Below are 55,137 nucleotides of genomic sequence, written 5' to 3'. Positions count from 1 at the left end.
ACTCTTGAGAGTCCCTTGGACTGCAAGGAGATTCAACCAGTCCATCCTAAAGGAGATCAGTCCTGAATATTCACTGGAAGGACTGATGCTGAAACTGAAACTCCAATAGTTTGGCCACCTGATGCAAAGATCTGACTCATTTGAAAAGACCCTGATGTTGGGAAAGATTGAAGACAGGAGAAGGGGATGACAGAGGATGAGACAGTTGGATGGCATCACCGTCTCAATGGACGTGAGTTTGAGTAGACTCTGGGAGTTGGTGATGGACAGGGAGGCCTGGTGTGCTGCAGTCCATGGGGTCGCAAAGAGTTGGACATGACTCAGCGACTGAACTGAACTGAACTGAAAAAAGTCTCAGACACAGATGTAAGGGGAAAACAAGATAACTTATTGCCCTTATCCTTGCCTTCCCTGGTGGCTCAGACCGTACAGCATCTGCCTACAACGCAGGAGATCCAGATTTGATCCCTGGGTTGGGAAGATTCTCTGGAGAGGGAAATGGCAACCCACTCCAGTACTCTTGTCTGGAAAATCCCATGGATGGAGGAGCGTGGTAGGCTACAGTCCATGGGGTCCCAAAGAGTTGGACACAACTGAATGACTTCAATTTCATTTTTTGCCTTCCCATGCCCGTCCACACCCTTCAGAAAACCCATTTCAAAGAAATTCAGCTTAGATCAGGCACAGAATTCTCTGAACACAGTAGGTGAGCTCTCACAGGGCCTGGGCCGTCCAGGCCATTCAGCAGTGCCAGGTGGTAGGTACAGACGCTAGCTGAAGCCAGATGCCCTCCAGTCATGCCAGGTTTCCAGGTCACACAAGGTCCTGGGGGAAGCTTGTGCAGAATTTTACAAAGGAGTTCAGATATACATGCCGATGTTATCAGAGCTTTCTTAGGAAAAGGCAGAAGATACACCTGTGATCCATTTCTTAAGAAAAATCATTTGGAACAAAGTCTGAAGCTAAATAATCTGATAGGAAATTCTAGCTAACCATGACGTCTCTGGAATGTTAGCTGCTAGGCTCTTTCTTGTGCAAGCTTTGCAAACAAGCTTTAATATTTTTCTTTGCTCTCTGAGAGAGGAGGACAGAAGCTCATTACAAATGTATCTGGCAACTAAGAAGACTATACCTACAAATGGAGTTTATGTAATTACGCCCTAAGACACAGCAGTCCATGGGAAGTTCATTATTTTCATGCTGAAACAGTCCAGGTCATGAATCTGGGTATTCCTACCCATTTTAGAGGCAGCACCAAAACTGCATTGAATAGAAGGGTTGAAATATACATAATCTCGTACTGTGTCTGCATTCTGATCTACTGGGAACACTCTCTTTCTAAGCTTCTTATAAGATTCTTACCTTTTAGATACTGATCTAGCATGAAATCTGAATCTCCAAAAAGATACTGTGGGCAATACTCTGGCTCCCAACTGTTGGAAGGCTGGGTGTGGGGGCACTTCCATTCCTCTCCCACTTAGGGATCATGTAGAACACCTGCCACCTTCTGTGAAAGAAAGTTCAATGTGAGTTCCTACCGCCTGCACTGTGACCCTTCTCTGAATTTCTTGGGTTTGCTGGAAGCCCCTGATCAAGTTGGGTTCACTGTTAGAAGGCAGTCAATTCCCTCAAGTGTGACTCTCTCTTTTTAATTAACTTTTTTTTAGAATTTATTTTTGGCTGCTCTGAAACTCCAATACTTTGGCCATCTGATGCGAAGAGCTGACTCATTGGAAAAGACCCTGATGGTGGGAAAGATTGAGGGCAGGAGGAGAAGGGGATGACAGAGGATGAGATGGTTGGATGGCATCACCGACTCAATGGACATGGGTTTGGGTGGACTCTGGGAGTTGGTGATGGACAGGGAGGCCTGGCATGCTGCGGATCATCAGGTCGCAAAGAGTCGGACACGACTGAGCGACTGAACTGAACTGAAGCTTTGTTGCTTCGCTCAGGCTTTCTCTAGCTGCCGAGAGCAGGGCTACTCTCTAGTTGAGGTGCCTGGGCTTTTCACTGAGTTGGCTTCTCTTGTTGCAGGGCACCGGCTCTAGAGCACAGACTCAGTAGCTGTGGTGGGCTGGCCCAGTTGCCCTGAGGCATGTGGAATATTCTCAGACTAGAGATCCAACCCATGTCCCTTGCATTGGCAAGCAAACTCCAAAACACCACACCAGCAGGGAAGTCCCAAAGGTGACTCTCTAGATGTGGCCTTGCAGGTGGGCCCAGGGCAGGGGTACAGCAGAGGAAGGGGGGAGTGCTGGCTAGGGATCTAGGAAGCAGACGTGGCAAGGACCCAGGAGCAGTGGAGGCAGAACTGCACTGGAACCCAGCCCTGATTTACCACCAGAAGGCTTCCACTGCCCCCTAGAGTGCAGTGAGCCAAGGCCAGCCACGCAGGTTTGAGGAGCAAGGAGGGTGAAGGAAAAGATATTTGAAGGCATGCCCTCTGCCAGGTCAGTCAACTTTGGTGGATCTGATCTAAAGATTCCCTGGAGATGGAGCAGCACTTGAGAAACAGAGTAAGATATTGAACTATCCAGATTGGCTTGGTTATTATAAAAAAGGAATCATAATCCTGGCTTCTGAGATGCTTTAGGACTCAAACATCCCTTTTCTGGATTTTTAAAACCCCAATCCATGGACCTCTGAATTTCAAAAAGCCACAGAAATTATGTGCAAAAGGGGGTGTGTGTGTGTGTGTGTGTGTGTGTATGTATATATGGGCATTTCTCTAGATAGAGAATCCGTAGTTCATCAGACTCACAAAAAAGAAAATGGTAACAATTCTTGCATTAAACTACTCTGAGAAAAGGGGATAAATTATCTCAGGGGGTTGTGGAAAGAATCACTTTGGACGGATGAAGTTCTTGGTAGAACTTACGGGGAAAAATAGGCTTCATGGCAAGATAATATATAAGTATTTAAGATTTGACAACTATTTAGTAAAGATACATGCTTAAAAAGACCACCAATGGAGGTATGACTGACATACACAAAGCTGATCATATTTAATGTATACAACTTGATGAGTTTGGGGATAAGTATACAGCTGTAAAACCATCATCACAATCGATGCCACAACCATATCCATCATCTCCAGAAGTTTCCTCCTGTCCTCTTCGTTTTTACTTTCTGTGGTATAGGCATAAGATAACTTAAGATCTACCCTTCTAGCAAGAATTTAAGGGTACAATCAGTTCAGTTCAGTCGCTCAGTCATGTCTGACTCTTTGCGACCTCATGAATCACAGCACACCAGGCCTCCCTGTCCATCACCAACTCCCGGAGTTCACTTAGACTCACGTCCATTGAGTCAGTAATGCCATCCAGCCATCTCATCCTCTGTCGTCCCCTTCTCCTCTTGCCCCCAATCCCTCCCAGCATCAGAGTCTTTTCCAATGAGTCAACTCTTCCCATGAGGTGGCCGAAGTACTGGAGTTTCAGCTTTAGCATCATTCCTTCCAAAGAAATCCCAGGGCTGATCTCCTTCAGAATGGACTGGTTGGATCTTCTTGCAGTCCAAGGGACTCTCAAGAGTCTTCTTCAACACCACAGTTCAAAAGCATCAATTCTTCGGCGCTCAGCCTTCTTCACAGTCCAACTCTCACATCCATACATGGCCACAGGAAAAACCATAGCCTTGACTAGATGGACCTTTGTTGGCAAAGTAATGTCTCTGCTTTTCAATATGCTATCTAGGTTGGTCATAACTTTCCTTCCAAAGAGTAAGGGTCTTTTAATTTCATGGCTGCAGTCACCATCTGCAGTGATTTTGGAGCCCCCAAAATAAAGTTTGACACTGTTTCTACAGTCCTGTTAACTAACTGTACAGCAGATCTCTAAGACTTATTCACTGTGTATAGTTGCAGTTTGTATTCTCTGACCAACACCTTCCTGTTTCTCTCTGCCATAACCCCTGGCAACCACCATTCTACTCCCTGCTTCAGTATATTTGATTATTTTAGATTCCTCATATAGATGATATCATGTGGTATTTGTCCTTCTGTGTCTGATTTATATCACTTAGCATTATGTCCTCCAGGTTCATCCATGACATTACAAATGGCAGTATTTCCTTTTCTTTTAAGGGTGAATAATATTCCACTGTATGTAGATACCACGCTTTCTTTATTGATTCACCTATTGATGGACACCAAGTTCTTTTTTTCTTGGCTATTATGAATATCGCCACAATAAACATAAGAATGCAGTTATCTCTTCAAGATCCTGATTTCAATTGCTTTGGATACATGCCTAGGAGCGGGACTGCTGGGTCATATGGTAGTCCTTTTTCTCTTTCTTCTTTTTTTTCCCTGTGCCATGAGGCATGCAGGAACTTAGTTCCTTGAGCAGGGATTGAACCCACACCCCCTGTATTGGAAGAGCAGATGATTAACCACTGGACCACAGGGAAGCCCCTGGATCATACGATAGCTCTAGCTTTAATTTTCTGAGGAATTTCCATATTCCTTTTCACAATGACTGCACTGATTTACATTCTCATTAACAGTATATAAGAATTCCCTTTTCTCAGAGCTTCACCAACACTTACTCTTTTTAAAAAATTTCATAACCATCTTAACAAGTGTGAGATGACAGCTCATTTTGGTTTTGATTTGCACTTTCCTGATGATTAGTTGAACGGTTCTATGAAGACGTACAAGACCTTTTAGAACTAACACCCAAAAAAGATGTCCTTTTCATTATAGAGGACTGGAATGCAAAAGTAAGAAGTCAAGAAACACTTGGAGGAACAGGCAAATTTGGCCTTGGAATACAGAATGAAGCAGGGCAAAGACTAATAGAGTTTTGCCGAGAAAATGCACTGGTCATAACAAACACCCTCCTCCAACAACACAAGAGATGACTCTACACATGGGCATCACCAGATGGTCAACACTGAAATCAGATTGATTATATTCTTTGCAGCCAAAGATGGAGAAGCTCTATACAGTCAACAAAAACAAGACCAGGAGCTGACTGTGGCTCAGATCATGAACTCCTTATTGCCAAATTCAGACTTAAATTGAAGAAAGTAGGGAAAACCACTAGACCATTCAGGTATGACCTAAATCAAATCCCTTATGATTATACAGTGGAAGTAAGAAATAGATTTAAGGGACTAGACCTGATAGATAGAGTGCCTGATGAACTATGGACAGAGGTTCATGACATTGTACAGGAGACAGGGATCAAGACCATCCCCGTGGAAAAGAAATGCAAAAAAGCAAAATGGCTGTCTGGGGAGGCCTTACAAATAGCTGTGAAAAGAAGAGAAGTGAAAAGCAAAGGAGAAATGGAAAGATACAAGCATCTGAATGCAGAGTTCCAAAGAATAGCAAGGAGAGATAAGGAAGCCTTCCTCAGTGATCAATGCAAAGAAATAGGGGAAAACAACAGAATGGGAAAGACTAGAGATCTCTTCAAGAAAATTAGAGATACCAAGGGAACATTTCATGCAAAGATGGGCTCAATAAAGGACGGAAATGGTATGGACCTAACAGAAGCAGAAGATATTAAGAAGAGGTGGCAGGAATACACAGAAGAACTGTACAAAAAAGATCTTCACAACCCGGATAATCACGATGGTGTGATCACTGACCTAGAGCCAGACATCCTGGAATGTGAAGTCAAGTGGGCCTTAGAAAGCATCACTACGAACAAAGCTAGCGGACGTGATGGAATTCCAGTGGAGCTATTTCAAATCCTGAAAGATGATGCTGTGAAAGTGCTGCACTCAATATGCCAGCAAATTTGGAAAACTCAGCAGTGGCCACAGGACTGGAAAAGGTCAGTTTTCATTCCAATCCCAAAGAAAGGCAATGCCGAAGAATGCTCAAACTACTGCACAATTGCACTCATCTCACACGCTAGTAAAGTAATGCTCAAAATTCTCCAAGCCAGGCTTCAGCAATATGTGAACTATGAACTCCCAGATGTTCAAGCTGCTTTTAGAAAAGGCAGAGGAACCAGAGATCAAATTGCCAACATCTGATGGATCATCAAAAGAGCAAGACAGTTCCAGAAAAACATCTATTTCTGCTTTATTGACTATGCCAAAGCCTTTGACTGTGTGGATCACAATAAACTGTGGAAAATTCTGAAAGAGATGGGAATACCAGACCACCTGACCTGGCTCTTGAGAAACCTGTATGCAGGTCAGGAAGCAACAGTTAGAACTGGACATGGAATAACAGACTGGTTCCAAATAGGAAAAGGAGTTCGTCAAGGCTGTATATTGTCACCCTGCTTATTTAACTTTTATGCAGAGTACATCAGGAGAAACGCTGGGCTGGAAGAAGCACAAGCTGGAATCAAGATTGCCTGGAGAAATATCAATAACCTCAGATATGCAGATGACACCACCCTTATGGCAGAAAGTGAAGAAGAACTAAATAGCCTCTTGATGAAAGTGAAAGAGAAGAGTGAAAAAGTTGGCTTAAAGCTCAACATTCAGAAAACTAAGATCATGGCATCTGGTCCCACCACTTCATGGCAAGTAGATGGGGAAAGAGTGGAAACAGTGTCAGACTTTATTTTGGGGGGCTCCAAAATCACTGCAGATGGTGACTGCAGCCATGAAATTAAAAGATGCTTACTCCTTGGAAGGAAAGTTATGACCAACCTAGATAGCATATTCAAAAGCAGAGACATTACTTTGCCAACAAAGGTCCATCTAGTCAAGGCTATGGTTTTTCCAGTAGTCATGTATGGATGTGAGAGTTGGACTGTGAAGAAGTCTGAATGCCGAAGAATTGATGCTTTTGAACTGTGGTGTTGGAGAAGACTCTTGAGAGTCCCTTCGACTGCAAGGAGATCCAACCAGTCCATTCTGAAGGAGATCAGCCCTGGGATTTCTTTGGAGGGAATGATGCTGAAGCTGAAACTTCAGTACTTTGGCCACCTCATGTGAAGTGTTGACTCATTGGAAAAGACTCTGATGCTGGGAGGGATTGGGGGCAGGAGGAGAAGGGGACGACAGAGGATGAGATGGCTGGATGGCATCACTGACTCAATGGACGTGAGTCTGAGTGAATTCCAGGAGTTGGTGATGGTAGGGAGGCCTGGTGTGCTGCAGTTCATGGGATCGCAAAGAGTCGGACACGACTGAGCGACTGAACTGAACTGAATTGATGATTAGTTGAGCAGTTTTCATTTGTTGGTGATTTATATGTCTTCTTTGTAGAAATGTGTATTCATATCTTTTGCCCATTAAAAAAAATCAGGTTATTTGGATTTTTGCTATTGAGTTATAGGAGTTCCTTATGTATTTTGGATATTAAACCTTTATAAGATATAGGATTGGCAGATATTGTCTCCTTTTCCTTTAAAATAGCCTGCCTTTTCACTTTGGTGATTGTTTCCTTGTTATGTAGGAACATATGTTTTTTATATAGGTTATCTCACAGACCTTCCCAAAGCTGACAGTCCGGAGATATTAAACAGCTTGTCTCAGTGCTTACTGACCAGTCTCCAGGTCTTCTAACACCTGCTCAGTGCTATTTCAACTGCAAATCTGAGAGGCCAGCTCTCCTTTCTATCGGTGCTGCAGCTGGCCCTCCCTGTCCCACTCTGAAGCTGAGGCAGTTCTTCTTTCTGTGGAGACATACCAAGAAGTGACTTGTCTCAGTCAGAATCTTGCTGCTGCTGAATCTGGAACACTCGAGTTCAAAAAGACACTGAGCCAGATCCTGAAAGTGCCCAATTTGGCAGCTTCCTCTTCCAGCAATTGTCTCCCAGGTACATGGAAAAGGGGTTGCGAGTGGCCCTAATACCAAGATGTTATTTCCTGTGAAGTCCTGGAGGGGGATAGGTACTCTGGGGAGTGAAAGGTGGAAAGGGCTCAGTTCAGTTCAGTTCAGCCGCTCATTCGTGTCCGACTCTTTGCGACCCCATGGACTGCAGCACACCAGGCTTCCCTGTCCATCACCAACTCCCAGAGTCTACTCAAACTCATGTCCATTGAGACGGTGATGCCATCCAACCATCTTATCCTCTGTCATCCCCTTCTCCTCACGCCTTCAATCTTTCCCAGCATCAGGGTCTTTTCAAATGTTCTTCGTATCAGGTGGCCAAAGTATTGGAGTTTCAGCTTCAGCATCAGTCCTTCCAGTGAATATTCAGGACTGATTTCCTTTAGGATGGACTGGTTGAATCTCCTTGCAGTCCAAGGGACTCTCAAGAGTCTTCTCCAACACCACAGTTCAAAAGCATCAATTCTTCGGCGCTCAGCCTTCTTCACAGTCCAACTCTCACATCCATACATGACTACTGGAAAAACCATAGCTTTGACTAGACAGACCTTTGTTGGCAAAGTAACGTCTCTGCTTTTTAATTTGCTGTTTAGGTTGGTCATGACTTTTCTTCCAAGGAGCAAGTGTCTTAAAATTTCGTGACTGCAGTCACCATCTGCAGTGATTTGTGAGCCCCTCAAAATAAAGCCTTTCACTGTTTCCACTGTTTCCCCATCTATTTTCCATGAAGTGATGGGACCAGATTCCATGATCTTAGTTTTCTGAATGTTGAGTTTTAAGCCAGCTTTTTCACTCTCCTCTTTCACTTTCATCAAGAGGTTCTTTAGGTTTTCTTTGCTTTCTGCCTTAAGGGTGGTGTCATCTGCATATCTGAGGTTATTGATATTTCTCCAGACAATCTTGATTCCAGCTTGTGCTTCTTTCAGCCCAGTGTTTCTCATGATGTGCTCTGCATATAAGTTGAATAAGCAGGATGACAGTGTACAGCCTTGATGTACTCCTTTTCCTATTTGGAACCAGTCTGTCATTCCATGTCCAGTTCCAACTGTTGCTTCCTGACCTGCATAAAGATTTCTCAAGAGGCAGGTCAGGTATTCCCATCTCTTTCAGAATTTTCCACAGTTTCTTGTGATCCACACAGTCAAAGGCTTTGGCATAGTCAATAGAGCAGAAATAGATGTTTTTCTGGAACTCTCCTGCTTTTTCCATGATCCAGCGGATGTTGGCAATTTGATCTCTGGTTCCTCTGCCTTTTCTAAAACCAGCTTGAACATCTGGAAGTTCAAGTTTCACGTACTGTTGAAACCTGGCTTGGAGGATTTTGAGCATTACTTTGCTACATGTGAGCTGAGTGCAATTGTGTGGTAGTTTGAGCATTCTTCGGCATTGCCTTTCTTTGGGATTGGAATGAAAAGTGACCTTTTCCAGTCCTGTGGCCACTGCTGAGTTTTCCAAATTTGCTGGCATATTGAGTGCAGCACTCTCACAGCATCACCTTTTATGATTTGAAATAGCTCCATTGGAATTCCATCACCTCCACTAGCTTTGTTTGTAGTGATGCTTCCTAAGGCCCACTTGACTTCACATTCCAGGATATCTGGCTCTAGGTGAGTGATCACACCATTGTGATTATCTGGGTCATGAAGATCTTTTTTGTATAGTTTTTCTGTGTATTCTTGCCATCTCTTCTTAATATCTTCTGCTTCTGTTAGGTCCATACCATTTCTGTCCTTTATTGTACCCATCTTTACATGAAATGTTCTTTTGGTATCTCTAATTTTTTTTAAAGAGATCTCTTGTCTTTCCTATTCTGTTGTTTTCCTCTATTTCTTTGCACTGATCACTGAGGAAGGCTTTCTTAGCTCTCCTTATAATCTTTGGAACTCTGCATTCAAAGGGTATATCTTTCCTTTTCTCCCTTGCTTTTTGCTTCTCTTCTTTTCACAGCTATTTGTAAGGCCTCCCCAGACAGCCATTTTGCCTTTTTGCATTTCTTTTTCTTGGGGATGGTCTTGATCCCTGGCTCCTGTACAATGTCACAAACCTCCATCCATAGGTCTTCAGGAATTCTGTCTATCAGATCTAATCCCTTGAATCTATTTTTCACTTCCACTGTATAATCATAAGGGATTTGATTTAGGTCAACCTGAATGGCCTAGTGGTTTTCCCTACTTTCTTCAAATTAAGTCTGAATTTGGCAACAAGGAGTTCATGATCTGAGCCACAGTCAGCTCCTGGTCTTGTTTTTGCTGACTGTATAGAGCTTCTCCATCTTTGTCTGCAAAGAATATAATCATTCTGATTTCAGTGTTGACCATCTGGTGATGTCCATGTGTAGTTTCTCTTGTGTTGTTGGAGGAGGGTGTTTGCTATGACCAGTGCGTTCTCTTGGCAAAACTTTATTAGCCTTTGCCCTGCTTCATTCTCTACTCCAAGGCCAAATTTGCCTGTTACTCCAGGTGTTTCTTGATTTCCTACTTTTGCATTCCAGTCCCCTGTAATGAAAAGGACATCTTTTTTGGGAAAGGCTGGCAGATCCTATATTGTGGAGCTGGGCCTGCCACAGCACACACTGCTCCTGCTGCCACCTTGAAAACAGGATTCCTGACGCCCAGGCCAGGAACTTTCCCTCCCATCGGACCACTCCTCTGGGGATTTCCTGGGTGGTCCAGTGGTCCAGTAAGACTCCATGCTCCTAATCTGGGGGGCCCAGGATGGGTCAGGAAACTTAAGATCCCACCTGCCACAACTAAAAATCGCACATGCTGCCACTGAAAGAAGATCCTCCATGCCGCGACTAAGAACCTTCCCAGACAAATAAAAAATGACATGGGGCTTCCCTGGGGGCTCAGTGGTAAAGAATCTGCCTGCCAGTGCAGGAGACAAGGGTGCAAGCCCTGATCCAGAATGATTCCACATGCCTCGGAACTTCTAAGCTTGTGCACAGCCATAAATAAATAAACTTAAAAAAAATAAACCTTCCCTCTGGTGCATTCTCGGGTAGCTCAAACAGTAAACAATCTGCTTGCAATATGGAAGACCTGGGTTCCATCCCTGGGTTGGGAAGATCCCCTGGAGAAGGGAATGGCTACCCACTGCAGTATTCTTGCCTGGAGAATTCCATGGACAGAGGAACCGGGCAAGCTACAGTCCATGGGGTCGCAGTCAGACATGACTGAGGGACTAACACTTTCACTGGTGCATTCACCGGAAACCAGTTAAGCAAGCCCAGTGATCAGGATAACCACGGTGCTCATCTTCTGTCCAACCCCGCTACCTTGAGGGAATTTAATTTGAGGAGTGTATGAGCCACCTCTGAGGTACAAGAATATCCCCTACGAAAATAAGACAAAGTAAGATCAGGATTTAAGTTGAACCTTCTTCCTTCGGTTTTATGAGTAAAAATGTCTCTCATTTCTAAACCACGACTTTAGATTCGCGTGATATGTTCACATATTTTAAAAAGCACCTATCTGGGAGACGGTCCCCCGGCCCCACCGCCGGCGGCTTCCTCCGTCTGCTGCGCGCCCTCGCGAGGACCCCGGACACTGCGAGTGTCTCCCTGCGGGCTCGCGGGGACCGCCGCCTACCGGCGAGTCTGGACAAGCCGCCGCCACCGCCTGACAGACCGCGGAGTCCGCGCCGCCGAGACATGAAGAGCCGCCCGCGGCGCTGAGAGGACAGCTTCCTGTCACCTCCCGCCGCGGGACCTCCTGCCCGGGCACTCGCGCTCGTCCCGGTGCCCGAAGCCTGTCCACGGCGGCGGGGGGGACGGGAAGGGACGCCCCCGCCCCAGGCCATGGAGCCGCGCGCGCTTGGCGGAAGCGGTCCGAGACTCTGCCGAAGCTGCGGCCACGAGCGGCCGGCAGCCCGAGATGGAGAGCGGAGCCCAGCGGGCCGGGTCTGGCGGCGGGGACCTGCAGACCCCTGAGACCCCGGAGGAGGAGGTGACACACAGCCTCCAGCCGATTCCGCCCCGGTCCCGGAGGGACTGGCCGGCGCCCTTTCCCGCGGCCCGCGGACTTCGCTCCGTGACGAAGTTTTCTCTTGTGTTTCCCAGAGGATTGTTCTCCATCTCTAGGACGCACATTCTGGCGGACACACGCAGTTTGCTTTGGGAGATAACTTGCTTCGCTCCCACCCACATCTCCTTTGCTTGACTCCTTCCAGTCGGACGTTCCAGACGACTGAATGGAGTTTTGAGTTGGACTCTTGGGTCCCTTACAGAATCGAGCCTGATCCTGGAGCACTGGGGCTGGAAGGGTTTCTGTAAATGCAAGTTAGATTAAAGGAAGACCTCTCGCCGAGGGATCTAGTGAATGGCACACAGTCTACCATCACTGACAGGTTGAGGCTAAGCTGATTCTGCGCTTAGCCTCTCTGGATGGGACCCCCGACCTCGCAGGAGAGTCGGGGATTGCCTATTGCCTTTGCCCCGTGAAGTTGACAGGCAAGGGACAGAGGGTTGTTTCCAAGCTCTGCGATTAGCCTGGGCTTGTTGCAAGTTACCCAGTTGATTGAATTTGGCAATTCAAAAAATTGAATTTTTTTGGTTTATTATTGCTTTTGAAGAGAAACTTTTCTCCAGATTCTCAGAAGAGGGGTAAGTAAAGCCACAGTTGTGCTTTTTGTCTACAGTGTGAGTTAAGATACTGTACTGATCTTAGAACCGGTTGTTGTTCAGTCACTCAGTCATATGTGACTCCTTGCGATCCCATGGACTGCAGCTTGCCAGGGTTCCCTGGCCTTCAGTTCTCCTGGAGTTTGCTCAAACTCAGTCGGTGATGCCATCCAGCCAGAGGAAGGTCATTCTGGGTGAAAGTCAGTGCCTGAAGCCAAAGGGGGCGGTCGATACAATGTCAGTTTTACTCCTGTGCTGCAGTTCCCTAAACCCTGATGCATTTTAGGAATTTATATTTGTGAACTTCATTCTGAGATGGCCGTATGGTAATTTATGAATTTGATACAGTGTTTATCATCTAATGGTTGTCCAGAATGTTGCAGTTACTAGTAAATCACAGGCTCCTAGTGGGGACCATAACAAGGAGCTAAAAAGAGCGGAGGGAACCTCATGGGGCATAATTTTAATTATTGCATTTTATTATTTCATCTTCCAGAGACATTTGCATTTAAGAGGTATAAAACCTAAGTGAATTATAGAAGCTGACGGGTGGATTTGTTGAGTTGAGTGAGTCCTTTATAGTACTTACCTATGTTGCTTGATCCCCTGGAGAAGGAAATGGCAACCCACTCCAGTATTCTTGCCTAGAAAATTCTGTGGACAGAGGAGCCTGGTGGGCTACAGTCCATGGGGTTACAGAGAGTCGGACATGACTGAGCGACTTCACTCACTATGTTGCTTGGTGGTGGTTGGTGAATTGAGCTAGACCATTTGTGGTTTAAGTGGTGTTCCCTTATTCTTAACAGTTGTTCTTTGGAGTATTAGGTGAAGTGATAAAAGTATATTCTTTTACTACATTTTACTTCTCAGTTTAGTTATAACATTGTGTTCAGGTCCCAAGTTTCAATCAGTGTTTTTTCCCGGATGGGGGTGGGTCGACCTTCAAAGTGTTACATCATTAAAAAAAAAAACTAAAATAAGGGACCAAAGAAAGCACTTTGATGAGAAGTGCAACAGTTGTGCTCCTGAAGAAATTAGTTGAATTTCCTAGTAAGAGTTTCACTCAGTTGTAAGACTCATTTGTTGATTTTAAAAAGGCCAAATTCCATTATCATAGCATATTAGCTACTCCAGAAACAGAATTTCCTCTTCCTGTTGATGCAGTCTAGTATCATGTGAATGCCTACCTAAAAGATTCCATTAAATATTTAACCTATTTTCTTTTTAAAGCATCTATGGAGTGTATGTGCCAAGCACAGAGCTGTGCCTAGGAGTCAGCAGTGAACAAGTCATTCATGCCTCCCCACCTACATGAGTTCACAGCCTGGCCAAGAGTGAAGCCCTAAGCCTTGGTGGGTTTTGACAGCTCATGAGGAGACACATCACCTTGCTGCCTGGTTATACTTTTCTGCACCTTCCCAGGTGATGCTTCCCAAGCCACACAGTGTCCTAGTTACCACATAAGGACTGCCCAGTGAGCAACAGTGTCACTCTAAGGCCCAGATATGTGCAACTTTTGCACCTTCCTTCTGTACCCAGCAGAGGAGTACTTACTAGGCTCATTCCTCTGGTAGTACCTTTTCCTGGGAGATGTTGGCTACTTCTCTCTCCTTAACTCACAGCAGAGTGAAATAGATTTCCTCACACTCATGGCAATGCAAGGGAGTATCATGAAAAGATGGTTTTTAAGAGAGATAATTAAAAATGGTCCTGTGCTCTGTGCTGAATCTTTCCCTCTTGGCACAACTAGGGTGGCCCATCCTTGTCAAATTACAGAAACTATTGTGGTAATCTCCAAATTACATTAACTTGAAAGTGCCATTTCTGGAAGGGACATCTTCCTGGTCTTTCTTATAAAAGAGCTTCTTGTACAGGAACAAATGAGGAAGATCCACATTGACTGACTGCCTCAGACACAGACATCTGTGTGGAAAGAGATCCACAGGCAGTTTTACATCTTCCTCTCCTAAATAGTGCACTTACAGTCCTTTCCTTCTGGGATCTCAATACCCTTTGTGGCTCACATTAGACTGAAGTGATGCTTGACAGGTCTAGGAGAGCAGTGTCCAATCCCAAAGACTGATCAGACCCTTTCCAGAGTTTGAAATTCCTGCCTTATTATTAAGATGCTTGAGGATAAATTCTGATATTTCTTTCCTCCTTAAGGGCTTTCTTCTCCAATCTTGAAAACATTGAAATTTCAACACTTTGTTAACATTCTGTAGTAACTTTCTTTATTCCTTTTTCATTTGTTGTCCTAACAGTGGTGTGAACAACTTGGAAAATAATAAGTCATTAACCTTTGTTTTCCACATTTGCCAAAATCATCACTCTGGTTTCATTCTTGAAGACTATAGAAGAGAGTTCAGAATCAGGAATTAGAGAATTCTCTTCTTGCTGTTCTGCTTAAAATGGATTTTTAAATTTTTAATTTATTTTTTAACTTTCTGGTTGCTCTGAGTTTTCATTGCTTCGTGCTGGCTTCCTCTAGTTTCGGTGAGTGGGGGCTACTCTTCATTTTGGTGTATGAGTTTTTCATTGTGGTGGCTTCTCTTGTTGGAGGGCACAGGCTCTAGATGTGTGAGCTCAGTAGCTTCAGCACACACACTCAGTAATTGCTGCTCACAGGCTTAGTTGCTCATTAGGATCATAGTAGCATTCTTGCCTGGAGAATCCCAGGGACAGAGGAGCCTGGTGGGCTGCCATCTATGGGGTCGCACAGAGTCAGACACGACTGAAGTGACTTAGCATGCATGCATGCACGCATTGGAGAAGGAAATGGCAACCCACTCCAGTATTCTTGCCTGGAGAATCCCAGGGACAGAGGAGCCTGAGCCTGATGGGCTTCCGTCTACGGGGTCGCACAGAGTCAGACACGACTAATGTGACTTAGCAGCAGCAGCAGCAATCTCATAGTGTAATAATGAAGGTTACCTTGGTAAAATGTATATTGATCAGCAGGGAAAGGGTATTCAGATCCAAAATACCACGACCTTCTTTGGGTCAATCTAGTGCCTGAAAGGAGAAGGTGATGGCACCCCACTCCAGTACTGTTGCCTGGGAAATCTCATGGACGGAGGAGCCTGGTAGGCTGCAGTCCATGGGTCGAGAAGAGTCGGATACGACTGAGCGACTTCACTTTCACTTTTCACTTTCGTGCACTGGAGAAGGAAATGGCAACCCACTCCAGTGTTCTTGCCTGGAGAATCCCAGGGACAGGGGAGCCTGGTGGGCTGCCGTCTATGGGGGTCCAACAGAGTCGGACACTACTGAAGCGACTTCGCAGCAGCAGCAGCAGTGCCTAAAGACTGTCTGCACTGGGAGCTGTCTGTGGTGCTGATTTCACCAGCGCTTCACAATCTTGGGAACACCACACTTTGCCTGCGTCATCCTTCTGGGGTCTGAACTGCTGCCTCCGTCTCAGCCTGGGCTGAGACAAGCCTGGGTGTGCAGACACCACCTCCTCCCTGCCCATTTCCAGCCTGCCAGTTTAGCCTTTCTGTGAGCCTTGTGGAAGAAGGGCTGACTCAGAACCATATGATGGATTGAGGTTCTCAGTATTCACACTCCTGGCCCTGTAGGGGTAGAATGGGGGAATGGATGTTTATTCACATCCTCCACCTGTCTGAGAGGAGTGCCAGGATCCAACTCTAAACTTCTGCAAAGGAAACTCGGCCCTCCTCTCAAAAGCCTAGGAAGTGTGTTAGCTCCTGCTAAGAGCAACTAGGCACAACTTTGTCCCCCAGGGGACACTTGGCAATGTCTAAAGATATTTTTTAGTTGATCACAACTAAGGGGTGGGGGCATCAATTACTGGCTTCTAGAGGATAGAGGCCAGGAATGCTGCTAAAGATTCTACAATGCACAGCACAGTGCCCCCATACAACCGTGGAATTATCCAGCCAATTTAGCCCAAAACTAGTGCTGACGTTGAGAAACCCTGCTCCAGGGTTTGAGGCAATTTGGTATGGTGGCCAGAACTTTACTGGCATCAAGGTCTAGCTCAATATTCTTTATTTACCACCTATTATCTTAGATAAATCATTGAACAGCTCCGAGCCTCATATTCTACATATGAATGTTTAGGTTCTTGGACTAGAAGTCTTAAAGGCCCTTCAAGTTCAAACTCAGCATGTTTGCATAAATAATTTGCTGAGTACACTGCTAGGAACTAACATCCTAGACATATAAAATATCCAGAAATGCATAAAATATCAAAAGAAAAGGAATATACCGGGGGAAGGTGAGAGTTGATAAATGGTTACTACCAAAATATCAGCATCCTAAGAGCATTCTGGATGAGGTCATTTTACTATTTTTTTCTCCTTGAGTTTATGCCAATACTGGGTTTGGAGGGGAGCCAATTTCTTTCATTTACACATTTAATCCTAACCATATCTTATTTCAGGTGTGATTCAGAAATTAAACACAAGGGAGGGAATTGAAGAATGCTCCATCATCCTGTCACTGAAATCTTATTACAATCAATATTTTCTGATTTTTTTCAATTTTTAAAATAGTAATTGGATGTTTTTACAATTAAGCCTTTCCTTAGTGAAGTTTAAGGTTCAGAGCAAAAAGGAGGGAAAGCACAGAGATTCCCCAGATACTTCTTTTGCACACGGACATAACCTCCCTTCTTCATGCCAAAGAGGTCCCTGTGTCACAACTGGAGAACTTGTACTGGCACATCCGGATCCCAAGTTCACGCTTCTGTTGTACATCCTGTGTGTTTGAACATTAATGTTTTTACAATAAAATATCAGTTTTCAATTGAAGTGTAACTGATATATACTTTATATATATATATATATATACATATATATATATATATATATATATATACATGTTCTGTTCCATTGTGGTTTATCACAGTATTGAATATACGTTCCTGTGCTGTTCAGTAGACATTTTGCTTATCCATTCTATACATACACTTGTAAGCACACTCACAAAGTAACACTGACAAAAGATTGCAATATTTAAAAATTTATTGCAGTCCATGTAGAACACAATGTTCTATAATAAGTAAAAGTGTAGTTTTAATTTCAACACCAAAAATCTACAAAGTTCTTCATACGATCCAGATTTCTTATTAAATATAAAGATTTGTTCAAGATAGTTTTCTAACTATAACCTCAAAAAAACCAATCTCTAGAAAGAAAAAAAAAAAAGACAATTGTTCCTTACAGTGGAATCCACCCCTACGAATCAATCTGTATCTCTATCTCTCATCTGTCGATCTTTCTTTCTCCTCGCCATGCCCCCCATCCACCTGTCTCTCATTTCATTTTTCAAGTAAAACAGGAAATATGGAGGGATCAAAAGGCACAAATCACATCACTAAGGTCTGCAATCGGAGCCATAGGATTAAACAAGCGTTGTCCTCTGAATGCACATCCTAGCAGGCTGACTCCTGGACACAGGAACACATCTCCCTGAGCTGGGAAGCAGCAGGGGATGAGGTCTGGTCCCTGAGGAACACCGTCCCCAAGACAGGTGGGTTTCTGTCTTTTGTGGAGGAAGTTCTTCGCCTCGGTACTGCGATGCTGCCTCGGAGCCTTGCAAGACCAGAGAAGAGGTGGAGAAAGGCGAAGTGCGCCCCTAAGGCCCAGGCGCCCAGGGCGGGTAGACCTGCGGGCCCGGAGGTCGGTGGTGCGCGGCGAGCAAGGAATCCAGCGCCGTCAGCGCCCAGTGTAGGGCGGCGCCCGCGTGCGTCAGCTGCCAGGTGAGCCAGGCGCGCTGCGAGGCCGTGGGCTCCGTGCGGTCGGTGGGCACCGGTAGGAAGGCGCCCCCCGGGGCCCGCAACTCATCCAGGACCACTTCAAGGGCTCCCATCTGGTTGGAGAGCTTGGACGTGAGCGCCTCCAGGGGCGCGGCGGCTTCAGGTGACTGGCTTCTGCGAGGGCGCTTGGGCGAGGCGGGCCTGGACTCCGGGTTGTACTGGCAGCGTCTCTGGTCCCGGGCCCACATTGGCGATCGGAACCGGGCCCCCCTGTCGTGGAGACTCCCGGAAGTATGGGCAGAACCTAGGAGGGAGACAGAACAGGAGAGGTTCCTGTGATGTGCGCTGCCCCTGAAATTTCTCATCAAATGCACCACGGCCCCTTGCCTGTCCCAACACCTCCACCCCAGGCCTCACACCGCACCATACCTGACTCTGTTGGCCTCTTCCAACCTCTGCTGGCAACCTGGGCCAAGTCCTGGGCACCTTCCTCTCAGCCTGTTCCCACTTCATGGGCATCTCACCAGGGTTAGAGGCTTTCTCTGCCCTCTAGGGGTTCAGTTTGCCCTTGGGGACTTTGCCCACATCCCCACCTCTACCAAGCCCAGCCCAGAAACCTACCTGCTCTGTGGTAAAGTCCTGCTCTGCAGGAGTTTGGATGCTCCTTAGATCTCCACTGGGCTGGGGGTGGTCTTCCCCTCACCTTCTCTTCTCCATGGCCATTTCTCTTGTGACTCTCAGGGGAGCCATCCCGGCTTCTGCATCGCTTGTGCCTGGTGACCTCTGTAGGTGGAGAGGAGGACAGGAGTGAGTGTTCCCTGACCTACCTCTGGAATCTGGGGAGAGTGGATTAGAGAAGGTTCCAGGTCCCACTGCTCCTCCACCTCCTTGCCATCCCCTCCCCTAAAATCTGGTTTCCTCTACCCCTGCTCTCCCTTCAAGAGCATCTCACGTGGACAGAGTAGTTTCTGAGCTGCCTGGCAGGCATGCCCCAGGAAACCCTCTCTCAAGTTCAGACCTCAAGGATGGCATAGCTGGTAGAGCTCCTGATCACAGGGGATCGGGACTTCATCCTGGGTTTCTCCCCCTCCTTTCAGAGGTGTCAAGGTCACATCTGGCACCCTTCCCTCTGTCCCACAGCCCAATCTCTATGTCTCCCAAATTCTTTCCAAGATCACTTGAAACAGATGTCTGCAAAAAAGAATCTGGCATCTTACCTGCTTTGCCCTGAGAGCCCTCTTGTGTCTCCATGCTTCGTTTTTCTCTCTGTCTTTCTGAGGGCTGTCGATCTCCTCCCTTCTCTTTTACAGACAGATTTTCCTTGGAGGAAATCCTCCCATTTTCCCTGTGGGAGACACCTTGTTTCTGCTGGCCAGGCCTTCTGCCCCTTGCAGCCCCTTTCATTGTGTCCTTGTCTCCCATCAGCAGCACACGTCTGGATGCCTCAGAAGCGGACCAGGGAATGATCAGATCAGCAGAGGGTGTGGCCTTGTCTTGCTTCCGGACAGCCCCCTGGGGAGTCACAGATTGGTCCTCAGGAGGATCACACCCCCGAGAGCATTTGCATGATGAGGTTAGCACTCTTTGCTACATCCCACTGACTCTCTTGGTCCTCAGGACACTGTAACTGTTAATTTCAGAGCATTTTGATTTTGTGCTGAATACTGATATCAGAGGAGGACAATTTAAAGAAAATTTTTAGGATTTTTTGATGAAGAAAAGTTTTAAAATCTTTTTGAAATTGTTAAAATATTACTACTGTTTTTTTATGATTTGGGTGTTTAGCCACAGTGGTATGTTAGATCCCCACCAGGGATCGAACCTGCACTCCCTGCACTGGAAGGAAAAGTCTTCAATTCTGGACTGTCAGGGAGGTCCCATAAAAGGGCAGGTTTTTTTCCTTGTTTGTTTCATGCTGCTTTTTCTCTAGTTGTTTTCATAGTTGTGTGTCTGTATGACTGTCAGCATGGGTCACTCTATGCCAGGGGTCACCAAGGTGTTGGTATGCTGCTAAGTCACTTCAGTCATGCCCGACTCTGTGCGACCCCATAGACGGCAGCCCACCAGGCTCCCCCGTCCCTGGGACTCTCCAGGCAAGAACACTGGAGTGGGTTGCCATTTCCCTCTCCAATGCAGGAAATCGAAAGTGAAAGTGAAGTCACTCAGTCATGTCCGACTTCTAGCGACCCCATGGACTGCAACCTACCAGGCTCCTCCACCCATGGGATTTTCCAGGCAAGCCTTTGCAGTCCGTTTTACTTACTTTCTCTTTGGCCCCTACTCAGGTAGACTGTCCTGACACGATGCCACCAGAGACTCCACAGCTGGAAGATCCTATTTAAGCTCCAAATTACTGTTTGTTTTTTTAAAGGCATGACCTCTGCTCTCCACATCATACTGAGTTCATTTAATTTTTCTTCTTTTTCTCACTCTTGTTTCTTCTTTTGTCTGGATATGGACCTATTTTTCAACTGGGATCAGAAGGTACAAAAAGACATAATAGGTGAGTGACAAAAATATATGGGACACAGCTTTGAGAGCACTGGTCCATGAATAATTTGAAGCAAGTGATGGATGTATTTATACTGCTTGTGGGGTCCTCAAGGCAAGAATACTGAAGTGGTTTGCCATTCCCTTCTGCAGTGGACCACATTCTGTCAGAACTCTCCACCATGATGCAACCATCTTGGGTGGCCCTACACAACAAACTGTGGAAAATTCTTCAAGAGATGGGAATACGGGACCACATTACCTGCTTCCTGAGAAATCTGTATGCAGGTCAAAAAGCAACAGTTAGAACCGAACATGGAACAATGGACTGGTTCCAAGTTGGAAAGACACACCTCAAGGCTGTATATCGTCACCCTTCTTATTTAACTTCTATGCAGAGTACATCATGCGAAATTCTGGGCTGCATGAAGCACAAGCTAGAATCTAGATTGCCAACAGAAATATCAATAACCTCAGATATATAGATGACATCACCCCTATGGAAGAAACTGAAGAGGAACTGCAGAGCCTCTTGATGAAAGTGAAAGAAGAGAGTGGAAAAGTTGGCTTAAAACTCAATATTCAGAAAACAAAGACCATGGCATCTGGTCACATCATCATGGCAAATAGATGGGAAACTAGGAAAACAGTGACAGACTTCATTTTCTTGTGCTCCAAAACTACTGCAGATGGTGACTGAAGCTGTGAAAACAAAAGGCACGTGCTCCTTGGAAGAAAAGCAATGAGAAATCTAGAGAGCGTATTAAAAAGCAGAGACATTACTTTGTTGATAAAGATCTGTATAATCAAAGCTATGGTTTTTGCAGTAGTCTGCCAGTGCCAGCCGGCAAAGTCGATCAGGTCCCGAGAACGTGCACAGCGGGGCTAAGAAAGAAAACTACAGCAAAGGAATTCTACAACAAAGATGGGGTCGAGAGGTTCAGACACGTCTCCACGAAGGGATGCAGTCTGACACCAACTTTATTCAGCATCTTATATTTATACAGAAGAGCGTGAGAAAGACAAGACAGTTGACATTTTTTCTTGGTTGACCTATACATCTTACAAACAGTCACAAGAAATCTTGAGAGCATGGGAATGGCACCCTGTTATTATTTCTTACACCAGATAACATTTCTCTGTGCATGAGAAGTTTGCACAGAACTCCAGGTGCCTGCAGTAAATAAGCGCCTAATCTCTGGGGTGGCGGGACAGAGAGCTATGTTTGCAAGCAAACCCTCAAGGACTGAGGCAGCTCCCAGAGCTTGTGTCCTTCGGACAAAGGACCCCGTTCTCACGGGCAGCTCCCCACAGTAGTCATGTATCGATGTGAGAGTTGGACTGTAAAGAAAGCCGAGTGCCAAAGAATTGATGCTTTTGAACTGTGGTGTTGGAGAAGACCCTTGCAAGTCCCTTGGACTACAAAGAGGTCAAACCAGTCCATCCTAAAGGAAATCAGTCCTGAATATTCATTGGAAGGACTGGTGCTGAAGCTGAAACTCCAATACTTTGGCCTCCAGATGGGAAGATCTGACTCATTGGAAAAGACCCTGATGCTGGGAAAGATTGAAGGCAGGAGGAGAAGGGGACAACGGAGGATGAGATGGTTGGATGGTCTCAGGACATGAGTTTGAGTAAGCTCCGGGAGTTGGTGATGAACAGGGAAACCTGGTGTGCTCAGTCCAAGGGGTTGCAAAGAGTCGGACACAACTTAGCGCCTGGACTGAATGGATATATTCACTGTCTCTAGTTGCAAATAGTGTACTTGTAGGTGGAATAATTTCTGTGAATGAGCAGGAGGGAGCATATGGAGGGGACCGCCCTGTCTTTTGCACATAGCTACTCCTCTATAAAAACAGCCTCCACCAGGTCTATGGGACCTCTAGTTCAGGTTGTTTCTGCTGATTGCTGAGAAAACCAGCACAATCCAATCAGAATCTAATCTTATTAGACTCAAGGTACCCAGCCCTCAGAGTAAAGAGCTGAGTCACTTTCATGAGAATGTTCACTTTGCTCTACAACTGAAAATTACAATATTATTCATCAACTGTACTCCAATGTAAAACAAAAAGTTAAAAAAAGAAAAGAAAAGAATGTTCTGTGGCTTCTGGGCTGACAGAGTCCTGACCTCTTCTCAGGCTTCGTTAACTGATCCTTGGATTCTGAGATGTAACACACTATTTTCACACTAGTTATCTTTGGGCGCATATTGATATAGAGTGTCACGTATTCCTGGAAAGTGTACATGTTATGAGGGTGGGAATTAATTCCAAGTGCTCAAGTGCATGGAAGGCCCTGATCTCCCATCATCCTGGAGTCACTATTGGGATTGTTTAGGTCTCATCTCTGAAAACAAATCCTTCAAGTGTAATCGTGCTGATTGGCCTGATGCATATAGATTTCCTGAAGTTTTCAAATCCAGGGTAGCTCCCCAAATGGGTTTACATGGAGGAGTCTGCATTCTTTATAATTTTGTTCAAAATATACACGTTTCCTGTACCCCAAAGCCTTGCCTTCAGTGGGCAGGGAATTTAGACCTCTAGAGACCTTAGATAAAACCAGTATAATGATGAGGATCTGATCTGCACTCAGGAAAGGTGCTATCCTGTGACCTGAATGTTGTGATTTATAGTAAGAAAGATGTATTTGGTATTTCTCCTGGTTGCTGGCACAGCTACTAAAGCCACTGGAATTTCTTAAGTGTGAAAGTGATAAATGGGCTTTGTTATGTTAATGAGGTGACCTTTGGAAAGCATCCCAGTGACCAAAGAGTAGGGGTTGCCTGACCTTATCAGAACCCCAGGTTGGAGGGAGGAGAGAGGAGCTGGAGGTTGAACCCATCACCAGTGTCTAATTAGAGTTAAGCATCACTCTGTAATGAAGCTTCTGTAAAAACCCAAAGGACTGATTTGGAAAGCTTCCAGGTTGGTGAACAGGTGGGGATTTGGGGAGGACAGGGAAGCTCATGCCCTTTCCCCTCACCTTGCTTGAGGCACATCTTCCATCTGGCTGTCCCTGAGTTACAGCCTTTTATTATAAAATGATAATCTAATCAGTAAAACATTTCTCTGAGTTCTGTAAGCAAGTTGATTGATCCCAAGAAGGGTCCTTGGAACCTCTGCACTCTAGTGGGTCCTCCAGGAGCACAGCTGAGAACCTGGCCTCCGACTGCTTCTGAAGTGGGGGAGGGGCAGGCAGCCTTCTAAGACTGAGCCCTGAACTTGTGGGATCTGAAATTTTCTGTCAGTGTACATTTGTAAGACAACAAATGTCAGAAATTGCTTGGTGGTGTGGGGAAAACACACAGACACATTGGAACTTGTCTATTAATAGAATCTTATCATGCTTACCAGGCTACCATCACTGCTGGCTATGCATGGGGCACCTGCATTTGTAGGAGCCCTCTGGGTTCAGAGCAGTGAAGCTGGGGAGAGCCTGTAGGCTTCAGGGAAAGCAGAACAGTAGCAAGTACAGCTAGTGTGAGGCTGATTTCTCCCTATTTACCACACATTTGTATTTCTCAAAGGAAGATCATTGGATTATTTTCCCATCATCACTGTAATTTCCTGTCTTCTGAGGTTTGATTTAGTGATAGTTCATGCCCACAACATTGGGCCATTGTGTCTTTGCATAGGAGCTGTGTTGCTTTCACTCAACCATATGCCATGATCACCAGAAACCTTTCCTGAAGAGAAAGCTTTGATCACGTTCTCTAGGGCAGTTATGTCGGGGATGTTTGTTTGTTTGTTGGCAGTCTCTACTCAGAGCATTTCTAGGTAGAAAAAAGACCATGTCATCTGTACTAATGTGAAGAGAGGAAAGGACTATCCTGGTGTCTGCTTCCTGTCTGGAAGGAGGCTTCCTTCCTGAAGGAAGGAGGCTCCCTTATAGGCAGATACCATAGGACCATGTGAGATGAGTAACCTCAAGGGGAATGTGCCTTTGCCTTTATGTTTAAGCTTTTTTTTTTTTTGGCCATGCTGTTTGGCAAATGGGGTCTTATTTTCTGGATCATGCCTGGAGACGTGGTCCCATGCAGTGTAAGCCTGGAGTCCTAATCACTGGACCTCCAGGAAAGTCCCGCCTTTGCCTTTTAAATTCTACCAGGTAGGTGAGTGGTTCATGATGTGTGATCCCAGGACCTGGAGCAGCACCATCGCTCATGAGCTTGTTTAAATGCAAATATCAGGCTTCAATCCAGAGTGCTGTGTGCACGGCCATGCTATCTACGTTAGACAAGCTCCACGAGTGATTCTTTTTTCTCACTCAACAACAGTTTGTTTGTTTTCATAATAATATATCATATTTGGCATCATATTTGATGATATCATTGCCTTTATTTTCTCCAAAACTCCTTTCCTCAGAAATTTTGGGGTATAATGAAATGAGAAATATACTTCCAGAGGAGCATCCTGCTCATTGTAAAATTAAAAAATTGAACGCAAGCCCCCTCAATGATTCTGTTGCAAGTCCTAGGGTGAGAAGCACTGAAGTAGGATATTCAGACAGAGATGGGGGAGCGTCCTCACTCAATTACAGTCTGTGATCAGCATCCTAAGAGAGCATTCTGAATGAGGTCATTTAACTGTTTTTTTCTCCTTTAATTTCAACATTAGATAGTTTTTTTAAGTTTATGCCAATCCTGGGCTTGGAGGGAGCCAGTTTTCTTATATTTACACATTTTATTCTAACCATATCTTATTTCAGGTGTGACTCAGAAATTAAACCTGTTAGGTAGTTAGAATAGGGAAAAGGAGTCCAAAATGGTGGTGGCTAAAAGACAAGGAAGGGAAAAGCCCTCAAACAAAGAACAGAGGAAGGTCAAAGGAAGGTCCGAGGACCGGAGTGAGGACTTCAGGTAGAACAGGACTCCTGACTAAGTCCAACTGGCATAGGGCAGGCCCGGGGGAAGACAGAAACATATAAAAGAGGAGCCAAAGGGCTCTCTCTCTCTCCGGCTTCCCCACCCCCGTGCGCTGGGGTGCTCTTCTCTTCCCATCCTTGCATCCACGTGCCCTCATGCCTCGAAGATGGATTTTCCTGCTATCTTCTAAATAAAATAGAGCTGTAACACTGAGCTGTAGCACTAATTTGTCTAAGAACTACAACACGGTCCGTTCGAGACCTGAGAGCTACAACACGGTCTGTCCAAGACCTGAGAGCTGTGACATGCCGATGGGGCCTTATAAGTCAGTCACTCCAAATCTTTGTTGTGACGAGACAAAAACCGAGGAGCATACACTTACCTGACAAACCCAAAGGAGGGAACTGAAGAATGCTCCATCATCCCGTCACTGAAATATTCTTACAGTCAAATTTTCTGATTTTTTCAATTGTCAAAATAGTAATTGGATGTTTTTACAATTAAGACTTTCCTTAGTGCAGTTTAAGGTTCAGAGCAAAAAGGAGGGAAAGCACAGAGATTCCCAGACACTTCCTCCCCACACGGGCACAAGCTCTCTTCTTCACACCAATGAGGCCCCTGTGTCACAACCGGAGGACTTGTTCTGACACATGAGGATCCCGAGTTCACGCTTCTGTTGTACATCCTGTGTGTTTGAACTTTCATGTTTTTTAATAAAATACCTGTTTTCAATTGAAGTGTAACTGATTTACACTTTATATATATATTTACATGTTCTGTTCCGTTGTGGTTTATCACAGTATTGAATATACGTTCCTGTGCTGTTGAGTAGATGTTTTGTCTATCCATTCTATACATACACTTGTCAGCACACTCACAGATCACACTGACAAACGATTGCAATATTTAAAAATTTATTGCAGTCCACGTAGAACACAATGTTCTATAATAAGTAAAAATGTAGTTTTAATTTCAATACCAAAAATCTACAAAGTTCTTCATACAATCCGATTTCTCATTGGATATAAAGATTTGTTCAAGGTAGGTTTCTAACCATAACCTCAAAAAACCCAATCTCTAGAAAAACACAAAATAGACAATTGTTCCGTAGAGTGGAACCCACCCCTAGGAATCTCTCTCTCTATATATATCTCATCTGTCTATCGTTCTTTCTCTTCGCCACCTCCCATTCACTTGTCTCTCATTTCATTTTTCAAGTAAAACAGGAAAATATGGAGGGATGAAAAGGCACAAATCACATCACTAAGGTTTGCAATCTGAGCCATAGGATTAAACAAGCGTTGTCCTCTGAATGCAGGCTGCCTTCTGGACGCACGAACACATGTCCCTGAGCTGGGGTGCATCAGGCGATGAGGTCTGGTCCCTGAGGAACACCGTCCCCAAGACAGGTGGGTTGCTGTCTTTTGTGGAGGAAGTTCTTGGCCTCAGGGTACTGAGATGCTGCCTCAGAGCCTTGCAAGACCAGAGAAGACGTGGAGAAAGGCGAAGTGCGCCCCTAAGGCCCAGGCGCCCAGGGCGGGTAGACCTGCGGGCCCGGAGGTCGGTGGTGCGTGGCGAGCAGGGAATCCAGCGCCGTCAGCGCCCAGTGCAGGGCGGCGCCCGCGTGCGTCAGCTGCCAGGTGAGCCAGGCGCGCTGCGAGGCCGTGGGCTCCGTGCGGTCGGTGGGCACCGGTAGGAAGGCTCCCCCCGGGGCCCGCAACTCATCCAGGACCACTTCAAGGGCTCCCATCTGGTTGGAGAGCTTGGACGTGAGCGCCTCCAGGGGCGCGGCGGCTTCAGGTGACTGGCTTCTGCGAGGGCGCTTGGGCGAGGCGGGCCTGGACTCCGGGTTGTACTGGCAGCGTCTCTGGCCTCGGGCCCACACTGGCGATCGGAACCGGGGTTCCCTGTCGTGGAGATGCCCGGAAGTATGGGCAGAAACTAGGAGGGAGACAGAACAGGAGAGGTTCCTGTGATGTGCGCTGCCCCTGAAATTTCTCGTCATATGCACTACGGCCCCTTGACTGTCTCAACACCTCCATCCCAGGCCTAACACCGCAGCATATCTGACTCTGTTGGCCTCTTCCAACCTCTGCTGGCAACCCGGGCCAAGTCCTGGGCACCTTCCTCTCAGCCTGTTCCCACTTCATGGGCATCTCACCAGAGTTAGAGGCTTTCTCTGCCCTCTGGGGTTCAGTCTGCCCCTCAGGGCCTTTGCCCACATCCCCACCTCTACCAAGCCCAGCCCAGAAACCTACCTGCTCTGTGGTAAAGTCCTGCTCTGCAGGAGTTTGGATGCTCCTTAGATCTCCACTGGGCTGGGGGTAGTTGTCCCCTCACCTTCTCTTCTCCATGGCTGTTTCTTTTGTGACTCTCAGGGGAGTCATCCCGGCTTCTGCATCGCTTGTGCCTGGTGACCTCTGTGGGTGGAGAGGAGGACAGGAGTGAGTGTTCCCTGACCTACCTCTGGAATCTGGGGAGAGTGGATTAGAGAAGGTTCCAAGTCCCACTGCTCCTCCACCTCCTTGCCATCCCCTCCCCCAAACTCTGGTTTCCTCCAGTCCCCCTCTCCCTCCATTAACATCTCACCTGGACAGAGTAGTTTCTGAGCTGCCTGGCAGGCAAACCCCAGGAAACCCTCTCTCAAGTTCAGACCTCAAGGATAGCACAGCTGGTAGAGCCCTGGATCACAGGGGATCGGGACTTCACCCTGGGTTTCCCCCCGCTCCCCACTTCCAAAGGTGTCAAGGTCACATCTGGGACCTGTTCCTCTGTCCCACAGCCCAATCTCTAGTGTTTCACAAATTCTCTCCAGGATCACTCAAAACAGATGTCTGCAAAAAAGAATCTGGCATCTTACCTGCTTTGCTCTGAGAGCCCTCTTGTGTCTCCATGCTTCGTTTTTCTCTCTGTCTTTCTGAGGGCTGTCGATCTCCTCCCTTCTCTTTTACAGACAGGTTTTCCTTGGAGGAAATCCTCCCATTTTCCCTGTGGGAGACACCTTGTTTCTGCTGGCCAGGCCTTCTGCCCCTTGCAGCCCCTTTCATTGTGTCCATGTCTCCCATCAGCAGCACACGTCTGGATGCCTCAGAAGTGGACCAGGGAATGACCAGGTGAGCAGAGGGTGTGGCCTTGTCTAGCTTTTGGACAGCCCCCTGGGGGGTCACAGATTGGTCCCCAGGAGGATCACACCCCCGAGAGCATTTGCATGATGAGGTTAGCACCCTTTGCTACATCCCACTGACTTTCTAGGTCCTCAGGACATTGTAACTGTTAATTTCAGAGGATTTTGATTCTCTGCTAAATGTTAATATCAGAGGAGGACAATAAAGAAAAATTTTAAGTTTTTTTGATGAGGAAAAGTTTTAAAGGTTTTTGTATTTGTTAAAATATTACTACTGGTTTTTTATGATTTGTTTTTTAGCCACAAGTGGTATGTTAGGTCCCCACCAGGGATCGAACCTGCACTCCCTGCACTGGAAGGAAAAGTCTTAACCTTGGACTGTCAGGGAGGTCCCATAAAAGGGCAGGTTTTTCTCTTGTTTGTTTCATGCTGCTTTTTCTCTAGTTGTTTTCATAGTTGTGTGTCTGTACGACTGTCAGCATGGGTCACTCTATGCCAGGGGTCACCAAGGTGTTGGTGTAGAGGACTAGGAAACCTTTGCAGTCTGTTTTACTTGCTTTCTCTTTGGCCCCTACTCAGGTAGACTGTCCTGACACGATGCCACCAGAGACTCCACAGCTGGAAGATCCTATTTAAGCTCCAAATTACCGTGTTTTTTTTTTTTTTTTTTTAAGGCGTGACCTCTGCTCTCCACATCATACTGACTTTATTTTTTCTTCTTTTTCTCACTCTTGTTTCTTCTTTTGTCTGGATATGGACCTATTTTTCAACTGGGATCAGAAGGTACAAAAAGATATAATAGTTGAGTGCCAAAAATAACCTAGACACAGCTTTGAGAGCAATGCTCCATGAATAATTTGAAGCAAGTGATGGATATACTCATACTGCTCATGGGGTCCTCAAGGCAAGAATACTGAAGTGGTTTGCCATTCCCTTCTGCAGTGGACCACATTCTGTCAGAACTCTCCAGCATGACACGACCATCTTGGGTGGCCCTACACAACAAACTGTGGAAAATTCTTCAAGAGATGTGAATACTAGACCACATTACCTGCCTCCTGAGAAATCAGTATGCAGGTCAAAAAGCAACAGTTAGAACCAAACATGGAACAATGGACTGGTTCCAAATTGGAAAGAAATACCTCAAGGATGTATTTGGGTTGTCAAATACATCAAGGGTTGTCACCCTTCTTATTTAACTTCTATGCAGAGTACATCATGCAAAATTCCGGGCTGGATGAAGCACAAGCTCGAACTTAGATTTCCTGGAGAAATATCAATAATCTCAGATACGCATGTGACACCACCCTTATGGCAGAATGTGAAGTGGAACTGAAGAGCCTCTTGATGAAAGTGAAAGAGGAGAATGAAAAAGCTGGCTTAAAGAAGACCCTTGCAAGTCCCTTGACTGCAATGAAATCCAACCAGTCAGTCCGAAAGGAAATCAGCCCTGACTATTCATTTGAAGGACTGGTGCTGAAGCTGAAACTCCAATACTTTGGCCTCCAGATGGGAAGATCTGACTCATTGGAAAAGACCCTTATGCTGGGAAAGATTGAAGGCAGGAGGAGAAGGGGGACGACAGAGGATGAGATGGTTGGATGGTCTCACCGACTCGTTGGACATGAGTTTGAGTAAGCTCCAGGAGTTGGTGATGAACAGGGAAACCTGGTGTGCTCAGTCCAAGGGGTTGCAAAGAGTCGGACACAACTTAGCGCCTGGACTGAATGGACATATTCACTGTCTCTAGTTGCAAACAGTGTACTTGTAGGTGGAATAATTTCTGTGAATGAGCAGGAGGGAGCATATGGAGGGGACCGCCCTGTCTTTTGCACATAGCTACTCCTCTATAAAAACAGCCTCCACCAGGTCTATGGGACCTCTAGTTCAGGTTGTTTCTTTCTGCTGTTTGCTGAGAAAACCAGCACAAGCCAACCAGAATCTATTCTTATTAGACTCAAGGTACCCAGTCCTCAGAGTAAAGAGCTGAGGCACGTTCATGAGAATGTTCACTTTGCTCTACACCTGAAACTAACAACATTATTCATCAACTATACTCCAATGTAAACCAAAAAGTTAAAAAAAGAAAAGAATGTTCTGTGGGTTCTGGGCTGACAGAGTCCTTACCTCTTCTCAGGCTTCATTAACTGATGTAGCTCACTATTTTCACACTAGTTATCTTTGGGCACATATTGATATAGAGTGTCACATATTCCTGGAAAGTATTCCAAGTGCTCAAGTGCATGGAAGGCCCTGATCTCCCATCATCCTGGAGTCACTATTGGGATTGTTTAGGTCTCATCTCTGAAAACAAATCCTTCAAGTGTAATCGTGCTGATTGGCCTGGTACATGTAGACTTCCTGAAGTTTTCAAATCCAGTGTATTCCCCAAACGGGTTCACATGGAGGAGCCTGCATTCTTTATAATTTTGTTCAAAATATACATGTTTCCTGTACCCCAAAGCCTTGCCTTCAGTGGGCAGGGAATTTAGACCTCTAGAGACCTTAGATAAAACCAGTATGATTAAGATCTGATCTGCACTCAGGAAAGGTGCTATCCTGTGACTTGAATGTTGTGGTTTATAGTAAGAAAGATGAATTTGGTATTTCTCCTGGTTGCTGGCATAGCTACTAAAGCCACTGGAATTTCTTAGGTGTGAAAGTGATAAATGGGCCTTGTTATGTTAATGAGGTGACCTTTATAAGCATCCCAGTGACCAAAGAATAGGGGCTACCTGATCATTTCAGAACCCCAGGTTAGAGGGAGGAGAGAGGAGCTGGAGGTTGAACCCATCACCAGTGTCTAATGAGTTAATCAGGACTCTGTAATGGAGCCTCTGTAAAAACCCAAAAGGACTGATTTGGAAAGCTTCCAGGTTGGTGAACAGGTGGGGATTTGGGGAGGACAGGGAAGCTCATGCCCTTTCCCCTTACCTTGCTTGAGGCACATCTTCCATCTGGCTGTCCCTGAGTTCAGCCTTTTATTATATAATGATAATCTAATCAGTAAAACATTTCTGAGTTCTGTAAGCAAGTTGATTGACCCCAAGAAGGGTCCTTGGAACCTCTGCACTCTAGTGGGTCCTCCAGGAGCACAGCTGAGAACCTGGCCTCCGACTGCTTCTGAAGTGGGGGAGGGGCAGGCAGCCTTCTAAGACTGAGCCCTGAACTTGTGGGATCTGAAATTTTCTGTCAGTGTACATTTGTAAGACAACAAATGTCAGAAATTGCTTGGTGGTGTGGGGAAAACACACAGACACATTGGAACTTGTCTATTAATAGAATCTTATCATGCTTACCAGGCTACCGTCACTGCTGTCTATGCATGGGGCACCTACATTTGTAGGAGCCCTCTGACTTCAGAGCAGTCAAGCTGGGGAGAGCCTGTAGGCTTCAGGGAAAGCAGAACAGTAGCAAGTACAGCTAGTGTGAGGCTGACTTCTCCCTATTTACCACACATTTGTATTTCTCAAAGGAAGATCATTGGATTATTTTCCCATCATCACTGTAATGTCCTGTCTTCTGAGGTTTGATTTAGTGATAGTTCATGCCCACAACATTGGGCCATTGTGTCTTTGTATAGGAGCTCTGTTGCTTTCACTCAACCATATGCCATGATCACCAGAAACCTTTCCTGAAGAAAAAGCTTTGATCACTTTCTCTAGGACGGTTATGTCGGGGATGTTTGTTTGTTTGTTGGCAGTCTCTACTCAGAGCATTTCTAGGTAGAAAAAAGACCATGTCATCTGTACTAATGTGAAGAGAGGAACGGACTATCCTGGTGTCTGCTTCCTGTCTGGGAGGCTCCCTTATGAGCAGATACCATAGGACCATGTGAGATGAGTAACCTCAAGGGGAATGTGCCTTTGCCTTTATGTTTAAGCTTTTTTTTTTTTTTGGCCATGCTGTTTGGCAAATGGGGTCTTATTTTCTGGATCATGCCTGGAGACGTGGTCCCATGCAGTGTAAGCCTGGAGTCCTAATCACTGGACCTCCAGGAAAGTCCCGCCTTCGCCTTTTAAATTCTACCAGGTAGGTGAGTGGTTCATGATGTGTGGTCCCAGGACCTGGAGCAGCACCATCGCTCATGAGCTTGTTTAAATGCAAATATCAGGCTTCAGTCCAGAGTGCCGTGTGCACGGCCATGCTATCTACGTTAGACAAGCTCCACGAGTGATTCTTTTTTCTCACTCAACAACAGTTTGTTTGTTTTCGTAATAATATATCATATTTGGCATCATATTTGATGATATCATTGCCTTTATTTTCTCCAAAACTCCTTTCCTCAGAAATTTTGGGGTATAATGAAATGAGAAATATACTTCCAGAGGAGCATCCTGCTCATTGTAAAATTAAAAAATTGAACTCAAGCCCCCTCAATGATTCTGTTGCAAGTCCTAGGGTGAGAAGCACTGAAGTAGGATATTCAGACAGAGATGGGGGAGCGTCCTCACTCAATTACAGTCTGTGATCAGCATCCTAAGAGAGCATTCTGAATGAGGTCATTTAACTGTTTTTTTCTCCTTTAATTTCAACATTAGATAATTTTTTTAAGTTTATGCCAATCCTGGGCTTGGAGGGAGCCAGTTTTCTTATATTTACACATTTTATTCTAACCATATCTTATTTCAGGTGTGACTCAGAAATTAAACCTGTTAGGTAGTTAGAATAGGGAAAAGGAGTCCAAAATGGTGGTGGCTAAAAGACAAGGAAGGGAAAAGCCCTCAAACAAAGAACAGAGGAAGGTCAAAGGAAGGTCCGAGGACCGGAGTGAGGACTTCAGGTAGAACAGGACTCCTGACTAAGTCCAACTGGCATAGGGCAGGCCCGGGGGAAGACAGAAACATATAAAAGAGGAGCCAAAGGGCTCTCTCTCTCTCCGGCTTCCCCACCCCCGTGCGCTGGGGTGCTCTTCTCTTCGCATCTTTGCATCCACGTGGCCTCATGCCTCGAAGATGGATTTTCCTGCTATCTTCTAAATAAAATAGAGCTGTAACACTGAGAGCTACAACACAGTCCGTTCAAGACCTGAGAGCTATAACATGGTCTGTCCAAGACCTGAGAGCTGTGACATGCCGATGGGGCCTTATAAGTCCGTCACTCCAAATCTTTGTTGTGACGAGACAAAAACTGAGGAGCATACACTTATGTGACAAACCCAAAGGAGGGAACTGAAGAATGCTCCATCATCCTGTCACTGAAGTATTCTTACAGTCAATATTTTCTGATGTTTTCAATTTTCAAAATAATAATTGGATGTTTTTACAATTAAGACTTTCCTTAGTGCAGTTTAAGGTTCAGAGCAAAAAGGAGGGAAAGCACAGAGATTTCCAGACACTTCCTCCCCACACAGGTACAACCTCCCTTCTTCACACCAACGACACCCCTGTGTCACAACCGGAGGACTTGTACTGACACATGAGGATCCTGAGTTCACGCTTCTGTTGTACATCCTGTGTGTTTGAACTTTCATGTTTTTTAATAAAATACCTGTTTTCAATTGAAGTGTAACTGATTTATACTATATATATATATATATATATATATATATATATATATATACATGTTCTGTTCCGTTGTGGTTTATCACAGTATTGAATACACGTTCCTGTGCTGTTCAGTAGACGTTTTGTCTATCCATTCTATACATACACTTGTGAGCACACTCACAAATCACACTGACAAAAGATTGCAATATTTAAAAATTTATTGCAGTCCACGTAGAACACATGCTCTATAATAAGTAGAAATGTAGTTTTAATTTCAACACCAAAAATCTACAAAGTTCTTCATACAATCCAATTTCTCATTGGATATAAAGATTTGTTCAAGGTAGGTTTCTAACCATAACCTCAAAAAACCCAATCTCTAGAAAAACCCAAAAAAGACAATTGTTCCGTAGAGTGGAACCCACTCCAGGAATCTATCTCCCTCTCTACATCTCACCTGTCTATTGTTCTTTCTCATCACCACCCCCCATCCACCTGTCTCTCATTTCATTTTTCAAGTAAAACAGGAAATATGGAGGGATCAAAAGGCACAAATCACATCACTAAGGTTTGCAATCTGAGCCATAGGATTAAACAAGCGTTGTCCTCTGAATGCACATCCTAGCAGGCTGACTTCTGGACACAGGAACACATCTCCCTGAGCTGGAGTGCGCAGGCGATGAGGTCTGGTCCCTGAGGAATATCGTCCCCTAGACAGGTGGGTTGTTGTCTTTTGTGGAGGAAGTTCTTCGCCTCAGGGTACTGAGATGCTGCCTCAGAGCCTTGCAAGACCAGAGAAGTGGTGGAGAAAGGCGAGGTGTGCCCCTAAGGCCCAGGCGCCCAGGGCGGGTAGACCTGCGGGCCCGGAGGTCGGTGGTGCGCGGCGCGCGTCAGCGCCCAGTGCAGGGCGGCGCCCGCGTGCGTCAGCTGCCAGGTGAGCCAGGAGCGCTGCGAGGCCGTGGGCTCCGTGCGATCGGTGGGCACCGGTAGGAAGGCGCCCCCCGGGGCCCGCAACTCATCCAGGACCACTTCAAGGGCTCCCATCTGGTTGGAGAGCTTGGACGTGAGCTCCTCCAGGGGCGCGGCGGCTTCAGGTGACTGGCTTCTGCGAGGGCGCTTGGGCGAGGCGGGCCTGGACTCTGGGTTGCACTGGCAGCGTCTCTGGCCCCGGGCCCACATTGGCGATCGGAACCGGGCCCCCCTGTCGTGGAGACGCCCGGAAGTATGGGCAGAACCTAGGAGGGAGACAGAACAGGAGAGGTTCCTGTGATGTGCGCTGCCCCTGAAATTTCTCGTCATATGCACTACGGCCCCTTGACTGTCTCAACACCTCCATCCCAGGCCTCACACCGCAGCATATCTGACTCTGTTGGCCTCTTCCAACATCTGCTGGCAACCCGAGCCAAGTCCTGGGCACCTTCCTCTCAGCCTGTTCCCACTTCATGGGCAGAGTTAGAGGCTTTCTCTGCCCTCTGGGGTTCAGTCTGCCCCTCAGGGCCTTTGCCCACATCCCCACCTCTACCAAGCCCAGCCCAGAAACCTACCTGCTCTGTGGTAAAGTCCTGCTCTGCAGGAGTTTGGATGCTCCTTAGATCTCCACTGGGCTGGGGGTAGTTGTCCCCTCACCTTCTCTTCTCCATGGCCGTTTCTCTTGTGACTCTCAGGGAAGTCATCCCGGCTTCTGCATCGCTTGTGCCTGGTGACCTCTGTGGGTGGAGAGGAGGACAGGAGTGAGTGTTCCCTGACCTACCTCTGGAATCTGGGGAGAGTGGATTAGAGAAGGTTCCAAGTCCCACTGCTCCTCCACCTCCTTGCCATCCCCTCCCCCAACTCTGGTTTCCTCCAGTCCCCCTCTCCCTCCATTAACTTCTCACCTGGACAGAGTAGTTTCTGAGCTTCCTGGCAGGCATGCCCAGGAAACTCTCTCTCAAGTTTAGATCTCAAGGATGGCATAGCTGGTAGAGCTCCTGATCACAGGGGATTTGGGACTTCACCCTGGGTTTCTCTCCCCACTTTCAAAGGTGTCAAGGTCACATCTGGGACCTGTTCCTCTGTCCCACAGCCCAATCTCTAGTGTTTCACAAATTCTCTCCAGGATCACTCAAAACAGATGTCTGCAAAAAACAATCTGGCATCTTACCTGCTTTGCTCTGAGAGCCCTCTTGTGTCTCCATGCTTCGTTTTTCTCTCTGTCTTTCTGAGGGCTGTCGATCTCCTCCCTTCTCTTTTACAGACAGGTTTTCCTTGGAGGAAATCCTCCCATTTTCCCTGTGGGAGACACCTTGTTTCTGCTGGCCAGGCCTTCTGCCCCTTGCAGCCCCTTTCATTGTGTCCTTGTCTCCCATCAGCAGCACACGTCTGCCTCAGAAGTGGACCAGCGAATGACCAGGTGAGCAGAGAGTGTGGCCTTGTCTAGCTTTTGGACAGCCCCCTGGGGGGTCACAGATTGGTCCCCAGGAGGATCACACCCCCGAGGGCATTTGCATGATGAGGTTAGCACCCTTTGCTACATCCCACTGACTTTCTAGGTCCTCAGGACATTGTAACTGTTAATTTCAGAGGATTTTGATTCTCAGCTAAATGTTAATATCAGAGGAGGACAATAAAGAAAAATTTTAAGTTTTTTTGATGAGGAAAAGTTTTAAAGGTTTTTGTATTTGTTAAAATATTACTACTGGTTTTTTATGATTTGTTTTTTAGCCACAAGTGGTATGTTAGGTCCCCACTCCCTGCACTGGAAGGAAAAGTCTTCACTTCTGGACTGCCAGGGAGGTCCCATAAAAGGGCAGGTTTTTTTCCTTGTTTGTTTCATGCTGCTTTTTCTCTAGTTGTTTTCATAGTTGTGTGTCTGTACGACTGTCAGCATCGGTCACTCTATGCCAGAGGTCACCAAGGTGTTGGTGTAGAGGACTAGAAAACCTTTGCAGTTTGTTTTTCTTGCTTTCTCTTTGGCTCCTACTCAGGTAAACTGTCCTGACACGATGCCACTAGAGACTATGGCTGAAAGATCGTATTTAAGCTCCAAATTACCATGTTTTCTTTTTTTTTTTTTTAGGGCATGACCTCTGCTCTCCACATCATACTGACTTTATTTAATTTTTCTTCTTCTCACTCGTGTTTCTTCTTTTGTCTGGATATGGACTTGTTTTTCAACTAGGATCAGAAGGTACAAAAAGACGTAATACGTGAGTGACAAAAATAACCTGGGACACAGCTTTGAGAGCACTGCTCCATGAATAATTTGAAGCAAGTGATGGATATATTCATACTGCTCACGGGCTTCTCAAGGCAAGAATACTGAAGTGGTTTGCCATTCCCTTCTGCAGTGGACCACATTCTGTCAGAACTCTCCAGCATTATGCAACCATCTTGGGTGGCCCTACACAACAAACTGTGGAAAATTCTTCAAAAGATGGGAATACAGCTTACCTGCCTCCTGAGAAATCTGTATGCAGGTCAAAAAGCAGCAGTTAGAACTGAACATGGATCAACGAGCTGGTTCCAAATGGGAAAGAAATACATCAAGGGTGTGTATTGTCACCCTTCTTATTTAACGTCTATGCAGAGCACATCATGCGAAATTCCAGGCTGGATGTAGCACAAGCTAGAATCTAGATTGCCGGGAGAAATATCAATAACCTCAGATACTCATGTGACACCCCCCTTATGGCAGAAAGTGAAGAGGAACTGAAGAGCCTCTTGATGAAAGTGAAAGAGGAGAGTGCAAAAGCTGGCTTAAAACTCAACATTCAAAAAATTAAGATCATGGCATCTGGTCCCATCACTTTATGGCAAATAGATGGGAAAAGAAGGGAAACAGTGACAGATTTTATTTTTTTGGACTCCAAAACCACTGCAGATGATGACTTGCAGCCTTGAAATGAAAAGATACTTGCTCTTTGGAAGAAAAGCAATGACAAACCTAGACAGCATATTAAAAAGCAGAGGCATTACTTTGCTAACAGAGGTCTGTATACTCAAAGCTATGGTTTTTGCAGTAGTCATGTATCCATGTGAGAGTTGGACTATAAAGAAAGCTGAATGCCAACGAATCCATGCTTTTGAACTGTGGTGTTGGAGAAGACTGTTGAAAGTCCCTTGGACAGCAAGGAGATCCAACCAGTCTCATCTAAAGGTAATCAATCAGTCCTGAATATTTATTGGAAGGACTGATGCTGAAGCTGAAACTCCAATACTTTGGCCTCCAAGTGGGAAGATCTGACTCATTTGAAAAGATCTTGATGCTGGGAAAGATTGAAGGCAGGAGGAGAAGGGGTTGACAGAGGATGAGATGGCTGGATGGCCTCACCGACTCGATGGACATGAGTCTGAGTAAACTCCAGGATTGCTAATGGACAGGGAGGCCTGGCGTGCTGTAGTCCACGGGGTCGCAAAGAGTCGGACACGACTGAGGGACTGAACTAAACTTATTGAATAAGGCATTTGCTGTTTCCCTCCACTACCTTCTGTCATTTTTCAGGTAACTTCGTAATTTCATTTTCCAAAAACCTTTTATCTTTCTGAGCAAAGAACTATTCCAAGTGCTCTTTATAGTATTCCAGGGAATTGAAGTTTTTTCCAAGAAGAGAATTTTGTAATGACTGAAATAAATGTAAACCCAAATGTGCAATGTCTGATGAATACGGCTGATGAATCAGAACTTCCAAGCCAAGCTGTAACAGTTTTTGCCTAGTCATCAAAAAACATGCAGTCTTGAGTTATCCTGATGGAAGATTATGTGTTTTGTTGACTACTTCTAGTCAGTTTTCATTGAGTGATGTTTTCAGTTGGAGTAATTGGAACCAGTAGTTGCTGGAATTAATGGTTTGGTTTTCTGAAAGAAACTTATAATAAAGGGCGTCCTTTGAATCCCACTGTATACCTAACATCTCCTTCTCTGGATGGAGACCGACATTTGGTGTGGTTGGTGATGTTTCGTTTCACTGGCCCCACAATCTCTTCTGTTCCACATTATTGTACAATATTGACTTTTCTTTGTCCGACACAATTTTATTTAAAATCAGAGCATTTTTTTACATCTCAGTAGAGAATCCCTTTCAGAAACGGTCCAGATTTTATCGAACTTATGTGAAACCCAAACATCAAACTGATTAAAATAACCAAGGTGACAAATTATTTTCAACACTTGATTTGGGTATTTTGAGTGTGTCTGCTGTTCCTGAAGGCATAAGTTGATTGTCTTCAATTAATGTCTCCATTTGATTGCTGTCAACTTCAACAGGTCTACCAGACCATGGATCATCGTCAGTGAGAAATCCCAGCACAAAATTTGAAAACTACTTTTGATACGTGAGATCAGTCATTGCACCTTCTCCATATACTGCACAAATCTTTTTTTTTTTTTTTTTTGCATTTCAGTTGCTTTTTTAACCTTTCTTGAAATAATAAAGCATACTATGCTGAAAAATGCTGTTTTTTCTTGCATCTTTGATACTAAAATGGCTACACAAAAATTCACCAATTTTGATATATAAATATTTTTAATGCATGGTGATATTAGCACTGTCACAATACAATCTAAAAAAAATTGTTTTGAATAAAGTTAGAGAACTAGGCCCTGCAAGAGCCATCTTACAGAAAAAAAAAAAAGAAGAAGAAGAAGAAGGCTTTTGGCCTACTTAGTAGGTGAGTGGTTCACAAATTGTGGTCCCAGGACAGAGAGCATCACTCATTTCAGAGCTTGTTTAAAATACAAGTATTAGGCTTCCATCCAGGCTTCCGGGGTCAGGACACTGGAGGTGAGGCAGTGTAGTCTGTGCTCCACATGCCCCACCGTCAACCCACCATGTGATTCTGATGCAGGTTTCCACATGAGAAGCACTGAAAGAGAATATGCAGATAGAGGGGCGAGAAAGATGTCATTCATTTAAAACCAGTAATTGCATCACTTTTCTTTGTCCAACACATCCTAAGAGAGTGGTCTGGATCAGGTTATTTACTGTTTTTCCTTTTAATCTCAACATAAAATAATTTTGTATATTTGTGCCCATAATGGTTTTAGGTGGAAAAAATATTTTCTTGTCTGTACACATTTTATCATAACTATCTCATTTCAGGTGTGATTTCAGAAATTAAACATAAGAGAGGGAACTGAAGATCACTTCATCATCAGTGTCACCGAAGTATTATGCCAGTCAATATTTTCTAATCCTTCCAAGTTTTTAAGTAATAGTAATTCGATATTTTTAAAATTAAGACTTTGCTTAGTGCAGTTTAAGGTTCAGAGCTAAAATGAGGAAAAGCACAGAGATTTCCCAGATGCCTCCTCCCCACATGGGCACAGCCTCCCCTGTGTCCCCCCACAAAGAGGTACTGGTGTTACAAGTGAAGGACCTGCACTCACACATCATGATCGTGAGTTCACACTTGTGCTCTACATCCAGTGTGTTTGGATCTAATTTTTTTTAAATAAAGTACTTTTTTCAATTGATTTGAAGTGTAGTTGATTTACCATGTTGTATTAATTACTGCTGTACAGTAGCTTACCTGGCCTGGACTCAAATCTGACTATGCCACCTGGCTGCAGTGGGCTTAGGCAACTCCCTTCCCTGCTCAGAGCCTCATATCTGACAAGGTTCCAGAGAACCAGAGAGGAGAGAGTTCAAAAGTGCGTGTTTCAGGTTATGCATACATATACATTCCTTATCATGGTCTCCATTTTGGTTTATCACAGGATGTTAAATATAGTTCCCTGTACCATACAGCAGGACCTTGTGGTTTATTCATTCTCTGTGAAGTATTTAGCATTTGCTGATCCCAAGCTCCCAACCCATCCCTTCCCCACACTCTCTCTTCCTAGGCAACTGCTAGCCTTGTCCATGTCCATGATTCTGCTTCTGATTCATATAGAGATTCATTTGTGTCATATTTTAGATTCTACATATAAGTCATATCGTATGGTATTTGTCTTTCTGACTTACTTCACTTAGTAAAATAGTCTCTACTTGAATACATGTTGCTGCAAATGGCATTATTTTGTTCTTTTTATATTGTATATGTGTACCACTTCTTCATCTATTCATCTGTTGATGGAATTTAGATTGCCTTCATGTCTTGGCTACTGTGAATAGTGTTGCTATGAACATAGAGGTGCATGTATCTTTTTCAATTATAATTTTTTCTAGACATATACCCAGAAGTGGGAATGCTGGGTCAGATGGTAATTCTATTTTTAGTTTTCTGAGGAAACTCTGCACCATTTTCCACAGTGGCTGTACCAACTTACATTCCCACCAACAGTACAGGAAACTCCTCTTTTCTCCATACCTGCTCCAGCATTTCTTATTTGTAGACTTTTTACTGATGGCCATTCTGAAAACATGAGGTGGTACATCAGTTTACTTTGGATTTGCATTTCTCTAATAATCAGCAATGTTGAGCACCTGTTCATGTGCCTATTGGCCATCCGTATTTCTTCTTTGGAGAAATGCCTCTTTACATCCTTGGCCCATTTTTCCACTGGGTTGTTTATTTTTTGTGGTTGTTGAGTTGTATGTGGACATTAATTTTTAATCAAAATATTTTGAGGGTAAATGACATATGTTTATAAAAATTTAAAGACAAAACAAAATTTTACATGTTTTATTGCAAATCACCTTAACATTCTTATTAGCATATAACTAATATGTATAGTATTTTACAACTGTAGTACATATGTATATAGTAATTTAAATAATAATAAACATATCAGAGGTAACCTTTCCATTTCTTCCAAAAGGCATACACCAAAGGTGAAGGATTACAGGGTTCAGAGAGCATCTAATATGCAGTAAGACACAGCCTCCTCTATGACCTCATTCAAATTCATCCCAACCATGTACAGATGCAAGACTTCCTGAAGGAGATGATGAGACTCATGTAACCCAGCCTGGCCACATTTCCTGCTCTCCTTCATCAAATGGAAAAGAAAACAATGGTCGCTGACTGGCCTGGCCTCAAACCTGACTGTGCCACCTGGCTGCAGTGGGCTTAGGCAACTCCCCTCCCTACTCAGAGCCTCATACCTGACAAGGTTCCAGAGAACCAAAAGTGTGCGTGAACCACCCCCAGTACTGCTGAGGGCACTGCCGGGTTTCAGCACCTCTCCTGCACTGAACAGGCCTGGTGTCCAGGCTGCCAGGCTGTGTCCCCAGCAGTCAGTAGGTGAAGAAGGTAACACTGCTTCGGGGCCCCTACTGGACCCGCCTTGTCCCAAGTCATCGCCCTGCGTTCTCTCCTTTCCTCCTCTGTGGTGGGGAACCACCATCACATTAGAGGGTTAAGGCGAGGGGAAAAGGACAACACAAGGAAGGCATAAAACTGTGCCTCTGGGGAAACCAGTGCTGCTGGAGGTCAAGAGAGGTCACGTGGGGGGGCTCAGGCGCTGGGCCTAGTGACAAGTGGCTGCAGGGAACACCGAGGAGCCAACCAGGGTGGGAGAAAACCAGTTTGTGACACGGCTGGCAGCTTCCAAGTGTGTTCAGTGTGTGAACGTCTGTTGCCCTGTGCTCTGGAGATAGTGGTGCTGGGTCCCTGGATTGCATTTCCAAAGGTGTTTTTTGTTTCTATTGTCATGGGAATAGGAAAAATTCTGAAAGTTATTCAACCTTCACAGGAAAGGGGAACCACCTAATTTTGGACTTCTAGTGGCTCAGGAGAATCTGCACGAGGTGTGTGTGTGGGGTGCACACGCTTACCCTGAAAGGTGGCGGGTAGGAAAGAGGGAACCACAGAGAAGGTAGACGAGCCAAGGGGCCAGGAGGGGTGGGGGCTGGCAGGCGAGATGGCGGCAGAGTGGCCTTCCCATCAGGGTCCCCTCTGCCCCCTCCGCTCAGTCAGTAACCGCCTGTGCCCGTCCCACAGCTCTGTGAGGAGGTCCTGGAACCCGCAGAGGGACACACGTTCTCTAAGCTCCACGGCTGAGCAGAAGCGAGCGTCAGACAAGGGGGACTACGTGCAGTCCTCTGCCTTCAACCACACTGGGGCACACGGTTCTTCATTTTTCTGTGGGGCGGGGATCTTCTTCCTGTCTCATTACTCAACTCAAGAACAGCTACGTTTTCCGACACATGGGAAATAACCACAGCACGAGTGAGTGATGGGATCCTGGGCAGGACCCCAAATTCAGTGGCCCTAATTGTTTTCCTTCTCCTGTTGCTCTATTTCAAACCAACACTGGAGTCAGTGGAATTCTCAGACAGCATTAGATCCTGACTCCAGGGGAACAGGTTGGGTCCCTGGGCACAACAGTGGGGATGGGGGCTACCTTCCAAATGCCCCGGGTCCCGAAGCCTCCTGACAGAGCCCCTGTTCCTGCCTTCAGCACTGGACCTAGGCCAGAGCTTCCCTACCTGGAAAGATTCCAAGAGATCCTAGGGCAGCACAGGATCCACCTTCTCCAAGCAAAGCTGTCTTTCTCTGTGACTCAAGTGTCCCCTGTCCCGTCTAGACCACAGTGTCCTGGGGCAGGCCGGCCTTAACACCAATAGGAGAAACACTGGGAAGGGGCCGGGAAGCCAGGCTTGGGGGAGGGATAAAGGGGGTCATAGAGGCAGAGATGGGGGACCTGGGTCCCTGCTAGGTGAGCTGTCCCCATCACTGGGGAGGATGCACCTGGCAGCTCCTGTCTCCTGCAGGCAGCTGCGCCAGCCTTCTCGCGAAGGTCGCTGTCTGGTGCACTTACAGCTCTGAGAGTGTCAGAGCAACTGTGGAAGCAGACATTCCACTCTGGGGAGGCAGGGGGAGTGGGCCCATGTGTGTCTCCTTGCACCCACAGCATCCTCACTCGCTCTAGCGTCCAGCTCCCTGTCCATCCACCCCCTCACTGAGTCACCACCTCCACCGCGGGAGCAGCTCTGCCCACATCCAGCCTTACCACTGAGGCCACGCTGATCAAGGACCACCTGTCACCCCACACCTGCCTGTTCCCTTCCACCCCAGACCGCAGCCGGATTCTGAAACGGAGACAGCGTTAGCATCCACTTGATCTCTGGGGCCTCTCTCACCTGACCCCACACTCTCTGTGGGTGCGTGTTCTCACAAACATGTCCCCATCTCAGTTATTCCAACACTTAAATGGGTCACATGGCCAGGACAGGGACCCCTCATGTTGCTCCAGGCTCTCAGAGGTCCCTCTAAATGGAGAGGACAGCAAACAGGACAAGAATCTATCACTAATTCAAGAGAGAGAGACATGCCAGGAGACCCTCAGCAGGACTGGATCGAAGAAGAGAAGCAGGACTCAGGACTCCCACCTCAGGAAGAAGACACCCTGGTGCAGGACAGGGGATGAGAAGAGAATCCTGGGAACAACATCCCCCTGCCTGACTCCAGATTGACTGAAGGGCACCTTCCAAATACCCGAGCTCTTGTCCAGGGGCTTCTCAGCTGGAATTTGGGGGTGGGGTGGGGTCCAGAAGATGCACGGAGCCAAGAATGTGTCTGACTCTGTGCGGAGCCAGGCCCACCAGAATCAGAGGTGTTTCCAAGACAAGGTGGGTGTTAAAACCCTGAGGAACAAGTCACTCATGGACCGGATGCTAAAGTACAAAACTGGGGTAGCTTGTGGAGCTAATGCAATGAGAAAAGTCTTCCCAAGGATGTACTCACAGCCAGGGGAGAACCAATAAGCAGAGATCTTGTGATTACAAGGCTCCCTCCTTCCCTAAACAGGGCAGGACCTCAAATCCACATCTGCAGACTAGAGCAGCCTCAAGGTCACGATCCCCAAATCCGCACAAGGAAGGTTAAGTCAAGGCCATGAATGGTGAGAACCGTGAGGCTCCGGGGTCAACACCTGTGTTGGAGGGAACCGCCTTCTGCTCCCCACGGGCCTCCTGCCTCCCAGAGAAGAGGCTCTGGGACCAGACTCAGAGTCAGCAGAGACCCCTGGGACCAGCCCTGGTTCTACTACAGGTTCTGTCCAAGGGCAAAATAAATACAAACTCAAATTCTTTTTTAGGGTTTTCATCCACTGAGAAGAGGGAAAGATCAAAAAGAGCCATGGTCCAAACCAAGCCAGGTCAGGCTGTGTGCAAAAATCACACTCTTAGGAATCAGAGCTGCCTCCATGAGCAAAGGGCCATGGCCACCAAGCCCCTGGCCACTCCAGCTGTGCCTCCTGGATCTGGGGGAGGTTGCAATCACCAGCTTGGAATCTTCCTCCCCCCACCCCTCATTCCTCCAGAGGCCGATTCTCCAGAATACCGTCTGTTCCATTTAGAGGGCTGGCCCGGGTATCCTTTGAAGAGGAGTGTCCCCATGACCACGAGCAGGGAGGTGTGGAAGTATTTGTTTCTCCGAATATCCCTGTGCTGTGCCCTGCCTGGGCTCAGGTTGGGGCTAGAGGTTTAGGGTATCCGGGACTGGGGGCTCAGAGCGTGGAAGGGACCTCTTCAGTCTTCCTGAGAATCTACTTTGGGTCCTCACACTGGATCGTGGGGGTGGTGACAGGGGACCTTCACACCACCTGTTTCTAGGCCTCCTCACTGCACCTGCTCGGAGGTCAATGACTGTAAATTTCATTGTTTCTTATTGAATGTATGGGAGGATTCATGAAAATGTTACATAACATTGGAAGCTTCTACTGGTGAGAAGTTTCAGACTCCACCCAAAGACATAGATAAACCAGACTTTGTCCTGTTCCATCAGCACCTGGAACTCACACAGCTGTGGGTCAAGGTCCTGTGAGGAAGTCACAGCGGGCCCTCTTCCACCCTCGGGCCACCAGCACAGCAGGGACAAGACCCCCAGCTCCCGTCTGGGCAGTGCGAGCACACAGGGAGGCAGCTGAGGCTGCTCCTGCCTGTCTGCCCCGGGGACAGGCAGCCCGTTTAAGGTTCCCAAACCTCCCTTCCTCTCAGAGTTCCAGAGGGGCCTCTGGGAAGCCTGGGGTGCCTGGCACAGGGGGTGACTACTGTGGAGTGAGCATGGGCCTCCCGCGTGAGCTCCACACCCTAGGGTGCAGCTGGAGGGGGCCATCAGAAACCCCTGCTCCTCTTCCTCTCCCTACAAGGGGGCAGGAGACTCTTTTTAGCAAGACGGAGAGGGGAGAAACGCGGTACACTGGCAGCTTCACAAAGATCTCAACCTGCCCCCACAAAGATCGGGTGATCTTCCAGCCACTAGTGGGGACTTCCCTCAGAGCTGGGGACACAGCATTAGACCTGTGCCCAGGGCTCGTCTCCCAGCCATCCCCGCCCCACAAGGCTGTCCGCAACAGGAACAAGATCCAGTGCAGCTCAGATGCATCGCTGGGTCCTGGGCTAACGGCTCAGGTCCTAGAATCAGGCCAGGGTCCAAGGAAGTACCTGTATCATCTGGGGCTTATCTTGATCTTGAGGATGAGGTCTCCCCACTGACAGTGTACCTTCAGGGAGGGACTCCTGCCCCACACAATCTTCACACTGGCTGGATGGCCTGATCACAGGGCAAAAGGACCCCGAGCTGTCAGTGGTGAAGACGTTCCCCTTGCAGTCCCACCGCACTTGGGAAAATGAGGTGGAGAGACAGAGCAAGGTTCTGGGCGGCCAATTTCCTTGCTGGTGGGAGATAAGGACACGGAGGACAGGGCTCCATCCTGGACAGGTGCCCTCGGTTCCTTCCTCGGAGCATAAAGTCAGTGCCTGCAGGGAGGTCTTCAGGCCAGAGGACCCCGTGCCCTCCCTAACACTGCTCTTCGTGACATCCTGCGGGAGCCCATCCTTGCTGCCAGCGACTGGCCTTCAAGGTGGGGGCGCCCCTGGGATTTTCCATCTGGATGCAGCCTGGAGAGACCTTAGGAGACAGTCACAGCTCGCATTCCAGGTGGGCCCGCCCTCTGTAACAAGGGCAGTTCCTCTGCCTCGGTCTGGACCACTGCTCAGCCCAGATGAGCGACTCACCACCATCCCAGTGAGGCTTCTGACACCAGCACATCCTTGTTGTCTGCTAAGCGCCATGGGAGGGTGGTGTAAGCATTGCTGAAAGACAAGAGTCACGAGACTGAGTCACTAAGAGGAGGCACAGGCGTCCCGGGAGTCCCCAAGAAACCAGCAGAGAAATGGACCCCGGGGCAGCCAGAGAGCCCTTTGTGCCACAAGCTGGGTGCAGTGCATGTTGACCTAAGTTAGTTACTGGGATAATACAGCATTATCCTAGTAATTACATATGATAACTGCAAGCAGTAATTACATCCTTTTGCACATTTTGAAGAAATTTTGAGGGATTGAAGAAGTTTGCAAATTACTAGTGAAATCTGAATTTACTAATTAACCCAAGTGGTCCTCATCTCTACAACCCAGGTGCAAGGACAGAGAAGCTGTGTGTGTGTGGAGTGGGGGGAGCAGGCCCTCAGGGTCAGGCACATGGACATCTCCCAAAAGACAGCTCTTGGAGACGGGATCATCTGGAGGACTGAAGGAGGAGCAGCAGGGCCCTGGTTCATGTGGGAAAGTCAGTGCCTGGCCCAGAATGAGGAATTCACAGCACCTGGGGATGTTTCAAGGACCTTGTTCCCACTGTAGGTGGTGTTCCCTTTCTCTGGGTTTTTGTTGGCATATCTCTCAAGAAGCAATACTGAACATGGAAATACCGCACAGTGTGTGATGATTTCCAGCCTCCAAAGGTCTCAATAAATTCATACTTTTATAAAATACTTTTCACTATATTGTGCTATATTGTTATATGAGGAAGTTTAGAGTGAGAATGGGAGGTTCTATGCTCATTATTTGAAGACTGAAGAGATCTCCGCCGTGGCGGAGTTCCCCCTGGGTGGTCCGGGACCCAGGGAAAGATCACTTTTTAACTATTTCCACAGCCCCCGGGGTGTCATACAGTTGGAACAGCGACAAACTAAGCTGGCTTCTCACACTGGGAATCTCAGAATATCAGAGAACCTGAGCACGAGTTTCCCTCAACTGTTGAGACGCCAGTTGATCCCAAGGAGAGTCGGGCGCCGTCTGCTGGCCGTTGGTGAAACGGCAAACGAAGCCGTGTCTCGCGGCGAGGGATTGGCCGCGCGCTCCTCTGTGCATTCCTGAAATGAAGGATATTTGCAAGGCTTGGTTCTCTGCTGATGGCCGGGGGGATGCTTTGACCCAGCCAGGCTTATTCTCCAGCATCACTGAGAAGACTAAAGAAAAATGGAGAGGGTATCTTGAAAAAAATATGCTTGTCACCTAATGGCTGTTTTGTTTTTGGTTTTAAGACTCATGAGCTTCATTTATAGTTTTCTTATAGAGACATGTAAAACTATAATGTATCTTTACATAAACTATCTTCTTTTCAAATCACCTACCTCTGCTATATATGTTGGTATTATACTTTTATTATTTTTGACATGGTTATTTGAGTATATTGACAGTCACCCAAATGGTATTTATGTACTGGATGCCAAGAAAACACCGACAGCTGAGGTATTCTCTCTCCCCACAGATGTCTACGGAGTCGCGGGGAGCTGTTCTAAGGATTCATCAGATCAGGTCATCAAAGGTAATGATATCCCTGGCAGTGAAGAGAGAGAATACAGCCATACTTAATGTATTAGTAAGAGTGAATGGATTAGTAGGCAGAGTAGACCCAGCAACATTCATGATCCAGCTTCTTTAGCTTTCGGTATCTGGATTATTACATATAATTTTGGCAGTTCATATGGAAACACAGCCCAAATGCCGCACCTTGAATGAATTCATAAGAACAAGAGGCAGTACCATCATTTATTAGCTTTAAAAATATTAATAGATTTGTTGAAATACACTTCACAAAGCATACGAGTAATAGTTTTAAAGTGTACAACTCAATTATTGGCATATTCACAAGTTGTACAGTCTTCACAACTATCTGATTTCAAGCCACACTCATCACTCCCCTCCCAAAAAACCGTTGACACCCATTAAACCATCACTTCTCATTCTTCCCTCTGTTTAGCAACAAACAACCACTACTATAAATTCTATTTCAGGATTTGCTTACCACGTACATTTACTATAGCTGTGATCAAAGGCTGGTCGCAGAAACGAGCCGGAACAGTAGGAGGCGAGCTTCCCTTTGCCAACAGCGAAGAAGCAGGTCTCAAGAACCTGCTTGATTCCGCTAGACCGCCCCGAGAGGGTGCGCGCACAGCTTCGTTCCCACTCAGTAACGGCCAGCAGAGGGCGTCTCAACTGACGCAGAAAACACCCACAGCCAGGGTCCCTGCGCTCAGGCACCGCTTCCGGGGTGAGAAAACCATCCTTAGTATGTCGCTGCACCAGTTGTGCGACACTCTGTGGGCTGCAGAAATCGTGAGTAAAAAGTGGCCTTTCCTTGGTCCTGACCATCAGGGGAACTTAACTGTGTATGTTCATTAGCTAACTTGTTTCAGACTCTTTGCAGCCCCATGGGGCTGTAGCCGCCAGGCTCCTCTGTCCATGGGGTTTCCTAAGCAAGAATACTGGAGTGGGTTACCACTTCCTACTCCACCGGGTCTTCCCCACCCAGGGATCGAACCCGAGTCTCTTGCATCTCCTGCATTGGCAGGCAGGTTCTTTACCTCTAGCATCACCTGGGAAACAGTGGCTAAGATCTCCTCAGTGTCCTGGAATACTGAGCACAGAACCTCCCGTTCCAACTTATTCTCAATTTCCTCATACAACATTTAGGGAGATTTATTTTTATAAAGTGAAATCCATTTATTGAGACCTTTGGAGGCTGGAAATCATCACATACTGTGTGGTATTTCCATGTTCAGTAGTATTTCTTGAGAGAAATGCCAACAAAAAACCCAGAGAAAGAGAAAACTTATCTATAATGAGGGCAAAACACACAAGTGTGGGGCCTTCCAGCTGGTCCCTGAAACATCCCCAGGTGCTGTACATTCCTCATCCTGGGCCAGGCACTGATTTCCCTATATGAACCAGGGCACTCCTCCTTCAGTCAGCAGACGCTCCTCTCTCCCAGAGGTGTCATTTGGGAGGTGACCATGTATCAGACCCTGAGAGCCTCCTCCTCCCCATCTGCACAGCCCCTCTGTCCTTGAACCTGGGTTGTAGAGATGAGGACCACTTGGGTAAATTAGTACTAAGGCTAGCTGTTGTTAAACAGATACTCCAAGGTAAATGCAAACATCTTCAATCCCTCAAAATTTCTTCAAAATGTGCAAAAGGATGTAATTACTGCTTGCAGTTATCATATGTAATTACTAGGATAATGCTGTATTATCCCAGTAACTAACTTAGGTCAACATGCACTGCACCCAGCTTGTGGCACAAAGGGCTCTCTGGCTGCCCCGGGGTCCATTTCTCTGCTGGTTTCTTGGGGACTCCCGGGACGCCTGTGCCTCCTCTTAGTGACTCAGTCTCGTGACTCTTGTCTTTCAGCAATGCTTACACCACCCTCCCATGGCGCTTAGCAGACAACAAGGATGTGCTGGTGTCAGAAGCCTCACTGGGATGGTGGTGAGTCGCTCATCTGGGCTGAGCAGTGGTCCAGACCGAGGCAGAGGAACTGCCCTTGTTACAGAGGGCGGGCCCACCTGGAATGCGAGCTGTGACTGTCTCCTAAGGTCTCTCCAGGCTGCATCCAGATGGAAAATCCCAGGGGCGCCCCCACCCTGAAGGCCAGTCGCTGGCAGCAAGGATGGGCTCCCGCAGGATGTCACGAAGAGCAGTGTTAGGGAGGGCACGGGGTCCTCTGGCCTGAAGACCTCCCTGCAGGCACTGACTTTATGCTCCGAGGAAGGAACCGAGGGCACCTGTCCAGGATGGAGCCCTGTCCTCCGTGTCCTTATCTCCCACCAGCAAGGAAATTGGCCGCCCAGAACCTTGCTCTGTCTCTCCACCTCATTTTCCCAAGTGCGGTGGGACTGCAAGGGGAACGTCTTCACCACTGACAGCTCGGGGTCCTTTTGCCCTGTGATCAGGCCATCCAGCCAGTGTGAAGATTGTGTGGGGCAGGAGTCCCTCCCTGAAGGTACACTGTCAGTGGGGAGACCTCATCCTCAAGATCAAGATAAGCCCCAGATGATACAGGTACTTCCTTGGACCCTGGCCTGATTCTAGGACCTGAGCCGTTAGCCCAGGACCCAGCGATGCATCTGAGCTGCACTGGATCTTGTTCCTGTTGCGGACAGCCTTGTGGGGCGGGGATGGCTGGGAGACGAGCCCTGGGCACAGGTCTAATGCTGTGTCCCCAGCTCTGAGGGAAGTCCCCACTAGTGGCTGGAAGATCACCCGATCTTTGTGGGGGCAGGTTGAGATCTTTGTGAAGCTGCCAGTGTACCGCGTTTCTCCCCTCTCCGTCTTGCTAAAAAGAGTCTCCTGCCCCCTTGTAGGGAGAGGAAGAGGAGCAGGGGTTTCTGATGGCCCCCTCCAGCTGCACCCTAGGGTGTGGAGCTCACACGGGAGGCCCATGCTCACTCCACAGTAGTCACCCCCTGTGCCAGGCACCCCAGGCTTCCCAGAGGCCCCTCTGGAACTCTGAGAGGAAGGGAGGTTTGGGAACCTTAAACGGGCTGCCTGTCCCCGGGGCAGACGGGCAGGAGCAGCCTCAGCTGCCTCCCTGTGTGCTCGCACTGCCCAGACGGGAGCTGGGGGTCTTGTCCCTGCTGTGCTGGTGGCCCGAGGGTGGAAGAGGGCCCGCTGTGACTTCCTCACAGGACCTTGACCCACAGCTGTGTGAGTTCCAGGTGCTGATGGAACAGGACAAAGTCTGGTTTATCTATGTCTTTGGGTGGAGTCTGAAACTTCTCACCAGTAGAAGCGTCCAATGTTATGTAACATTTTCATGAATCCTCCCATACATTCAATAAGAAACAATGAAATTTACAGTCATTGACCTCCGAGCAGGTGCAGTGAGGAGGCCTAGAAACAGGTGGTGTGAAGGTCCCCTGTCACCACCCCCACGATCCAGTGTGAGGACCCAAAGTAGATTCTCAGGAAGACTGAAGAGGTCCCTTCCACGCTCTGAGCCCCCAGTCCCGGATACCCTAAACCTCTAGCCCCAACCTGAGCCCAGGCAGGGCACAGCACAGGGATATTCGGAGAAACAAATACTTCCACACCTCCCTGCTCGTGGTCATGGGGACACTCCTCTTCAAAGGATACCCGGGCCAGCCCTCTAAATGGAACAGACGGTATTCTGGAGAATCGGCCTCTGGAGGAATGAGGGGTGGGGGGAGGAAGATTCCAAGCTGGTGATTGCAACCTCCCCCAGATCCAGGAGGCACAGCTGGAGTGGCCAGGGGCTTGGTGGCCATGGCCCTTTGCTCATGGAGGCAGCTCTGATTCCTAAGAGTGTGATTTTTGCACACAGCCTGACCTGGCTTGGTTTGGACCATGGCTCTTTTTGATCTTTCCCTCTTCTCAGTGGATGAAAACCCTAAAAAAGAATTTGAGTTTGTATTTATTTTGCCCTTGGACAGAACCTGTAGTAGAACCAGGGCTGATCCCAGGGGTCTCTGCTGACTCTGAGTCTGGTCCCAGAGCCTCTTCTCTGGGAGGCAGGAGGCCCGTGGGGAGCAGAAGGCGGTTCCCTCCAACACAGGTGTTGACCCCGGAGCCTCACGGTTCTCACCATTCATGGCCTTGACTTAACCTTCCTTGTGCGGATTTGGGGATCGTGACCTTGAGGCTCTAGTCTGCAGATGTGGATTTGAGGTCCTGCCCTGTTTAGGGAAGGAGGGAGCCTTGTAATCACAAGATCTCTGCTTATTGGTTCTCCCCTGGCTGTGAGTACATCCTTGGGAAGACTTTTCTCATTGCATTAGCTCCACAAGCTACCCCAGTTTTGTACTTTAGCATCCGGTCCATGAGTGACTTGTTCCTCAGGGTTTTAACACCCACCTTGTCTTGGAAACACCTCTGATTCTGGTGGGCCTGGCTCCGCACAGAGTCAGACACATTCTTGGCTCCGTGCATCTTCTGGACCCCACCCCACCCCCCAAATTCCAGCTGAGAAGCCCCTGGACAAGAGCTCAGGTATTTGGAAGATGCCCTTCAGTCAATCTGGAGTCAGGCAGGGGGATGTTGTTCCCAGGATTCTCTTCTCATCCCCTGTCCTGCACCAGGGTGTCTTCTTCCTGAGGTGGGAGTCCTGAGTCCTGCTTCTCTTCTTCGATCCAGTCCTGCTGAGGGTCTCCTGGCATGTCTCTCTCTCTTGAATTGGTGATAGATTCTTGTCCTGTTTGCTGTCCTCTCCATTTAGAGGGACCTCTGAGAGCCTGGAGCAACATGAGGGGTCCCTGTCCTGGCCATGTGACCCATTTAAGTGTTGGAATAACTGAGATGGGGACATGTTTGTGAGAACACGCACCCACAGAGAGTGTGGGGTCAGGTGAGAGAGGCCCCAGAGATCAAGTGGATGCTAACGCTGTCTCCGTTTCAGAATCCGGCTGCGGTCTGGGGTGGAAGGGAACAGGCAGGTGTGGGGTGACAGGTGGTCCTTGATCAGCGTGGCCTCAGTGGTAAGGCTGGATGTGGGCAGAGCTGCTCCCGCGGTGGAGGTGGTGACTCAGTGAGGGGGTGGATGGACAGGGAGCTGGACGCTAGAGCGAGTGAGGATGCTGTGGGTGCAAGGAGACACACATGGGCCCACTCCCCCTGCCTCCCCAGAGTGGAATGTCTGCTTCCACAGTTGCTCTGACACTCTCAGAGCTGTAAGTGCACCAGACAGCGACCTTCGCGAGAAGGCTGGCGCAGCTGCCTGCAGGAGACAGGAGCTGCCAGGTGCATCCTCCCCAGTGATGGGGACAGCTCACCTAGCAGGGACCCAGGTCCCCCATCTCTGCCTCTATGACCCCCTTTATCCCTCCCCCAAGCCTGGCTTCCCGGCCCCTTCCCAGTGTTTCTCCTATTGGTGTTAAGGCCGGCCTGCCCCAGGACACTGTGGTCTAGACGGGACAGGGGACACTTGAGTCACAGAGAAAGACAGCTTTGCTTGGAGAAGGTGGATCCTGTGCTGCCCTAGGATCTCTTGGAATCTTTCCAGGTAGGGAAGCTCTGGCCTAGGTCCAGTGCTGAAGGCAGGAACAGGGGCTCTGTCAGGAGGCTTCGGGACCCGGGGCATTTGGAAGGTAGCCCCCATCCCCACTGTTGTGCCCAGGGACCCAACCTGTTCCCCTGGAGTCAGGATCTAATGCTGTCTGAGAATTCCACTGACTCCAGTGTTGGTTTGAAATAGAGCAACAGGAGAAGGAAAACAATTAGGGCCACTGAATTTGGGGTCCTGCCCAGGATCCCATCACTCACTCGTGCTGTGGTTATTTCCCATGTGTCGGAAAACGTAGCTGTTCTTGAGTTGAGTAATGAGACAGGAAGAAGATCCCCGCCCCACAGAAAAATGAAGAACCGTGTGCCCCAGTGTGGTTGAAGGCAGAGGACTGCACGTAGTCCCCCTTGTCTGACGCTCGCTTCTGCTCAGCCGTGGAGCTTAGAGAATGTGTGTCCCTGTGCGGGTTCCAGGACCTCCTCACAGAGCTGTGGGACGGGCACAGGCGGTTACTGACTGAGCGGAGGGGGCAGAGGGGACCCTGATGGGAAGGCCACTCTGCCGCCATCTTGCCTGCCAGCCCCCACCCCTCCTGGCCCCTTGGCTCGTCTACCTTCTCTGTGGTTCCCTCTTTCCTACCCGCCACCTTTCAGGGTAAGCGTGTGCACCCCACACACACACCTCGTGCAGATTCTCCTGAGCCACTAGAAGTCCAAAGTTAGGTGGTTCCCCTTTCCTGTGGAGGTTGAATAACTTTCAGAATTTTTCCTATTCCCATGACAATAGAAACAAAAAACACCTTTGGAAATGCAATCCAGGGACCCAGCGCCACTATCTCCAGAGCACAGGGCGACAGACGTTCACACACTGAACACACTTGGAAGCTGCCAGCCGTGTCACAAACTGGTTTTCCCCCACCCTGGTTGGCTCCTCGGTGTTCCCTGCAGCCACTTGTCACTAGGCCCAGCGCCTGAGCCCCCCCACGTGACCTCTCTTGACCTCCAGCAGCACTGGTTTCCCCAGAGGCACAGTTTTATGCCTTCCTTGTGTTGTCCTTTTCCCCTCATGTTAACCCTCTAATGTGATGGTGGTTCCCCACCACAGAGGAGGAAAGGAGAGAACACAGGGCG

General features: G+C 47.2%; 1 protein-coding gene and 1 long non-coding RNA gene across 2 annotated transcripts; one reads left to right on the top strand and one right to left on the bottom strand.

The window, feature by feature from the left end:
* Positions 1 to 34,299: 34,299 nt before the first annotated feature.
* Positions 34,300 to 36,438, bottom strand: LOC113897894. The gene is made up of 3 exons (XM_027550829.1): positions 36,207 to 36,438; positions 35,611 to 35,772; positions 34,300 to 35,301 (listed from the first exon to the last, which is right to left on the bottom strand). The coding sequence occupies exons 1-3, from the start codon at positions 36,409 to 36,411 to the stop codon at positions 34,892 to 34,894; spliced, it is 777 nt and encodes a 258-aa protein (XP_027406630.1). The 5' UTR covers positions 36,412 to 36,438; the 3' UTR covers positions 34,300 to 34,891.
* Positions 36,439 to 49,212: 12,774 nt separating this feature from the next.
* LOC113897674 lies at positions 49,213 to 50,478 on the top strand. Its single transcript, XR_003512394.1, has 2 exons — positions 49,213 to 49,326; positions 50,401 to 50,478. It is a non-coding gene; the product is annotated as an uncharacterized LOC113897674 (long non-coding RNA).
* Positions 50,479 to 55,137: the final 4,659 nt, after the last annotated feature.

The sequence above is a fragment of the Bos indicus x Bos taurus genome, chromosome 8 (genome assembly GCF_003369695.1).
Source record: "Bos indicus x Bos taurus breed Angus x Brahman F1 hybrid chromosome 8, Bos_hybrid_MaternalHap_v2.0, whole genome shotgun sequence".
NCBI classification, from domain to species: Eukaryota; Metazoa; Chordata; class Mammalia; order Artiodactyla; family Bovidae; genus Bos; species Bos indicus x Bos taurus.
The sequence above is the reverse complement of the archived record's forward strand: the minus strand, read 5'-3'. Positions and strand labels throughout refer to the sequence as shown.

Excerpts from the sequence above, each read along its gene's own strand:
- LOC113897894 (XM_027550829.1), bottom strand. The coding sequence starts at position 36,411 with ATGGGAGACAAGGACACAATGAAAGGGGCTGCAAGGGGCAGAAGGCCT. Across the intron at positions 35,773-36,206 it reads GGGCTCTCAGAGCAAAGCAG|AGGTCACCAGGCACAAGCGA; the intron begins GTAAGATGCCAG and ends CTCCACCCACAG. Across the intron at positions 35,302-35,610 it reads AGGACTTTACCACAGAGCAG|GTTCTGCCCATACTTCCGGG; the intron begins GTAGGTTTCTGG and ends TCTCCCTCCTAG.